The sequence below is a fragment of the Nelusetta ayraudi genome, unplaced genomic scaffold (genome assembly GCF_046127955.1).
Source record: "Nelusetta ayraudi isolate G7.1 ecotype Tasmania unplaced genomic scaffold, CSIRO-AGI_Nayr_v1 ptg000041l, whole genome shotgun sequence".
NCBI classification, from domain to species: Eukaryota; Metazoa; Chordata; class Actinopteri; order Tetraodontiformes; family Monacanthidae; genus Nelusetta; species Nelusetta ayraudi.
This window is the reverse complement of record NW_027466091.1, coordinates 1,452,176-1,523,030: the sequence shown is the minus strand read 5'-3', so window position 1 is coordinate 1,523,030 and position 70,855 is coordinate 1,452,176. Positions and strand designations below refer to the sequence as shown.

General features: G+C 46.0%; 4 protein-coding genes across 6 annotated transcripts in view; 3 read left to right on the top strand and 1 right to left on the bottom strand.

Annotated features, from left to right (window-relative positions):
* Positions 1-12,775: 12,775 nt before the first annotated feature.
* On the top strand, positions 12,776-16,226 carry LOC142893089 (uncharacterized). 2 transcript variants are annotated; one of them, XM_076033350.1, is made up of 10 exons: positions 12,776-12,883; positions 13,010-13,165; positions 13,329-13,352; positions 13,439-13,588; positions 13,932-14,052; positions 14,207-14,419; positions 14,620-14,703; positions 14,845-14,986; positions 15,164-15,326; positions 15,428-16,226. In XM_076033350.1, coding segments are annotated over exons 2-10 (1,134 nt in total). In that variant the 5' UTR covers positions 12,776-12,883; positions 13,010-13,163; the 3' UTR covers positions 15,663-16,226. The 2 variants fall into 2 exon arrangements, with proteins under 2 accessions (XP_075889465.1, XP_075889466.1); XM_076033351.1 differs by lacking the exon at positions 13,010-13,165 and having other exon boundaries at positions 12,787-12,883.
* A 1,099-nt stretch (positions 16,227-17,325) lies between these two features.
* On the top strand, positions 17,326-42,160 carry cspg4ba (chondroitin sulfate proteoglycan 4ba). The gene is made up of 10 exons (XM_076033348.1): positions 17,326-17,620; positions 21,739-21,902; positions 23,868-27,437; positions 28,025-28,492; positions 29,435-29,611; positions 32,598-32,796; positions 33,510-33,641; positions 36,256-36,428; positions 36,714-36,897; positions 37,232-42,160. The coding sequence occupies exons 1-10, from the start codon at positions 17,533-17,535 to the stop codon at positions 39,274-39,276; spliced, it is 7,200 nt and encodes a 2,399-aa protein (XP_075889463.1). The 5' UTR covers positions 17,326-17,532; the 3' UTR covers positions 39,277-42,160.
* Positions 42,161-53,814: 11,654 nt separating this feature from the next.
* Positions 53,815-64,986, bottom strand: snx18a (sorting nexin 18a). 2 transcript variants are annotated; one of them, XM_076033341.1, is made up of 2 exons: positions 63,275-64,986; positions 53,815-54,827 (listed from the first exon to the last, which is right to left on the bottom strand). In XM_076033341.1, exons 1-2 carry the CDS (start codon positions 64,791-64,793, stop codon positions 54,574-54,576), a joined length of 1,773 nt encoding a protein of 590 aa, XP_075889456.1. In that variant the 5' UTR covers positions 64,794-64,986; the 3' UTR covers positions 53,815-54,573. The 2 variants fall into 2 exon arrangements, with proteins under 2 accessions (XP_075889456.1, XP_075889457.1); XM_076033342.1 differs by lacking the exon at positions 53,815-54,827 and adding an exon at positions 55,065-56,462.
* A 2,166-nt stretch (positions 64,987-67,152) lies between these two features.
* Positions 67,153-70,855, top strand: part of arl15a (ADP-ribosylation factor-like 15a) — a 75,398-nt gene continuing 71,695 nt past the window's right edge. The window contains exon 1 of the mRNA XM_076033345.1: positions 67,153-67,571. Coding sequence (XP_075889460.1) covers positions 67,560-67,571 — 12 coding nt within the window. The 5' untranslated portion in view covers positions 67,153-67,559. The remainder of the gene's footprint in view (positions 67,572-70,855) is intronic.

Sequence of the window (70,855 nt, the reverse complement as noted above, 5' to 3'; positions counted from 1 at the left end):
AGAATACAAGAATCACACAAGAATACTTGTTTTCCATTACAGAGATCAACCTCCATTATATTATCTACACCAGGAATCTCCAACCGCTTTCAACCTGAGAACTACTTTATTAATATTAATGATACTGATCTTCATGAAGAAACTGACCATGTTAATTAGTTCTCAACAATGACTTAATAAGGTTGGATAAAATTGAATTTCAGACGTAGCTTAACGACTTGTGCTTTGTCTTGAAAGGTCTTGTGGGCTTCTGATGTGGTGCCTGCAGGCCCCATGTTGGAGACCCCTGATCTGGAAACACTGCCAGGCAAGTGGGAGCATGGCATTGATCCAACCTGCCATTAGTCTTACGTCCCATTAGTTCAAGAAGTTGCCTATTGGTCCGACCTCCCCTCCCACTAACCCTAACCCAATGGGCAATTTGTTGGACTAATGGGAGGTTGGACTAATGGGCAGTTCCCCAGGCAAGTTCCCCAGACTACCTCAGCGTGGCTTTAGCGCCTGCAGCCACCGGGTGCTGGACGGTCGCTCACGACTCTCTCCGTTGTTTGAAGTTCCATGGGAAAACCCAGAACTCTGCAAATCAGCTTTCAGCTCCTTTGGGGCAAACAAACAGGACAAATTACAAGAGCTGCTAAAATTAGCAACGCTGCTGTTTAATCCTCAACCCCACCCCTCGCCACACACACTTTTTTTTTTTTGTTTAAACGTATTTACCTGTGGCTCAGTTTATTTACAATTGCATTTACTGTTGCATGTGATAATCCCTGTCCAGTCTGATTCCTATTGAAGCGGTAAATCTGTTTGCTCTCACTTGGGAACTCGCTTCCGTTTGGGTTTTACATATTTCTTGTTGGCGTTGGACCATGAAACAGCAGGCAGAGGTGGGACCAGATGAAGTGCGCACTAAATGCGTTGTACTTAGGTAGAATTTTCTGACGGCTTTTTACTTTTCACTCCCAACATATGTACACACACACCTGTGCTTTCTACTCCTTACTTTGGAAAATCATGCGTGTTGAAAAGTTACAAATTCTGTTCAAAATAATTCATTTATTCCATCATATTATTATAGCCGTTGTTGCTGGAAGCGGAGCTATTTGAACGCCGCTGTTGGGTAATTCAACATCATATTTTAGAGGGCAGATTATTTAAGATTACCTCGGCTTTGGGATTAACGCAAATGTAACAACAAATGTGTTGTTTCATGAATTGCAGAGAAAAAAACCCCCCAGCACATTTCAGAACCTGTACTTGCATACTTTTACTTGAGTAAAAGCCTTGAATGAGTCCTTGTTCTTTTACCAGAGTATTATTTTACGCAAGTAACCGCACTATTACTTCAGTACAGGAGGCGAATACCAATAATGAGTTTCGGTGCTCAGTCAAATTTCCCCTGAATAGACAATGATTTAAATTTGACAGGGAGGCTGCGTCCCAGCGTTACGTCCTCGGTGGAGCAACGTTCAGGAGGAGGAGGAGGACGATGCTGCTCGCCATTTTACAGCATAAAGTGGGCGCAATATCTCTGGCATAACGCAATGCTCTCATCAGATCACTTCAGAGTTGATGGGGGTGACGGGGGGGGAGGAGGGTGGGGGGTAGGGACTGAGAACGCTGCCGTGCTTCACACCTTTGTTCTCTCCGGCAAAATTTTTGGCTGGAGACGAGGGTTCCCAGCCTCGCACAAAGAGTGTGTGTGTGTGTGTGTGTGTGTGTGTGTGTGCAGTGTAGTGTATGCGCGAGTGTGTGCAGTCATCTGAAAGATACACTTGACATCAAACCAATCCGTCCGTCTGTCTGTCATGTCATTTCGCCCCTCAGACAACACGCAACCCAAAGGACACACACACACACACACACACACACACACACACACACACCCCCGAGTGAACCCGCCCTCATATCGCCTCACACCACTCTGTCGTCATTGGAGTCTCAGTCGCAGGTGTTGCAGGTGAGGGCGTGTCTTTACGCGTCAGGGCGTGAAACACTGTTTACATCCTCCTCTCGCGTTTGTTTTGCCACCATAATCTGTGTGTTTTGTGCGGCGCTTTAAATGTGGCCATAAACTCCAGCCTGTTTTTTTTTGGGGGGGGTTTGTCGCCTGTTTATTCGGCACATTAATCCCCCCCCTTGATGTGGCTTTATTATTCCGACAACAGAGACTTAAAATTCCTCCTTGATAGAATAATAGCGCGCTGAGCTTTGGCCCCGACGCCGCACCGCTCTAAATGTCACTTGGCTGGAAAGCACAAGTTTCACTGGCACCTGATTGAAAGTGAGTGTGAAAGAGAGTGGAAACACAAACCACACCTGCACCGCGCATTTTGCAGCACCTTTGAAATGAAACACATGCTCTTGTCATGTCACATAAATGTCGTGCATCAGGTCCATGCTCGTTATTTCATACACGCTTCCTTTCCTATGAGTCATAGGAAAGGCCGGTTAGCGGCGCGCACGCCGGCGTGGATGTTATGTCATTTCCAACAGCTATGTAGAACTTTGACATTTCCGACTTTATGTGTCTCGCAGGATCTCGCAGGTACAAAACAATGCCAAACGCCTGCTGGTTAGCGTTTCTGAAATTCTCAATGAAAGACTTTTGTGTGTTGTGAAAATTTCCAAGTCAATCACTTTTGTTCCATTCTCCGCCGTTACGCCAGAAACAAGAAGCTACACACGGACCCCCATCCTTTTTTCTTTTTTTTTTTAAATGTTGAGATCACAGTGACGGTGTCCACCTGCTACTTCTGAACAGAGGAGTGGTGTGATCACTCGTGTGAGCAGCCTTGTTTACATTAGACTCAAATGAGTCACAAGTTCAACCATGACCACCTCCACTTTCCTGTCTCATGGAAACCTGCAGGTGTGCTTTACCAAAAATGATCGATAAATAGGACCTTCTAGTGACATTTCAAGAATGGATTCAGACGCTCGCATGTCATTTTCCGCACTAACCGAGCACGTTTGCACGCACAGTAAAATGTTCCTGACTGGTTTCCGAACTGAGAATATCAATAATAGCCGCCGTACTCAGAATTAGGTGCCGTTAAACGACGGTTCATCCACATCTGAGCATGTGAGTCCAGTAGCATGCTGGTCTCATTCAGACAGTGTTGAGACACACTTGCCACAGTTTGCAGGGTGGCACTCTCGAGTTTACAACCAGTGTGCAAAATACAGGGTGGCTTGGGGGGGGCCTAATCCCCCCAAAAAACCCATGAGACCCCCTGAAAACCTCAAAGCAAAATTTAAGGGGGGATATATATATATATCAATCTATATATATATGTATGTATATATATATGGATTGATATTGATATTGAGTAACAATCAGTAGGATGGAGACCCCCCCCCACTCCCCCACCCGAATACATACATCATGCTCCAACATGCAACCAGAGATGTCCCCTCTCTTTCATTCCAAACCTATGATTTTTGTTTCCACGATGCACAACAAAAAGATCGAGTGGCCAGAAAAACAGGCGAGCACGTTGTTTTCGCCCAGCTTTTGATACGCGGTGGGTCAAAAGCCTTCGGCAACTACTGCCTGGTAACGTCGGTGGTTGCGACCTTGCAAAACCCAAACGCCTGCCGTTTCTCAACGGCCCAAAATCTTCCTTCGTTGAGCAATCGAAGCAGAGCGAGCGTCGTTATCAAACTGTGACGCAAGACAAAGTCAAAACTTCATGCAAGACAGCGTAAAAAAAGAGAGAAAACCACGGTGCCCCCCCACGTGGCCACCGTGGTCTCTGGCTTCTGATTCAGAATGACGGGATGATCGCTCAAGCTGAGCGCTCTCATCACTGCAGGCACACAGACATTTATTTATTTATTTATTTATTTACTTACTTATATTGTGTTAAGCACAATATGGTCCTTAATGGGAAGTGTGTTGTGTATAAATGCACCGTGTGTCCTAAACGCTGATGAACTTGTTTCTTGAGATCTGCCCTGACACACAAGAGGCTTTTTGTGTCTTGTGACATTTGACACTCGACAGCGTCTGTGCCCTAAAATATATATCGACTGCTTTCATGCACGCACAGGTTCATTTCCCTTTTTCATTCTGTCGACGGTTTATTCTCAGAACAGCGGACCTGTCGTTTCCCTCCACTCATTTGCTAAAGTTCTGGTTAGAGGAAAAAAAAGAAGCCGTTTGCACAAAGTTAAAAAAAAACGTTTGCATGAATAACTGAAAAATAATTTAGAAACAGATCAAGTTGACTGCTGCGTAAACCTAACTTAATCGCATACATTCACACCCATCTTCTGGTGTAGCAGGCAGGTGTGTTTCATCGAGGCCGCTGCCGACTCAATTTTGCATGAACACAATACACCCTGGTGGCAAGACACGCCAGTGACTCGACTGCCTGTGCTGTTTTAGCCACACAACAAAGATCCTGCTTACCGGTTAAGCCGTAAAATCCACATTCATTAACATTCTCATAAAGCCCCGAGCGGAGTGAGTCAGCGGCGCATTTCTTCACAAACCCACTGAGGAACTGCCGTGCAAAAGACCCCAAAATAAAACTTGCCACTGAACACCGGGTTCGAATGGAGTTCCTGGCGTAGTGAAAATGCATAATCAGAGACTTCTTTTTTTTCCTTGCATGAAAAAATTCCATAGCGGACGGAAACCTTCCAGAAAAAGTGCGACACTGAGTTTGCTCAGCGGATTAAACTGTTACCTGTGTTTTTAAATGGTTTCGCAACAGTCTTATGGAGGAATGCTGCTAATCCCGTCTCTTAAAAGAAATCCGGCATTTTCTTTAAAAAGAAAACAAAAAAAACCCAACAAACGTGCTTATCATTTACAAAACAAATTCTCGCCGCACGTAAAGGTCGCTGCTATAATCTGCCGCAACAATGTGATTTCTTTCTCCTCGGATGATGCAAGAGGCTGATTTTGGATTTGCTGCACAACAATTATTGTGGCTTCAAAGATGTTTTTGAAAGAAAACAGTTCAAAGCTTAATGCATCCTTTAGTGAGCCTTTCTCTAGATCTCTGTATTGCAAACAAATGATTATTTTCTCATTTTAAATTTATATATGTTCTTAGGTTCTTAATGTTTCAGGTGGGTGCGTCATCATAATGTGGTGATGCTGATAGTGCTGAACATGCTCGGCCTTGATCAAGTCTCTGCCCGACAACAAACTCAGGTGTTCCTCTGTTAAGAAACTCGCCGTGAGAAGGCTTGTTGTCAAAAGAAAAGTAAAAACATTTGAAGCAAAATATTCAACGAATTGCAATACTTAGAAAACAATGAATTTTGTGAACAACATGGATTGCCATCTTTGGCCGACAAGGTTGTCCCGTTTGGTTTCAAATGATATAAGATTATTTCAAATGATATAAGATTACAGCCTGATGTGACCGTATTTACCAACCCGGTCTCAGCAAGTTGCCTATGTTTAATGTGTCAGTGCGTAAAAAATCATTTTGCTTGTTGTCATCTTAAAAAGAAATTGAATTTTCTAAGATGAGGAGCTGCACTGACACCGGTTGTTGAGTCTGTGACTCTGCTGTGACATCTGCTCTGAGGTTGATAAGGTTGTAACTGACACGAGGGCCATGCTCCTTCCACCAAATGCAACTGACCTCATGCATGTGGAAACGCTGATAAGTCTCAAAACCTCAAACCAAACAAATATTACAGCTCTTTCATGAGAACATTTTTTTTTCTTTATCCGGATGTTAAATCCTCTTTGGTTCCATATCATCTGCATATCTGAAGACTCTGTCTTGAGCCAGCGAGGGACACCCGAGAGGCAACTTTAATCTTGCCGCGATTAAAGCTTGCAAGCAATGGAAAAAAAGTCTGTTTTTAGAGCCACTGTCCCGCAGTTGTTTGAGAGTCTATGGTTTGTCGTTCGGGGTCACTTGAAAGTAAAATATTGCCTCGAAAGTGACAAAAACCTGGAGGAAATGCCGTGCTTGAAGGAAAAACAGAAAAAAGTGCTTTGTTGGGGTGTTTTGCAGTAACACTGGGGCGCCTGCAGCTCAGGAGGTAGAGCTGGTTGCCCAGTGACCGTAAGGTTGGCGGTTCAAATCCTGCTCCATCCCAGTCTGTCATTGTGTCCTTGGGCAAGACACTTCACACACATTGACTCGTATGAATGTGAGTGGATGTTGGGTGGTTGGTGGTCGGTGGTCGGTGGTCGGAGGTCGGAGGGGCGTTTGGCGCAGACTGGCTGCCATGCAGCCAATATGCTCATGGACTTTGACCTTCACCAGTGCGAATGCGGTGTGAATGTGGTGGTTCAATGAAAGTATTAAACTTAGAGTCGAGACAAGGACAAAAAAACAAAAGGTGACTAAGTCCGTTTTCCCCCAGAAGAAGTGTGACGATGAGGAGCCATGCTCTGTGAAGGGCTACACACACGTTGAGATGAAAGTAATGACTGAACAACCGTAAGGATTGAAAGGGGGTGGGATGCGCAGATTCAGTCCGGAACGCCGTTCAGGACCGACGACGAGCGGAGCTGCGTAAAGGAGCGGCAGCGGCTCAGCGCAAACTCTCAAGGTCGCAGTCTCAGTCTCAGCACTCTCAGTCTTCGCACGCAGGAATGACGCAAGTGCACGTGGCCCCGGCAAGCTGTTGTTAGTGTGCGACCATTATGCAAGTTGTGGTATGTGAGCGTGGCCGAGGCGCTGCGCTACCTGGAAACTGTACAGCAGAATATGGACTCAGACAATGTGGCTCATCCTCACTTTGTCCCCGCCGGTCCCTTCAGACCCACCGGCTCTTGTTTTATGCACCGAGACATAAAATTTGGTGCCAGCGAAACTTTCCAGTCAGGGACTATAGATCACTCAGAGGAGCCCTCACAGAGTGAGGCGTGTCTGGTGCGCTTAGTATAAAACCCCATCCTGAGGCTAAACTTTGCTTTTATGGTGTTGATACGTCTAAACATGTTCTTCCTCCGCCCCCCAACTCCCTGTGTTGTGATTTGCTCACATTTCTTTCACCGCAGCGGCCCTGTTCACTCTTGGATTGTGTGTCTGATTCGCAGTTTTATCGGATGCACGGTTCCTCTATGTTGCCCAGAAGTCCAAAGGCCATGCAGTTCGTTATAAGTCGTTTAAAACTGCATTTGGAGGCAGCCGACCAATTGAGTGGGAATGCTATTTTCAGCACAATATTTTCTGCCTCCCGCCTCTGAAGCTCAAGCTGCAAGCGGTGATAAGTACCACTGCACTGAAAGCCGTTTGTCGAGCCGCGCGATTATAATTTTGTAGGAGTGAGGGGAAAAAAAACGCAAACAAATTAAACACTCCAAGTCGAGAACTTTCTGCTCCGAGCTTGGGGGGGGGGGGGGGGATTTCTTTTTTTTGTTTTTTTGTTTTTTTGTTCGCCTAAATGTCAGCATGCCTGAGCCAGAGCTTAGTATCGGACATGCTGATTGTTGTCGCTAATTGTTAGCCTTTACAGCTAACCTTTCAAACTGCGCTGAAGTTATGAGCCAGGCTCCCTCCCACCGCACACCTCTCTGAGGTTTTGTGTTCCCATGGGGCTTTGTCAGGAATCCGGCGGCTGGACAAGCGAAGAGTCCAGCGTGAAAAACTTTGTGTGCGAAGCAGTTTCGCCGCCAAGGCGGAATATTTCGGCCGAGAGTGACACCGGTATTTTTATTGGAACGATACACTGCCGTTTCTTGTTTGAACAAAAAAAAAATAAAAAAAATAAAAAAATCTATAACTCGCTGTGAAAACAAATCTTGATGTATTCCAGCTTCGCAGTATTTAATACTTGTGTAAGCTGTGGAAAGAGCCGGAGCTGTGAACACTGCACGCAACAGGGGTGTAAAGCAAACCAAAAAGGTGCTGAATTAAAGCATACCAGGCGATCGCGACTGTTCAGCCGGTGGGTGGCTGGACAGTGGAGCATTTCATTGGACCATAGGGGCTGAATCCAATCCGACTGGAGACGAAGGAGACGCAAACAGTCTTATGTAATGCGGATATATTATTACGCAGAAAACATGTGGTTTCTCTGCCACTTGAAGTACATTGGAAAGATATTGAGAATGATTTTCATTTAGCAAGGCAACGACATCACTTGTTCTACAGAACGTATTTCCTCACGTCACATCAATGAACGGATCGTTTTATTTAATTCAGTCAAAAGAAGTTCTCAAGTTCTTCCTGGTTTTTACTGATATGAAACAAGAAGTTTGTATTGGTTGTAAGCCATCGAATGGCATCTTATCTTTCAAATAAGATGAATGGATGTCATTATACAAAATTTGGCTGAAACTTTATTGAGTGTATTCTTCAAGTCAGTATGCGAGTTTATTATTTTTTTTTGCATCATATGACTATCAAATCTTTTGTCGTGCGAAGTTTCCATCTTCAGGCACAGAAGGTGTCGACTGCTTTGACCAAATTATTATTTTGAAATAATTAAAGGCCCTGTGATGCACAGTCACCCCTGTGCATTGCCGCAAACTAAGCTCCTTTGCTGACGTATTTACGTATTTACACAACTTAGCAAAAGTAAACTGCATCACTGTGACGCTGCTGTTACTGTGCAGACACAGGGAACAGTGTGCGACACTTTTCTTGCACGGAAAACGAAGTAGAAAGTAAAATAATATTTTTTGCATTGAGGAATTTTACAATGAGATGTCGTTAAATCATTTTTGAAAAATTCCATGCAAATCATCTCCTGCAACTGCAGAAAACGCAGTCCATCCGCTTACATAAGACTCTTTGCAGCCTTTAGACGTCTTCTTGGATACAGCACGCACGTAGGCACGCGCACACACACGCACACACACACACACACACACACACACACACACACACACACACACACACGCACACACACGCACACACACGCACACACAGCTCAACTGTCAGCTTGTCTAGTCTATTTTTACGCGGGTACAGTGAGATAACCTTTGCTTTAACGTGTTAAACGTGAAAGGGCTCCCAGCAAGAGAAACTTGACAAGTGGACGACCACCAATTGGGTTTTTATGCCCTCAAAAGGATCAGTTGACTCTTCCCTGTCATCTTCACTCGCTCAGTACGTGCAGTCACAGAACATTTGATCGCATTAGCGCTGCACCTGGCTCTCCTGCACCGTAGATATACCTGCCATGTATTCCTGCTTGCTGATGCACTTTGATTCTACGTGTATTTTTTGACACTTCTCTGTAAGGTGATCCGCACGCGTAAAAATATGAGGCACCGGCGAAGGGAGAAGCTCCTACCCTCTGTGTGTCCAGTGAGACTTGTAAAGGGACATGACGCACTGAAACTGGACTCCCTGCAAAGACTCGGACTATATAAAGACTGAGCTGTTACAGCACTGGACCTCTGAACCCATGTAACCCGCTCTCGCGCTCACACGTGTACGCCTACCTATGATGTGTTTGTTTAGTCACCTCGCACATCACAACTTCCTCCTCTTGACAAACCCAGCCGCTCCTCCTGAAGAATGTGCCCTCGAGCATCCTCGCCTCGCCTCGTTAGCATTCAGCGAATGCGTCTGACGAGAATAGGCTCTCTGTTTTTCCGCCAATCAATCAGCGGGCCCCCCACTGAAACGGTGCATCGCCCTCCAAATGCCAACGCCTCTGTCTTCGCTGCTCCTCTGGCGTCTGCACGACTCCGGGCGTGATTCTGGGCTCAGGGATACCGAGAAAACGGGCCTTGTGGTTGCTGCCAGTTTCCATGGTTCCCCCCTGTCAAAGGGAGGTCCCTCTCCGGGCCTGGTGCGTTTGTGATGCCCCCATGAAAAGATGGCTCTGTGTCCTAAGGTCCCGAGCCCACCGGGGGCAGAATTCCTGTGTGACTCTGGCTGAGCTGGGGCTGAGCAGCACAGCGGAAGCGAGAGAAAGCGATGGGAGAAAAGCGTGTTAGGGTGCTGCCTGGGTGCCAGCCATCAGTTGGGTGCTCAGGGGGGACTGGGTCAGAGTGGAGGAAGAACTAGCCCTGTGTGTACACACTTACATCGGTAAACACACATTTGGCTGCGGGGATGCACAAACACACACTCCCAAGTAGAAATGTGTTTGAGAAAACATATGTGCTAATTCCCTCGCAGCTTCGCGCGTGTGCTCCGCGGAGGACTCGACTTCCTAAAGCGGCACAAAGAACTTCATTTTGTGCACTTCTGACAGCCGTCTCTGGTCACTCGTACGTTGATCTACGTTTAAATTCCTTTTCCCTTCGCCTCATACTAGAGGACTTTGTCACAGATGTATTGTTTGCAGTGCAGTTGACTCATCTCTCACAAAAGCCCTGGCACTCCTTCTGTGTTTTTTTTCTTTTCTTTGCAGAGGTTGTGTGTGTTTGACAGGTAACGTTTGCAATGACTCGACAAAAGTCAGGTTAAAAGAGCCACCATTGAGGCTGTCATGAGCATGAATGAATCATGAATCGTGAATGATCTTAATGTTTGAAAAACTGGCACTGCGTACCTGCGGGATCCCTTTCAATATGACATATATCTCTCAGAACTACACCATCGTTTAAAAGACTGGCAAAAAGCCAACATATGAGCGAAATGTGACAAGGTAATGAACTTTATTTCCAGGTTGTGAATAGTACGAGACTATAACAGAACTATTGAACATGCAAACAAAAGCAAAAGAGATAAACAATATCATTTAAATCTGGACAATGTCAAATTGTTAAATCTTGAAATAGAACCCATCCATCACATAGATTTTGGGGGGAAAAATATTTGCAGCCATTTATATTTGTTTTCTTGTGAAATTACATCTCAAGCTCGAGCAGTCATTGCTCTGATGTGACTTCTGTAAAAAAAAAAAAAAAAAAGAAAAAAAAAATCCTCTGAAGTTTGATGCGTGCATCTGCTCAATGCGTCTTGACGCAGAGCCGTGAGAGGACAGAAATGAAGAACAGAATGTACATATCATCTACAGAGCAGAGGACGATGGAGAGTCGAGCTGCTTGTGTTGCGTGAGGACATGATAATGGAACACTGGGTTGGAGTTCTGACCTGGTGCACATGATTTAGGACATACTGTGCGAGTTCACTGTGCCGTTGCAATCAAGTAAATATTGATCTCTGGCTTTATTGCTGATCTTTGGTCTAAGCACACACACACACACACACACACACACACACACACACACACACACACACACACACACACACTAAAACAAACAAATCATGGAGATGCCTAGTCAGCAAAGTTGACGAGGCGATGGCCTCTAACAGGATTCAAGGACATGGAACCAATGTCTTGTACAGATGAAGTTATTATATTTTCTTAATATCACTTTTCTTGTAATTGCTCCCGCATACATAAAATAGAGCATGTAATAATTGCATAAGATAGAATAATAGTATTATTCTTAAAACAGCCTGCAACGATGGGCTGACTGAGTGCAGGCTGCCTGCTAAAGGGTCTGACTTAGCCCTGTTTCCACTGTGGCTTCTGGGGGGAAAAAAAAAAAAACACACCTGGGCTTCGCCACATCATGGCAGATGGAGAAACAACCACACACCCACTCGGGCCTGCAGGCTCCGCTCTGTGGGGCCAACCATAATAACAACCCTCAAGATGGTCAGCAGCTCGTGCGCTCTTCTGCTTTAGATGAATCTGCAGTGTTGGGTCCAAGGTTTTCCATGGTCTTAACCAAGGGAACCTCTGCCCAGTACTGTGCATTCACAGAGAGGCCTTAAACGTTGGGTGGCCATTAATAAAGCACCAAAGGTATAATAATTTGATATCTGCGTGGGGTGCGTAGAAAAAACAATATATTGAATTGCTTCGCTCCATAGAGGAACATTGTGTGGTTTATGATTTTCCATCCATCAAAATGACAACCATTACTACAGGCAAGTTTTAGTGCTTATCATAAAAATAAATGTGTTTCCATTTACATCTATGAACTATGTATATATACTATACAATATACTGGTAAAATAATAGCAAATCGTTTAAGGTTAATCTGATCGTAAATGTGTAGTTTGTTGTGCGTGTCAGTGTTCACTGAGGCAAACGTGTATTCCTGCACATCCACACGTTTGTACTGTGTTAAGTCTTCTTTGGTAGAGTTTTCACTAGTTAGCTGAGTAATTGCAGACTGGACAATTAGGATCCAATTAGAGTAGGAGCAGGGATTTTTTTTTTCTCGTAATAAGTAAATGAGAGCAAGAAGCTGACTTCTTCCGCCCTCTGCTGGGTAAATGGTGGCAGCGTTTGTCATCGTCCGAGCTATTCATTTGCCATGACACCATAAAGATTTCCATTGCATGTAATGGAAAATAATTCTTGATCCTTATTTTTATTGTGCAGTCTAATTTTACTATTAGTTGAACCACACAAATATAGTTGGGGGAAAAAATAAATTAAATGCAATTTTCACGATTCAACAATAAAAAAATAAATAAAAAGAAATAGGCGAATCAAGCTAACAGAATAATACACGCACTCACAAACACTAAGAAAATATATTTTAGGGACAAGAGTGTTGATTTTTCCGGCTAAATTATTCATACTTGAGCTTTTTCCGGGTTATCTAAACGACCAAGTGTCGATGACAAGATAAAAATCCGCCTTTTCTTTACACAACGGGAGCATTGCCTTCTCAAACTCTCCGTTTACTGTGACTTGGTTTGCTGCTTAGTAAACATACAGAGTGGTGTTCATTTGTGGGATTTAAAATAATTGTTACTAACAGCACGGACACTTTCTGGTCGGAATCACAAATCCTCCGACAACGTATGAGCCTGCCTGCACCAAACCGGAAGTGACTGAAAGTTTCGCTCTTTAAGCGTGCCGTTTATGTTGCATGTGTGACGTGTGCAGTCGGTATTTTGAAGGACAGTCACGTTACCTCTCGGAGGTTCCTGTTCCATAAAAGAATGTAACGTCAAAGTATATCAACAAGGTATGCTATCAACACGGTAGTGTCTCAAAAATCTAAGCTTTAAGCTGCAGCATAGTTAAGCTACAGCGTTTTATTGACGTTTCCTTCCTCACTGTCTTGACCTTTCTGTGTGTTCACAGTTCACAGTAAATATAAAAGTCTATTGAACGTCTCAAATCATCTTGCTGATGAGCTTCAGCGTGTGGGGAACTGCTAGCGCAAGTGTCTCATTGAAAGCCGGGAGCTAACTTCATGTTGGGGTTGAACAACACTGGATCCCACGATATACAACATTTACAACATGTATGTACGCGATATGCATGAAGGAGTTAATGCATCATATGCATGACTCGTTAAACCGTCAGACAGGTTTTATTCGCTTAGAGACATTTGTCTTTTTATGTAGTAAAAGCGTCTCATTGCTTATTGTTCTAGGTCTAATCTTGTTTTTTCGTTCTTTTGTTAGGTTAACTAGAATGACCTACAACATGTAAGAGCCCCTCAACTGGAATATTTCAAACGCTTTTAACCACCAGATGTAACAGTGCAAATATATGTTTCTTTTATCCATGGAAGGTCCAGTTTGAAGAACCACATGTCACTTCCTGTGGCAGTAGGGGTCATATTGGTAGGGCTCCCATATTCCATCGCTCTAGCTGTTCAATGGCTTTATGGCTGGCCAGACGAGCCCGGATATAAGAAGTACATAGAAGCACTAAAACCAAGGTAATGCTGTAGATTTCCATCAGTGATATCACCATCACCCATCTTCATCCTGACAAGTGAACCAAGTGCAATATCCCTCTCTCCGTGCTGAATTATACACACTGACATACAGTAAACTGACACTGATATGATACCTATTTGTCCCTGATGACATCACCTGTGTGTTAATTGATTTTTTTCATCCGCTGCTGCTCTATTTAAACTATTAATTTTGCTGCGAGTGCTATTATTATCAATTATTGCAGTCTTTTTATTCTGTATGTAGTACTACCGTGTGTTGTTTTCCACTAACTTTACTTAAGTGTAATTGCATTGTGTAATTCATGCTTTGCCTCTCAAACAGGCGAATATACTGTTTAGCCAAAGCTGCGCTGGAATCTGTGAAATATCTACAGTATGGCAAACTTTACTCTCAGTCGGCCGGGTGGTACAAGAATAAAGAGAACCGCAGGCACTGTGAAAAGGTGGGTTCTGGATGACAACTGCAGAAGAAAAATGTATTCAGTCAATCAGCGTCTAAGAACTAAATAAGAATTTGTCTCATCTATCTGCATTTATAATGTTCCTTCCCGTGAAGACAGCATTCTTCACATTGTTTTCCGTCTGGACACTTTGAAGGGCATTGTGTTCGGTCGTCGAGGCAACAGACTGGACCTGTACCACGCTCCCAACGTGGACGGGTCCGTAGATGCAGCTGTACCACTAGTTGTTTTTGTCTATGGAGGTGCGTGGGGCTCTGGAGAAAGATCCACTTACTGTCTGCTGGCCCGGCACATGACTGAAGAGCTGAACGCAGTGGTCATCTGTCCAGATTACAGCACCTATCCCAAGGTGAGAGCCGCCAGCACTCTCAATAAAAATGTATTGCACATATGTCGAGCTGAGATGACAGGAATATCAAGTGAATCTTGTAACCAATATGTGAGCTTAGGTTGAAGTTATACCGCAGTAGCACGAGTGCGAGATAAGACATTTAATTTGAAATGTTGCTTTGGGATCTGAACTGACTACTGGTCTCATCTGATTGCCAGGGGAACGTTTTAGGGATGGTCCAAGATATTGCTGACTGCTTGGTTTGGGCTCAGGAAAGTGCATCCAAGTTTAACTTTGACAAAGTAAGAAAAATCTTCCAGCACCCTCTGGAAACCAACTGAACTTACTATTCATCAAAAAACTTAAGATGAAGTTTTGAAGTCTAGTTTATAAAAAATAAATAAATAAATAAATGTCTGAAGTTTTCTTTTCTCTTTTCACAGGACAATGTAGTGTTAATTGGCCACTCAGCTGGTGCCCATTTGTGTGCACTGACTACACTCTTTCTTGTTGATGAAAGAGAAGAGCTATTCATTGAGGCCTGCAAGCAGAGGAACGTCACAAAGGCCATAAGAGGAGTTATTGGTAAGGATCACTGTGTCGAGCATCCCCAAGCTGCAACAAGGTTGAAAGATCCAGTGAACTGAGGCTTCCTTTGAAACACTGATCATCTTCTTACACTTCAGTTCATCGATATCCTTTCTCCAGTATTTTTCCTCCCTCTCGGATTGAATTTATTAATTTGTCGTGTTTTCTCGACAGGTCTGAGTGGCGTGTACAACATTATGGACCATTATGAGCATGAGCAGAAGCGAGCGGTCGAGTATGTCTCCACCATGCACAAAGCCATGAATGGAGCCAAAAACTTCCCGTACTATTCGCCGACACACTCGCTGAAACAGCTGAGCCAGGACAAACTGAGCCGGTGCGTGAAGGAACTTGTTGTGTTTTGATGCGCCGGCAGTAGATGTTCACCCTCTAACAAATGTGGCTGTTATCCTTGCGTTCCTGTTGTTTCCCCGACAGAGTGCCTCCGTTCACTTTGCTCCACGGTACCGGCGACGCGGTTGTTCCCGTCGAGTCGTCTGTGAGGCTCTCTGAGCTCTTCACCTCCCTCTCGATAACGGTGTCGCTGTACCTGCTGCCGGGAGTCAACCACATTGAGATCGTCACCGACCTGATGGCTCCCGACAGGCGCTACTACCAGCTCGTCTACAGCTGCATCAAACTGGAGCACAGAAAACTATTGGGACCCCACTGACCCATCGAATGAATGTTTGATTTACAAACTCTGCCCTGCAACAACTTTGTTTACAAAATAGGCTTTAAGACCTCAAATGTGCGACTTTTAGCCTTGACTTTGTCTGATTCCTTTTTCCTGTATTTGCAAATTGAGCATTTTCAACTTATTATTATGTGACATGATACAATAAGTTGGCCGTTGATTCCCTCTTTGGAATGGACAAGATGTGATAAGGTGATATGTGATGAGGACTAGAGTTAGGTAAAAAAGGAAGAGAAAAATGGATCAATTATGAGCATTCAAAGTTTTTAGAACTATTTGCTACCCTCAAACATATTGAAGTAACTTGCTTCTTTCTCTCTCTTTTTAACCGATCCAGTTCTCTCACAAGCGTGGCACCCTTTCTCTCCAGAATCTGCTGTGAAGCTTGTGATAAAGTTAACATACCGGTACTCAAAAAAGGAGGCTATTTTACATTTGTAAATTTTGAGTATTACAATCTGATAGTCATGTATTTATATGAGATTTATTTGTTTAAAAATTCAATCTCTCCATAAATTAAATAAAAAGCATTACATGAGAGGACAACAGTCTTGACTGAATATGTAAAATGCAAAAAAAAAAAAAAAAAAGCACAATGAAACACACCTCCTTGAAGTAAGATATTTTATTTAAAATCTCGATATCCTTTATGACTTATGTGATAGGCTTACTATTGTTGACTTAAAAAATGTAGTTGCTGTGTCTGTGGTGCCAATCGCAAATGTTCAGCGTCTACATCTCACTTTTATTTTGAAAGACGTGTGCACCCCCAACAAGAGCACAAGGGGCGGAGTTACGCGAGCGATTTCACGGTGTTGTGACGAAATTTGTCTCCTGCCAAACTCTTATTTCGGTTGGCGGAACGAGAACTCCCTGTTTTCTCGACATACTCGTGCTTCTTGTGGTGACCTCCAGGCTCCTCATTCTGTTGCTGCACCACGTTTGAAGCTTGTCCTTGTAAAAGACAAATCTGGACTTTCCAAATAATAGATTTTCAATTCAAACTTCTGTTTAACTGAACATCCACAATAAATAAGCGCAATACAATTACATAATAACAACAGATTTTAAAAGAAAACAAACAAAAACACAATGTTGTAGTGACGGCAGTAGCATGATGTCATTCAGTGTTAACCTACAAACTAGCCCAGGGGTGGGCCAACTTTTGGACTGGTGAGCCACAATGGGTTCTAACATTTGGTAGAGGAGCAGGGGCAGATGGAGTGTTTTGGTGACACCTCATAGGAGGAAGGAATACACCATGGGATGTGTAGAACACCCATTGAAAAATGAACAAAAGCAAAGTTACAACAAAATGTCTGTCTTTGGTATTTAGCTCTTTACTCTTAAAACACCGGAAAAAGTAAATGAAATACGGCTATCTATGACTTATTTATTAAAGCAAGAAAAAGAAATACTCAAGTAATGTACAGATACCTGTACTAGATAGAGTAATAAAGTATTTGTAATTCGTCGCTTCCCGCCTCTAGCGGTGGGCTCTGAGTTCGTCCAAACGCGCGCCACTTGCACCAAGAGCGAGTGCGCGTCCACGCACTGAGGAACGTCATTCCGCGCGTGGAGTGAGATTCCCTCCACAACACCGGGCTCCAGTTCCCGGCTCCAGTTCCAGCCCCCAGTTCGCCTGAGTGTGTCGGGGTGTCCTGCGCTGCTCTCAGCACTGGCCGCCGCGACCACCGTCGTTTCGGGGTTATTCAACTCCTTGACCGGGCACCGGAGCGTAACCGAGAGAAAACAGGCGTGTAAATATGTAACCTGCGGGCTCGCTGTGACGGTGAAAGCGCTGCGGCGGCGGCGCTGTTGGCGGTCCTGCGGAGGGGGAAGAGACATGGACTCTGCCGGGAGACACAGCCGCACCAAGTTGTTGCTCCGCGGGCTACTTTGGTGGTCGCTCCTGCTCCGGCTGGCGTCTGGAGGTAAAGAAACGACTCGACATTTCCCGCTGTTGTTAACAAATGGGAACAGGTGTGGTGTGTGGTGTGGTGGTGTGAGTGTTGCTGTTGGTGTTTTTGTGCAAAGTTGCGTTTCTTCTTCTTCTTCTTCTTCTTCTTCTTCTTCTTCTTCTTTTCTTTCTTTTTTCTCCCTCCCCCGCCAACTACACGTATCTTGTGTTTGTAACGTAGTTTCCCCTGAGTTCCTTTTAAGTGTCGGAGCTGAATGTGGAAAATGTGTTAATTCGCCCTGAAGCTAACTCACCTGGCTGCCAGGTTGAGGCGACACTTTCCGTGTGTGTAAACAGTAGGATTGACCTCCTCTCCTCCTCCACCGTCTCCAATTGCGTTTAAACGGATTCTGCACCATGTTTTGACCATGCACTGATTTATCTTGATGGTCTGTTTGGCCTTTGAGCGGTTGAAGCTCTTCACGATGAAAAAAAAATAGAAAGTAAAGAAGAAAGAAACTCTTGACCATTATTATTATTATTATTATTATTATTATTATTATTATTTTGTTTAATTTTTTATTGTCATTATTGTTATTATTTTTTTTATTGTCATTATTATTATTATCATTATTATGCTTCGTGTGCGTGTCCCACACTCAGCATGACTGCTCACGTCATGGTTTGCCGGGGATTTAAACGACTGCCACTCGACTTTTGGCTAATCAGTGCATGCTCGGTGCACAAACAGGATCTGCCCTCTATTAGAGGCAACGGCAGAAATAGGACTGCGCTGCCCACTGCACTGGAAGAACTATCTGACTGTGTGACAGCAGCACACTCGCCTGAATCTCATAATGATGGACAGTCCTCGCCGCGTCCGGAGATCTAAAGTGGAAAGTATTTATTATTTTTTTTCCTCTCCCCCCACCCCCCAGTGCCGCACAGCTTCACATGCACATTCCATACATCCACAATAGACATGCTGAGATTCTGGCCCTCACTGGATGATCCGATCCTGGGCATGTGTCATCTCTTTTCAGTGTTCACCCAGGCTTTGCCCTGGGGTTAATCAGAAACCACTTCAGCATGACTCACGCTCACCATATCCCACAATGAAAAAATAATTACAGTATATATATGCATTTGGTGTACTTGAGTGCGCCATGGATTGCGGACGTGTTTGTCGTGGCATGGGGCCGCCGTCCTCTGATGCTCCTCCGTGCCGGACCGCGACGGCTCGGCGAGTCGCGCTCCAATCGAGTCGGATCTCAGATTATGATTTTTTTGTTTTTGTTTGTGCGTCCGGGAGGCTGAGCACGCAAGCAGCCTGTGAAGCTCAGCTTTTAGCCCCTCAAATTAAGTGTAAGTGGGTGTTTGCTGAAAGGTCACAGGCTTTGCCGCTGTTGCTCTCAGAGAACTGCCCCTGCAGAAATGTAGATTACAGAACAACCTTCAAACATCTCCCGTTTTTTCCCCCCCTCCTGCTACTTCAACACAGACAGACGTGTGTTTATGTTTGGGTATAGTTTGCTGGCAGTCTGCTTTGGTCTTTCATTTGCTCCCCACCAAGTGAAATTATGGGGGGGGGAAGAGAATTGTTATACCCCATTGTTGAATTGGTTAAGGATCCGCGTTCCTCCAGGGAATCGTGGGACGGAGCCGTCTTTCCTCCTCTGGTTTTAAACAGATTTGACATTCAACAACATGACGTCACTGGGACGATGCTGAAATACAGTGCAGCGGCGATGTCCATCCTTGTGAATTCAAGGGAGGAATGTCACTTCCTTCCTCTCAGCCAGTTGTCGCAAATGCTTCCTCCCCGTTATGTATGTACACGCAGCCAGTCAGATGAGTGAACATGATGCATAAATGAGAATTAGAGTCGAGTCAGCCCGACAGGGTCAGACCGAAGACAGGTAATGCTGGTTGCCACGTGCCTGTGGGCCTGTTCACAGGTTCAGTCCCAAATGTGCTTCAAAGCTTTCAATAGCACATCAGAGTTGTCTCCTCTGACATCGTGTGAACAAAGATCATGGCATCTTCCTATAGATAATATGTGGGATGTGGAATATTAACAATAAAAGGTCCCCTAGTGTGCAGACATTTCCCTCTGGCTTTTTTTTTTTTTTTTTTTTTTTTAAATCAAGATGTTTCTTTAGCCCGTCAGTGAACTCCTCAGAAAAGAGAGATGTCAGTTCTTCTTTGCTTCCTTGTTTGCTCCACTTTTCACAAAGTTGCGCGTTAAAACATTCAGTTGTGTGAAAAAAGAGGATGTGCTTCACTGACACCTGTCCCAGGTTAGTAACAAAACAGCCAGACGCCGTTTGACGTTCCTCGTCTCCTTCCAAACACCGAGAAGGAACACGAGCGTCTCGTTTTAACAGGAAGTTAAAACCAAACCCGAAAAATACAATTTATATTATAATATTGGATGTTTAATCTTTACACCCTAATGAGGACAAATGTTGTCTTGTGTTAATGTTAGAAACGAGAAAATTGAAGGTTTGATTGTGCGAAAAATACATATAATATATATATACATATAAAATCAATCAAAAGTTACTGTTTAAAGAAAGCTCCTACTCTCTCTCTCTCTTTTATACATATAGATATGCTATGTTTCATCTGGCTCAAGGTTTTTTTGAGACAAAACATGGCCTATGAAGATGTCCAGTTAAAGGAAAATAAAATAAGAAATAAAAAAAAAACCTATTCATCCGCCAAGTTATTGCCATTGACACGACACGTGAAAATTACGTTCAACTTGGAGCCCCGTGTTCCCCGGTGAGTCACATCCATCCATTTAGCTGCAGTCGGCGTGGAAATAACAAACCCAAATGTGAATGGACGGGTCTCCTGATGGAGGCAAAGGGGTGTTTATTAACCTTTCGCAATGCGTGGGATGGCGGAGCCTCATTAGAGGCGGAGCTGGTGGCGGCCGGGGCGCAAGAGGGGTCAGATGATAAAAGCTTCGGAGCACGTTAGTCCAGATTACAGGATGATGCGGGATGGCTGGAAGGTGAGGCAGGAGAAACAGCTGGGTCCGCCGCGGCCCGCCGCCGTGCTCTCGCTGGAACATGGGACCGCCGATAATGTGGGGACGTCAGAGCCTTTCATGTTCAGGTTGAAGGTTCCTGTCAGGGCAGGCCAGGCACCGACATGTCTGACTCCTTCCCTCCCCCACACCCCCCGCCCCCTTTAACCACATCGGCATCCACATCCTCACTTTGTTACACTGCTGTTGGGGCATTAGAAGCCAAATACCTGTTAAGTTCTCTCCGGTCGTTTCCCTACAGTGTGGACGTCACGCCTGAACCAAGTTCTCTGCCTAAATCTTTGCATTAGCTGAGACTTAAAACCTGTAAACTGTGACTCGGCGCTTTTGTTTTTCATCTCGAGGGTGGTTGTTACAGTACAGGTGAGGCTTTAAAGTGTCATAATTATACTCTAGTCCCTCTTGAATGCATGTAAATCATGGCAGCTCAGTATGCGAAGCGCAGATGTTCTTCCGGCCGTCGCCAAGGCTGTGAGCTCAAGGAACAAGGCTTTATCACCTGGTGAGGGTTACTGTGTGTGTGTGTGTGTGTGTGTGTGTGTGTGTGTGTGTGAGTGTGAGACACACACACACACACACACACACACACACACACACACACACACACACACACACACACACAAATTCCTCTTGTAAAGAACAACCAGGATGATAATTAGCCCGGCTTTCATATCTAAATGTCACACGTGAGCTATATTAAGACCAACCAATGCTTGACTTGCTTTGTCCGCTGCTATTGCTACAGCTTCTGTTCCACTTTCCTTTTCACGTACACCCCCGGCCTTCTCCTTCTTCTTCTTCTTCTTCTTCTTCTTCTTCTTCTTTTTTTTAATTGTCTCAATCACTGCAGCACAAAAAAACTCAACTCAACTTTATTTATAGAGCACTTTAAACACAACCACAGCTGACACAAAGTGCTGTACATAATAACAAAAGCATAAAACAAGCAATAACACAATAAAAGCATTAAAACAAATGCGGTCTCATGCTGTGTCGACTGCCACTGAAACGGATTTTTCATTGCGATATCATCGCTGTTTCTCTGCGCTTTGTCCTCTGTGAAACACGCCTCCCTCGTTTGTCCCTTTCACCAGCTTCCTTCTACGGCGATGGCTTCGTACAGCTGAAGGCAACGGAGTCGTCCGACCATAACACGCTCCGCGTTCGCTTCCGAACGTCCAGCACCAACGGCCTGCTGTTTCTCGCTGCCGGCCAGACTGACTGCTTGCTGCTGGAGCTCCACGCCGGCCGCCTGCAGGTGGGTACATCTGTGGCTTCAGCGCATGATCATGTGTTCCAGCGTACACCAGCACACGCGTGCATGTATGTACAGTTCTACAATACACACACACACACACACACACTTTGTGGCAGACCAGATGTACACGTGTGGGAACACATGTCACACAATGTAAACCTTGAGCTATTTCTCCAACTCCAAATGACGTTGTCAGTCTTTTCATGCGGTAACACAATCAGACAAGCGTGCGTGGTGAGAGAGGGGTGTTGACTCCTGACCCAGTCACGGTGTCACATTGAAAGGGACGACAGTACGGAAAAGCAGCAGATCAGCGGCGGATCTCTGAAAAAAAAAACACACACACACAAAAAAAAAACGCACTGCGCATTCATCACAGGGTTTTTAGAACGTCTTTGTCATTGGAGGATTTGCCGTCTGTGGTCAGTCACATTTGATGACAGTGAAAAGGGAACGGTTAACAAGGAACTGGTGCAGTTAAAATAAGAGCAGGGTTGACATAAAGCAAAAGATCTGAAAATAACAAATGCAGTTAGTGGCAGACAGGACAAAAAAACAAAACAGAGATTAATTCTTGCACTTATATAACAGTTAAAATGTGGTGGTTTGAGGAGGACGTTATTGTTTCATGCATCCCAAAGTGAAGAAGAACAAAGCAGCAAAAACAGACTAATAATATTGGAAACATCCAATGAGCCACAGTCACTTCAGCTATAGATGTGTCCCTGATGTATCATTTTAAGAAAAGGAAAACGCACAACTCTGTCATTGAGAAGATCAGGTTTACTTTAATCATGCATTCAAATAGCATATGCATAACAGGCTTATAAAACCATCATTTGAAGCTGAATTCTTTAAGTATAAGATGTAGTGAAAAAAAACCTGAACATTTGTTTCTGTCTTTTTTTTATGGCTACTAAACATCTATAGTTTTTTGGCACATTTAACAGACATTGGATGAGGTTTGTCTCCCATGCCAAGCAAACTGCATGTATTTTTAGCCCAACTCAAACCTCGCTGGGAGGTTTTAGGGGTGAAATACATTTGTCCTTTTTAAGAATGCCTGTAAAGCATTCGGTGAAAAGCGCTGCCAGATCACATCAGCACACAGAATAAAACAGTTCAACAGAAAAGCCCCTTTAATAAGAAAAGACATCAGTAGCACAAAATGCAAAATGACTCTCTGAGGTTTTCTCCATCAGTCCCTTGAAATTTGTGTGATTGAGTTTTTTTTTTTTTTGGTCGACTTGTTGTGACTTAGTTGGTGACTGGAAGTGAGTCACACTGACAACTGTGTTGCGCTGACCCCCCCCCCCCCCGCGCCCTCGAGTGCGAGCCGCTCATCGCTGTTCCTTCAAGTGGCGCAGGTCGCTGAAACACTTTTCGGTTCTTTTGCCCAAGTTGTCCTCCAGGCGGGGGTCCTGCTCCGTGTGAGTCAGTCGCAAGTGTTTCCTCCTTGGACACCCGTGCGCAGAGAGCAAGGACTCGGCAGCAAGTGTGTCATGTAGATGCAGCAGTCCCGAGAAAGTGACGTGGTGCTCTGAGGACACAGCTAGAGGGAGAGAGACGTTGTCAGCTTTTGCCCTGATAATTCATAGAGAAAGCTCACACAATAAAACTGTCTGGCATTTCAGTATCCACCTAGTTGAGATCATTTTTGTCCATTCCTTGTTTTTATAGTGTCTACACATGATTTGTCAATTCTTCATAATTCCACAGGTCACAAAAATATTTTATTATATGGTGAAAAAAAAAGCAGTCTGATCACTGTTCAACCGCCTCTGGTAGCCTGGTGGAAGCAGTCGGGACATTATTGAAAACTCTTCACTTTGAAATTTTTTGGCCTGACATTGGCATTGTATGTTAATCAGCAAAGTACATGAGATGGTCATGTTAAGATATTACCACTGGTTATTGTGATTTATTGTATTTCATGATCCATTTTTTTCTTCTTTCTTCACATAGCTGAAAGTGGACCTGGGCTCTGGGGAGCGGGTATTGCATTCAGACAGAGGCACCCAGCTCAACGACCTGGCCTGGCACTTGGTGGAGGTGCACCATATGTTGCACAATGTCACTCTGACTGTGGACAAGAACTCTCATACCAGTGTCAACATGCCGGGCTCCCAGCAGGATCTCCACATCATGGATGGTCTCTTTGTCGGAGGCTCGGGAGGCCTGGACAGGCGATACATCCCCAGGGACCCGGTCGGCTTCCGAGGCTGCATGGATGAAGTAATCTTCAACAAACACGACCTGCTGTCATCACTACGGCCGTATGCTGGATTCAAGAATGTTTATGAGGTATCTTTAGGATGCAGCCCCCAATTCTTTGCCAGTGAAGATGACCCCATCAGCTTCTTTAGCTCCAGAGCCTATATGTCTTTTCCAACATGGACTAGCCAGCAGGAAACTGTATTTGAGTGCGTGGTGCACACTTCAGCTAAAGATGGGATTATCTTGTACAGTTCAGCAAGGGAAGGAGACTTTGTGGCTGTGGAGATTCATGAGGGGATCCCAGTGGCCATAGTAGGGAAAGGGGGAACCAAAACGGAGCTTCGCTCCCCCACGCCGATAAATAACAAAAAATGGCATTCCATCAAGTTAAACTTGAGTTCCAAAAATGTTGGACTCGCTGTCGATGGGGACTTGGTGAAAAGCAGCATCAGTTCTCGTCCAAAGGCGCTTCAGTTTAAAGGGTTTCTTTTTGTTGGAGGCATTGATGACAGCACCAGGGCAGAAGTCAAAAAAGTCGGGCTTCTTTCTGTGTCAGGAAAGCGTGTTAGAGGAGGTTCTTTCAAAGGATGCTTGAGGAACATTGAAGTCAACGGAGTGAAGCTCGGTCTCTCCAATACAATAGTGACCAAGGATATCTCAGTTGGCTGTGAGCCAGAAAAAGAGCCAGAACCATCAACAACAGCAAGTCCAACCAGTAGTCCAGGATCCCTCTTTCACATGATAACAACAGCGTCACCGCTCATGTCGACTCTCGCACCAGGTTTGGACAGAAGGTATGGCTCCAATTTTATGCAGCTTAGAAACCTTGTCGTCCCCGAAGGTGGTCGAGCGTCTCTCGAGGCCAAACACATCAAAGTGCTTCTGGACTTCAAGAAACTCGGTATCAGACAATCTCAGATCATGTTCCGTATCCAGGAGCAGCCAGTTCACGGTCAGATAAGGCTCGATGTCGACCCGGACCAGGAGAAGAACACCTTCAGCATGTTGGACCTCTGGCATGGAAGGGCGATGTACATCCATGGAGGCTCAGAGGAACCCGATGACTTTTTCTTGTTTTCAGTGTATTCTAGCAGTAGAAAGCAAGTCCCCGACTATCTGAAGAGCAATAAACTGTATCGCTACAACCTCACCGTAACGCCTACCAATGATCCACCGGAATTGAGCCTCCCTGAGGGAAATCTCTTTGTCATGTTGGAAAACTCAAAGAAGCGACTCACCACAGATATTCTAAGGGCAGTGGACATTGACAGCAACAGCAGTGACCTCGTCTTCTCGGTTCTCGGGAACCTGAATGCAGACGCGGGATACTTGGAAATTGAAAACCATCCTGGCGTGGTTGTGAACTCGTTCTCTTATTTAGATTTAGAGGAACTGAGAGTTTATTATGTTCATACGGGGGTCAGAAACTCCAGGATAGTCCTCAGGGTTAGTGATGGGGAAAAGGTCAGCAACACTGTGGTTCTCCGAATCATGGCCGTACCGCTGGAGTACAAGATCGCCAACAGCACAGGCCTTGAGGTCAACCAAGGAGAGTGGGCCTTCATTGGTTCACAGCAGCTGGCGGTGCAAACCAACGCTGTTAAACAAGTGGTAGACGTCCGCTATGACGTTGTCGAGCCGCCGCAGTACGGAGCACTTCAGAGGCTTCACTCCAGCGGGGAGTGGAGGCACACTGACTCGTTCTCTCAGAGGCTCATAGAAAAAGGCCGTCTGAGGTACGTCAACACTTTCCAAGAAATCCAGACATTCAGCGCCAGTGAATACTTCAGAACCAAAGTGACCGTGGCTGGGAGAGCCACCACTGAGATAGTCTTCCCCATCAATGTGAAATGGGTGAAGTACCACTTGATGAGGAACATTGTGATGGAAATGGATAAGGCTAGAAAAGCCACTCTAGACTCTCATTATCTTTATGCCACGGCTGAAGGTCTCACCCTCTCTGAAGGTGACCTCTACTTCCGGGTTCTCACCATTCCCAAAAAAGGAAAGCTCCTGCTTGACTCTGCGGTCCTGAGCAAGAACTCGACCTTCAGCCAGAAAGACCTAACGGATAAAAAAGTGCATTACGTGCTTGTGGACAGACCCCACGAAGACACGCATGACAGGTTTAAGTTTCAGCTGGTCTCGAAGCACGCGCAGTCGCAAAATTACGATTTCCAATTTTCCATCAAAGCTGACGTCAATAGCGTGTTCATGAAAAACGATGGGCTCGCAATTCTTGAAGGGGAAAGTAAAGTCATTACGCAAGATTTGCTGTTTGCCGAGACATTAAGCACCAGGGACATGTACTACACAGTCACTAGCAGCCCCAAGCATGGAAAACTGGTGCGAATCAGCCTCTCAAATTCTAACGCTAGCTACAGCAACATCTTAACCTTTACCAACCAGGAAATACTGGACGAACGGATCATGTACATCCACGATGATGGCGAGTCGACTCACGACGGGTTCAGCTTCATAGCCTCCACCAGTCCTGGCTTCAAATCTTCTGTCGAAGAAGACAACGTCGGTGCCAAAGAAGGAACGTTCAACGTATCTATTCAGCTCCTCAATGACCAGAAACCCATGCGTGTCATCGATAAAGTTTTCCACGTCGTAAGGGATGGACAGAGGCTGGTCACTATTGAGGATTTGCGTTACCACGATCCAGACACAGATTTCGATGACGGCCAGCTGGTTTACACTCGACGGGGAATCCCAATGGGCGACCTGGTGCTGGCTAACGACACGACTCAGCGACTCTTCCAGTTTCAACAGAGGGATTTGATTGAGAAGCGGGTGCTGTTCGTCCACAAAGGCGTGAGCACTGGCCGCTTTGTCCTCTTCGTCTCCGATGGGAAACATTTTATATCGAGCCTTTTAGACATCAGCGCGCACGACCCTTTCCTAAAGGTGGCCAACAACACCGGTCTGCTGGTCCAAAAGGGCAAGTCGGTGAGAGTTCTCACCAGCAACTTCAGCGTCGCTTCGAATCTTGACATCAGAGATGACCATGAGGTCACGTTTGAGTTGGACGAGGCCCCCCGATACGGAGACCTGTTTTGCAATGAGACAAAGGTGGAGTCTTTCTCGCAGTCTGACTTAAAGAATGGCCTGGTCTCCTATCGGCACAATGACGGCAATCATCTGGCAGATTATTTCAACCTGACTGTGAAAGCCAAAGGTCTCCGACTCGCGGTGAGGGTCAGCGTGAAGGTCTATCTGGAAAGTCACCAAAGGCCACCCATCGTGCAGCAGATCAACACCATACTGGTGGAAGAGGGAAAACCTGCCAAGATTGACGAAACTAAACTAGAGGTGAGAATCTTCAATCAATTGAAGACATCGCTTATGACTTCAATTGATTCGTTTTGCATTTAAATGTCCAGTGTGTAATATTTGGCTCGATTTATTATTTTTATATTGGTAAAAGCTAAATATACTGCATTGCATAAAAGGTGGATGAGGTATCCAGGTTTGGTTGCCCAGATCACTGTAGTTCACTGGCAAACTCAGGAGGGGGAGGGAGTGTGAAAGATGCTGCAATCTGAAATGTAACCACTTGGTGTCGCTGTTTCTTCTTCAAAATCTCCAAATATGACACACTCAACCTTTAACTTGACGTTTTTAAGACATTCAAAATAATGGAAGATTTATAATTTAACATTTGAAGGAAAAATAGGTAGAAAGGCTCAAAATTTAAACGATTTAAGCAACCGGTGTTAAGAAAGCTCATATTGCAATTATTCTAACTCCATACAAAGAGAAATATGAATTGTTAAAAAAACCCAGCTGTTCCTGCCTTGGCTTTCAATCTTCCTTCAAAGGTACAATTTCAGTGTCAAACAATGTTTCTTCAACATTCCAACATTTTACCCACAGACTATGTCTCCTAAATACCGCAGGTAACTCATGAGGACAATCTGCCATCCGAGATTGTGTTCAAAGTCAGGATGGCCCCGTCTCATGGTTTTCTCCGGCGTTTCGACAAAGAGCGCTACGTCGGAACCAAACAGTCGCCCGTCAAGACGTTCACCCAGGAGGACGTGAACGCCGGCAACGTCCAGTACGTGCAGGACGAGCCCCACAAAGTGAACGACACGCTCGTCCTCGACGCCTCCAACGGGGTCACGGACGTCAGCGGCATCAGGGTGACTGTCGATATCATCCCACGCCTCATCCCGCTGCAAGTCTCCAACATCACGCTGGACGAAGGCGGCGTCAGGGCGCTCACGCACGACGTGCTCACTGTCACCAGTCGCCACTTTGCCGCAGTCAACTTCCTGTACACGCTGACTGAGGCCCCGCGGCACGGCCACATCGAGCACTCCCGGCTCGCCGGCGTGCCCATCACCTCTTTCAGCAGGAGGCAGGTGAGGTGTTTGCTCGCTGCCGAATAAGATCAAAACATTATTGTGATATTAACGTTCTCTCTGACCTGAAATAACTGTAGCTGCGTTTCCAAAATTTCGACAAAGTACATTTGCGATTTGCAGGTGTTTCCATTGAATGGTGTGAGACGCATCAGCCGTAATTCTCGTAAAATATCAAGAATGGCTGTTAGATTTTTCTCTTTGATTACTTGGGGAAAAAAAAAAAATCTGTCTCCTCCTCCATCCAAACATAACGCGCCATTCTCACTTTAAGTGAACTGGTCACCTGACCCCGTACGTCATGTCTAGTGACGAGTGTCATGTCTGGTGTTCCCATGACATTTTTGTGATATAGCTCTATATCGATATGTCTGAAAAAGCACCTCATGAGAGCGTCAAAACATTTTAGTGATATTTAAGAGGTTTTTTCGAGTTTAAGTGTTTCCATTAGCATTTTTTTTATTGCGATATTTAGGTTAAATTCTAGGGGTAATGGAAACGTAGCTACTGTAGAATCTCAGGTCATAGATGCAGACCTGAATGGCCTTTTTTTTTGTTACACAATTGCCTCCCTAATTAACTCTCCTTCGTGTAATAATGGTATGTTTGGAGCAGTTAATGGAAGAGGACAGATCATCTAATATTCCCAAGCATCAGCTGCAAGCACTGCAGTCGGAGCTCCTCAATTATCCCTGTTTTTTTTCGGCCGTATTGCAAAATGAGGTTTGCCTGAAGTCAACCCCGATACACAACTACTTACGTTTACGCCTGTAACCTCAATGGGGTCATTACTTAAGCTACTGATATTATTAAAATGCTCGATTCTGTTTTGTCTGTGTTCTCCCGCCCCGGCTTGACCTCGCTGTTGTTTGCGCTCCTCCCCTGCCTCGGCGATAAACACGCCGACGGCGACCCTAACGCTGTCCCCTGTCCCTCAACCAGGTGGAGCACGACTTGATTAACTACGTCCACGATGGCAGCGAGTCTCTGGCCGACAGCTTCACTGTGGTGGCCAACGACACGGGCCTGAGGAAGCAGAGCGCAGCCCAGACGGTGCACATCCAGGTTACAGCTGTCAACGATGAGGCTCCTGTTATTACAGCCAACAGCGTCCTTCGGGTCAGTCCACGCTTCTGCCCTATATTTAAACTGCGGAGGGTTTTTTTGGGTTTTTTTTTTTTTTTCCGACTGGCAGGTCTGGCACCAGCGCTTGCCGTCACAATTTGCATGTGGGCGGTGTTGCCACGGCTGGCTGGCTGGCTGGCTGGCTGGCTGGCTGGCTGGATGGAAGAACACTGCTATGTCTGCTATGTAGGGGAGGATCCAGATGGGTTGGCCTGCAGTGTGGAACAGACACTGACACAGTTTTTGAAAGTGTTTGGCTCACGCCGTCTGTTTTTTTGTTTTTTTTCTTTTAATGTTAAACACATTCGATCGGCATGCAAAGCAATAATAATAAAAAAAAAAAAACATTGTGTTTTTGGCAGCGGTCGACTTGCACTGTGGAAGCTCCAGGCAATTCATAGTCCTTCTTTGAAAGAGTTTAAATGCCGCTGAGTGACCTGATGGCGCGGCCTTGAAATAGCAGCTGCTCTCAGCACATGGCTTCGGTTCAGTCCGGTTTTATCTCCGTCGCGTGCCTGCCTGTCCAGGGAGGCCACATGCTTGTCACAAACGCAGCTCCAGTCACGTCAAAGCATTGGACTTCCACAGTGAAATGGTCAGAGGCCTTAGTGTGCGTGTGTGTGTGTCTGTGTGTGTGCTGACTCGTGCAGTGCTGACTTGTGCTCTGTCATCTTCAATGGCCGGAAGAGAGAGAGAGAGAGAGAGAGAGAGAGAGAGAGAGAGAGAGAGAGAGAGAGAGAGAGAGAGAGAGAGAGAGAGAGAGAGAGAGAGAGAAAGAGAGAGAGAGAGAGAGAAAGAGAGAGAGAGAGAGAGACTGAAGTGAAAGTCTTTATTGTCTTTGCAGCTTTGCACTGAGATGCCATAAATTCCTCAGGGATCCTGCAGGGCACAGACACCCCCCCCCCCCCCCCCCCCCCCCACACACACACACACCCCAGGAAGACAGTGACGTTTGACAAATTAGAAGTTAAATCTAAAAGATCATCTCATGAGGGGGTTTCTGGTGACAAACAATGATATTAGCGACCGTTCGCTTTAACTCGGTTCCAGAAGTACTTTCATGTGTTAGCAGTTATGAGTCAAGATGTCCACTAGGTGGCTCTCTCCCACTGCAATTCCTTCTACAAAGTGGAAAACATTCTGTTCTAAGTTCAGTTCAGTCGTCTCAAGATAATATGAGATAGAAGGGATGTATTTCATTAGGTTTTAAGTGATGTAATTATGTTTTGAAAAATTACGAAATCAGAACTGTTTTTGCTGCAAGTCATTTAAATGTTTTTTTCAATAATAGAATCACAAAGAGGAAACACAATGCAAAATCCTCAGAGAATAACACATTTTAATGGGGAAAAGAGTGTTCTAATAGATTGACTCCAGCAGTCAAGGTTATGAAGCTTGAAAAAAAAAAAACCCAACAAACCCTGTGGAATTCGGTGAGAAGACGCGTGCGACGAAGCTCAAATTGAATGTTGTTGCCATTAAAGCTGCAGCCTGAGAGGCGGCGGCGGCGGCGGCAGAGTCGCTTTCATGTCGGAGGCATTGATCTCGACACCGGGGAGGCAGTCTGTGCAAATTGATCTCATGTGTCTTTCCCTTTGATTGTGGTGAGTCACCCCGAAGCTGCTCGTCGGCGCTGGTGAGTCCGATCCTGCTGCGACTCCCGCTGCACAGGAGGGAAGTGCAGGTGTAGTCATTTCCCACCCGACCACCACACGCACACACACACTGTGTGTGTGTGTGTGTGTGGTATCCCACTCACTGCTGTCGCAGGGGGTGGAAGTGGTTTGACGGAGCGTGACAAGAAGGAATAGAAATGGAAAAAAACAAAAACCTCCCCTGCTACTGTTTGACTAAAGGTGTTGAACCGGGTTTAATCGTCACCCAGAGTGTTGATGAGTCAAATATTAATTCCTGGAAAAGTTCTTTCCGTCAGCATTAAAATACGGGGAGGAGCTCTTTCGACCACGACGTCTCTCTCTCTCTCTCTCTCTCTCTCTTTATTCAAGGCCCTCGTTGATTATAAACAGTGAACCCTCGTCCCTCCAATAGTTAGCAGAGAAGCTCCAACACAAGTCTCAGGTTCCATCGTCGTCACTCCAGACGAGACTGTCGAAACTCCCCCTGAGGCGTAGAAGTGTTTGCACACTTTGGGTTCCGTGTTCCGTGTGTCAGTAAGTTTCTTTGCGTTGGCTTTAGGGCTTTGAGGTCACTTTGAGGAAGGACCTGAAAGTGTTTGACACGAACACAAACGTCACTCTTATTAGCGACTAAGACTGCGGCAGCAATCGCAGGCACGATTTGTTGTGAATAAGCAATGTTCTGTATTACTCAGTGAATGGGAAAGGTTTTTTTACGGCACCATTTGAACACAGTGAGCACGTTGAACTTCAAATATAGTTGACCTTAAAAATGATTCTCAGATAAAAAATGATTTTAAAATGCAAGCATAGGTACACGTGTATGTATATATTCCAGTGATCTTTATACAGGGCGTCCCAAAAAAATTGACATCATTTCATTATGTTGAAATAAGCTCAACCTTTCACAGGATGTATAGAAAGAGATCCAGATTTTATCTTTATTAAGGTTTTATTTTTGTGGTGCTTCCAGGTTGAAATGTGCTCGCACACAGTCACCCAGGCGGTGCACATATTGAACACTTATGAATTCGGTCCTAATGATGAACTTATGATGTTCAACACCTAAATTGTTCAATTTCGTTGAGCTAGACTTGGTAGTTTTCAAGATAATTGCTGTTAAAATGTCTTATTTTTTTCGTGACACCCTGTATATCGAGTCATCTTTTTTAAATAAATATGGATGTCTTTTTGTTTTGGCCGCCTGCCTGGCATCCTGCTGTCAGAGCCTTTCACATCCTCCCGCTCTGAGCCATGTCAAATAAAACTCTCCTGTTCCCGTGCGCCCCGAGGAATGAAGCGTGACTTACCCGCGCCGGGCTCCTCGTCTCTCTGCCGTGCAGGTGTGGGTGTCCTCGGTGACGGAGATCACCGCCGCTGACCTGAGGGTGGAGGACGCCGACTCTCCCCCAGAGAAGCTGCGCTACATGGTGACCCCGCCGAGCAACGGGCACCTGGCCCTCAAGAGCGCCCCCACGCAGGCCGTGTACAACTTCACGCAAACGCACATAGACCAGGGGCAGCTGCTGTTTGTTCACAAAGGTACCCCCCCCCCCTTTTTTTTAATAGGCTCCTTGAAAGCAGCACGTTAGTCAAGATTTTCCTATAAAAATGGAATAATTCTGTTTTTTGGACACAATCTCTGTTTCTTCCTGTGTGAATGCACGACTCAGTTAACCAGGTGAACTACGAACATATGACAAAATATATCATTCCAGCTATATAAGCAACAGTGCATTCTTGATTGAATTTTGGTTCAATTGATCTTTAACGGCACTTTGCTCACAAGTCACTTGAGAAAATGAAATGCACGAGAAAACCTCAAGACGGAATAGAGAATTTGAAGGTGCCTGGAAGCTGATGTTGAGTAATGGAAAAGCTCTGTCATGGCGTGCAGCTGTCAGTGACTCTCACATCAATAAAAGCTTCTGCCTACTCCCTCGATTCTTATCTGCTTCTCTCTTTCCTGCCCGTTTCTCTCTGTTTGTTCCCTGCAGAAAGGTTGGAATCACGTGCAATAGTCTCCCACTCTAGAAATAAAAGAAAAATTCCCTTCTTCACACATTGCAATTCACTAACCAATAGTCAATTATAACAACCGAGTGTATATATTTCTTGTACTAAAAAAAGAATATTATAAGTGGCAGTTTTTTTCTCCTCCTTCTTCAGGATTCTTTCTGAGTTCAAAGTTGTTGGACAAAACAATATGAAATGTTTTTTTTTTTTTTGGTGCCGGTGTGTCATTGCATTCACAGGTGCCATGTCTGGAGGATTCAACTTCCAAGCCAATGACGGCCTGAACTTCACCCCCAGGCAGATCTTCAGCATCACAGCCAAGGCTTTAGTTCTCAGCTTGGAGAACAACCGGCCACTCAAGGTGTTTCCAGGTAAACCAAAATAAAAGAACTCGGATCCATGCAAGTTTTGAGCACAAGTTACACACACACACACACACACACACACACACGCACACAAATAGCTTTTTCTACCGGTGGCGTGTTTCAGATGACGCAGCGTGTAATCCATTAGCTGCTAGTTAGATTCTCACCGCTACTTCCTTTAAATCATGGAACTTTTTTTCTATCATCGTATTTATTTTTTTGTGTCTGTGGTTTTCCTGTCTATGCAACATCACATTACGAGAGTGCTGCCGCAATACTAGACTGCTGCTTCTTTAAAAATGACTCGAAAAACCTTCTTCTAGACATTGTGTCAGTCATCCACTTCTGTAAACAATCCTGAGGTCGACTATTAATACGCACCAGCAAGACCACGTCCTTCTCTTTTTTGAGTCTTCTCATGAGCTCGGCTGCCAGTTCTGCGGATTCATGGCGTTGCGTTTTATTTCGCTTCATTTCGTAAGATTCCACTTCCTCTTGTCGTCACTTCGACAGTGGTACACCTCTGCACTCAATCTCTTTTGGTCAAACATTTCAGCACCTTTCCAGCAGCCTGCTCTGTCCTTAACCAAAAAATACCAGACGTGTGAGTCTGCTTCTAAAATCTGTCTGACTTGCTGCTTTTCTTTTCTTTTTACGTACCTCTAAATGCTCGGCGGTGTAAAATATTCGGTGTCGCCTGTTTCTACAAACACTTTTGTGTGTATGTGGCGGTTTTGTGGGGTTTTTTTTCTTTTTTTTTATGAGTGAGATGAGAAGGATGGCATGTGAGCAGCAAAGTGCCAGCTGGAACGCTCCGCTGAGCTTCCAGGGCCCCAGTGTGAATTGGTGCTTGAAAAGCTGTGCCGCTGTCTGTCTGTGGCAGTCCTGTTTGTGCTCGGTGCCAGGCGGGGCACAAAGAAACGAGACGGGGTGGGCGGGATGGGAGCTTTAACTCATAATGAAGGGTTTTGATGGGGTTAGAGGCTGACGTGAAACACTTTCACAGTGTGGAGGTGGGCTTGTTTTTTTTCTCTTTCTTTCTTTCTCTCTCGCCTTTTTCCACTCACAGATTCCTCAAATGTCGTAGTTCTTGATGTGAAACTGCCATAGTCTCTCTCTCTCTCTCTCTCTCTCTCTCTCCCTCTCTCTCCCCCTCTCTCTGTCTCTGTCTCTCTCTCTGTCTCTGGGTTAATGTGCAGAAACACGTGTTTTCATGAAAAAGTAAAGACTGAGATTGGAGCGTTGCCACTGCAACTGTGTGTATACAGTTCTACTCTTTTTAACCGCTGAAGAAAGAAAACACACTTAAAATTGGCTTTTCTCTTTTTTGATATTCTGGTATCTGGTGTCATAGTACAACATGTGTAATCTCTATCCCTAGTCTGTAATGTGTATTTTTAAATTAAATTTGAATTGCGTTTTATTTTTTCAAAAGGTTTTCTTTAAGACGGCGTAAAACCCAGTGCAGACGCAGGTTTTTGGACTCCTGCAGTCGTGGGCCCATAGAGCGTGCGCAGTAGTGTCACTTCCCATCATGCCTCTGAAACTCACGTGCTCTATTTGACCAATCCAAACGAGCTGAGCCACAGCAGCACGTACGACGTTGTGACGTCACGCTGGGAATAAACTCTTTTCTGGTGGTTTTCTGGCCTCTATCATTTTATTTTTAACGACTAAAAGAGCATGACTGAAAAATCTACAATAGAAAGTTTTGCTACGAATTGCATTTCAGGTCACAGTCATCCTGTTTAGTTTATTTTTGGATTGCCTTCTATGGGGAAAATGCTTTTTGGGCCTACGGGATTTGTTTTTGCTGCAGTACCTTTAGTGACCACTGGGAAAAAAATCGGCGCGCTGCCATATCGTGAGTCCGGTATCCAGTTCTTATCATTCACCCATGGTGAAAACCTTCACCATAGAGGTTTTGTGAGTTGCACGGTAGAATGTGATGAACTCAAACATGAAAGCGCCTGAAAAAAAATCCATCGGACATGATGGGAAAACCCATCTTGCGCTGATTTAGATTGAAATGTCTTTTCCTCGGAAGAGATTAAAAAAAAAAAAAAGTCTCCTCTTTTCCAAGATGTAAATTTCCCATGGGACACAGACAGGGCGGGTGGGAGCGCTCATGGGAAGTGATGAATGAATTTCACTGTGCTTTGACCCCCTCTTCCCTCCATCGCGGTTTCCGTCATTTATCAGCAGTCTTCTTATTTTAACTTGCTCACACTCTGGGAAGTCCTTCAATCAGAAACACAGCTCTGTAGTCAGTTTCTTCGTGCGCGGGAGACGTTTTTCCACACGAGGGAGCTTCTTGCTGATCCACTTGTTAGCCTTGTTTATGTCATGCTGCAGTTTGACTGCTGTAAGCAGCCATATGTGCGGCGCAGCTTCATTGTAAAACATCAAAGGTCGCGTTTTCCATTCAAACAAAACAATGGTTTTGTTTGAAGTGAAGCTAAATGGAACACAAGACCAACGCTTAAGTGATCACCACACACACACACACACACACACACACACACACACACACACACACACACACACACACACGCACCAGACTGTGATCAAATCTTTACTCCTCGTAATCACTATTTCAATTTCACATTCGTTTCTGCAGGCTCCTCCGCAACAATCACAAATGAGAATTTAGAGGCGTTGACCAACGACGTTGGCAACGCCTCGAACCGCGTCGTCACGTTCAGTGTGGTGCGGCATCCCAAGCTGGGGCGACTGGTGAGGAGACAGCAGGATAATTCAACGGTGGATGTCTCCACTTTCACACAAGACATGGTGGGTGAACTGGGATCTGATTTACAGCTTCCTCTTAATGGAATAAAAATGAAAATCCTTTCTCATTGGAGTAGGACGGGTCATTTATTACCGGTAGATTTATTAGTAAGAGATGGTTTCTCATCTGTGTGTTACAAAGAGTCATGTATTAAATTAAGGATTAAAGATGCAATCATTTCATTGCTTCTGTAATGACTGTCAAGGAAATGAAGAGTCGCTGACACTTCTTAACCTTTTTGTTAAGGTTGATTATGAACCGAGGGTCTGAATGCTTTTGTGTTTCAGGTGGACAGGAAAGAGATTGCCTATGTTCAGACTCCCATTGAGGCGGTGGGCTGGGAAGCGATGGACTCTGTGACCTTCCATGTGACATCGCCGCCGTCCTCTTTGGAAAGTCAGACCTTCAAAATAGACATTTCGTATGAGAACACCGGACCAGAGCACAACACGGTCCTGCTCGCAAACACAGGTATGAGTGAAGGTGTTCACAGCTTTAAGTGTCTCGTAACGTTATTGTCACCAAGATTTAGTTCTGATGTGTAAAATGATAGTTGCTGCAAGGGGAGAGGACGAAGTAAGAAGTAAGCGAGATGCTGCATTGAGGTTTAAATCTGACACGTGGATGTGTGTTTGTTTCTTCATGCCATGAAATTGGCTGTTCCATGAGCACCAGCCCCATTCACTTTAAAGGCTTTATTTTTTTTATATCGTAATAGTCAATGTATCATAGAAATCTTTCATCATTCCGTGATATTTTCATAGCTGCGTCCCTGATGATTACAATGTTGTTTGCTTGACGACAGGTGCTGTGGTGACTGAAGGGGAGAGCGTTGTCATCGATGAATCTAAGCTGGACGCCTCCAACCTGATGTCCAAGTTGCCGACGCCTCAGCGAAGCTCTCGCGAGGTCTGGTTCAAAGTGTCGTCGCTGCCGCGCCATGGCGTCATCATTGTGGGCGAGAGAAACCTCACACAGGAGAAACCCAACTTCTCCCAGTTCATTGTGAAAAAGTACGGCATCACCTACGTGCACGACAACTCGGAGACCACTCGGGATTCCTTTGCATTTAGTGCATGGTTAAATCTAAAAGGCCGAACCGCACAGCTCCCTGAGGACGACGGTGATGCTGTTGAGGAGCATTTTAACATCACGATCGTACCCATAAATGACCAACCACCAGTGCTGAAGACCAAGTCTCCAGGTCTGAGGGTGGTCCAGGGAGATACGGTGGCAATTTGCCCTGAGAATCTCAAAGTGGAAGACTTGGACAACCCTCCTGATGACATTAAATTCACTGTGATAAGTATGCCCAATAATGGTTTCCTCGCGCTTGAAGGAAGCCTGAATGAGTCGATTGGAATCTTCACACAGGCCCAAATTAATAGCAGAAGGGTCTACTTCATCCACGATGGCAGCGCCACCTCTGGTGTGTTCTACTTCAGTGTCACAGATGGACATCACAAACCGATATATAAACTCTTCAATCTAGAGGTGATTGAGATCACCATCTCTTTGGTGAACTACACTGGATTGACACTGGAACAAGGTAAGACCTCGGTGTCTCTGACCCAGGACAACCTGGCTGCTGAGTCCAACGGGAAAAACGTCACCGTCCACTTCCTGATTTCGAGGCCTCCAAGTTTTGGCAAGATTCTAAAGGGCAATCAGGAGGTCAAGCAGTTTGACCAAGAGGACATCAGGTCTGGTATGTTGTCCTATCACATGACCTCCATAACATCTGGAGAAGACAGCTTTGAGTTTACCGCATTCACTTCAGAGGCCAATCTGACCGGACAAGTGCTCAACGTAACCGTGCGACCTTTGATTCAGCTCGGCAAAGACTTGCGGATCCCAAATGGGATCGCAGTCAAATTGAACAATAGTTTCTTTAATGTCTCTGAGCTGGCCAAGATCTGTGACAGTGACCCTGTGTTTGAGATTATCCGCCAACCCAAGTATGGAAAAGTGGTGAGGACGAAACGGAAAGCTGAGCCAGCTCAATCCTTCACCTTTCAGGAGGTGTTGCAAGAGAAGGTCACCCTGGAACTGAATGCCAACATGACTGGAGTTCAGGAATTAAATGATTCATTGGTGTTTGTATTGAAAACGGGTAACATCCAGCCTGCTAAAGGAGAACTTCACTTCACAGTTGTGCCATACGATCCCACCCTGTCGCCAACCACAAAGAGTCCTGTCTCCTCGACAACGACTGCTCCCCAGACTTCTCTGCAAACCTCCAGAAACGGGACAGCCTCACCAGTCCAGTCCACTCACTTCATTTCCACCCAGCAACCCAGCAAATCCCAGCAAAAGTTCAAGGGACGTAACCGCTGGGGAAACTCCAACAGAACAAGCATTTTTAGCACGACTCTTGGCAAACCCACCAGAGGAACCGAGGATTTGCACCACAGGAACACACCGGTTCGGGTAGAGTCATACCCTCAAAAGTCCTCCAATCCCCTCCTGGTGATCCTACCCCTCCTGGCCCTGCTGCTGCTCGTGATCATCTTTGTGGTCCTGGTCATCTTTCTTCGACACCACAGGCAGAGAAAACAGAGCACAGCTGCGCCAAACGAGCCAGCTGTGGTTGCCCCTCACAGCACTCACTCATACCACGGCGAACCTCAGAGGAGCGCAGCCGTTCCCACGGTGACTGTCACTCCGCTCAATCCGACCCGTCCAGGTAGCCCCGGTTTGGATAGGTTAACACTCAGCTCAGGCTCTGGTTACGACACACTCGATTCGAGCATGGTCGTCAGTTCCTGGAGGAGTGGTTTTCCTTCATCCTCCTCTCAAATGATCCAGACTGCCACTCCAACGCTGCAGAGGAATCAGTACTGGGTGTAAGCGGCCAACTTTGTGAGCCACGAGCCGTGGAGAAGAAAAAAATGTTCCAAGCCTCGTTTTGTTTTGTTTACCTGAGGAATGACGCCGCAGCTTTTGTTTTATTGGAACTAATGAATTCTCTTGTGCGCATAATCGCCTGGTACCACAGCAGTTAGTTGGTTGTACTTGATATAAACATTCAGTTCATTTTCCCCCAAGCTCCAGGCCCAAGAAGTCAAGGGAATATTCGACCCAAATTGAAAAATTTACCATTTCACTTCTCACCTCAATGTGGATGCACACTCTTGTTACTTTTCAGTGCACGTGAACAGTCTTGACTTTTACAAAGGGAAAGACTTTAATTCAGAGGACCCACAGGGGTAAAGCATAAAACAGGTCTTCATACCACTTGATCATCATCAGTTGTATTGTAAAGTCAAAATTCACACACAGAGCACAATTCAGAGTATTCTCGCTGACTGTAGCTCTTCCTGGTGTTCTAATGGGTGGGCATGCAACTAAAGTGTTGCATGCGTACAGATCCTCAGAGAAGGTGACAGCTGAAAACAAGGGGGCATTTTTATGGTTAGATTTGAACTGTTTAACAAATCATTTCTGAGACATTTTTTAACTTATTTATACATACTTTTACTATGTCATTATTATTTTTTAATTTTTCGCAGTGCACTGAATGCTGAGTGAGGAGTGTGTAAGACTTAACTTTGTTGGGTTTTTACACATTGATGAGGTGTTGCCTTCTGACCCAGAGCTGCAATCCTATTGGCTCTTGTGAGTATTGGAAGTTGTGGTAGCAGGTGAGTTGCTATGAGAGCCACATTGGATTCTGGCTGTGTGGCTGCAGCGCATGTTGTAGCTAAAAACGGGTGGTGCAGTCTGTTTGGAAGAATCTGGTTGTGTGCAACTTTCTGACATTTGTAATGAGCACAGCGGCATGTATGGAGTGTTTTTTTTTGTTGTTGTCTGCTGTTTGTTTCACATTGGACTGCTTTGGAAGCCACTTGAGGCCCCATTGGACTTCAGCCTGGATGGAAGTGAAACTCTCACTTTATCACTAGAGCCTTTGCCAGTTTAAGTTCAATTCAGACCGCCATCAGATCCAGTCTGATGTTGCACAATGACTGTGAATGTTTGTTCACAAAGAGATTATTTTCTGAAAGTTGGAAAAAAAAGAAAAGAAATGCATTTGGTGAAGACTGATGGTGTGGTAGGTGCTTGTGAGTTCTGGGCGCCTTAGTGGAAGAAATTGATTGATTCCACTTTAGAAACCGTTTCTGATGCAACACACCTCGGCCAAAGTGCTCTCAAGATCCACCTAACCAAACCCAAGGCTGCAAAGCTGTTTCAGTTACTGTGTGAGATTTAATGCAGTCAAATCAGCCCATTAGTCATAAACACACCAAGCACTAATAACTGCTGTGTATATTAAGATGGACACGTTTTGCTTCTCTTGAGCTTTTACAAAACAGTCACTGCTGTGGTTCATTTACGTTTGACAACCTCATGAGCGGCTATTGGCTTTCCAACATTTTCTGGTCCTCTTGCACATTTGGAGTTCTCTCCTGGAAGCGGTGACGGTCATGACGGGAAACCCGCTTCCGAGTAACAGCTTTCAACTGTGACCTGGTACGTGTGACGCATCCGCAAAGTATCTGCTGTAAGCGTTTCAATTGGTAGCACATTTTATATTGAGTATATGTCTTGTATAATGCAGTATAGCAACTTTTTTTTTTGTAATCTCAGGTACTTTGTTAGGTCATGTACTTTTCTGATAACACTGATGACGAAGCTTGCATGAATTGTCAGTAATTATGGTCCTTGTTAAACATCGTGAGGTGAAATATTGAACCATAGTTTTGCTGAAACATCCTCCCAGCATGGCTGTACAATATCTCTAAAAAAAATAGCAGATTTTCTTTTCAAGCATTTTGTTAATACTGTGATTGAGAGAGTACTGACTTTCCAGTATAAACAGTATTTTTTTTTTTAAACAAAAGTTCATGGCTTCAGCCTTGAAAGACTCTCCAGTGTCACTGTATTTCATCCTCCATCTCCTCAGTAATTAAAACTGAGGCATCAATTACATCCTGTCATTGACAGGTCAATGACAATTGTCCTATCTAGGCAAACTCGAGATTTCCTCAACACTGATAACTGCTGATATGTAATCATTATTATTTGACGCTTTAACGTGTGTCCTCCGGTGCTTTCTTTTTCTGTTCCTCTCTTTTTGGATTATTTGTGGCTAAACACTGGATTAATGTCTTCACTGTGTGTTAATGGTCACCTGTCCTGCCAAATTGTGTCACATGATTAGATGCGGTCACAGGAACCTGATATAGAAATGTTATATAATGTTATTCTATCATCTTTTTTTCTTTTCTTTTTTTTTTTTACCAAGAAAAAAAGTCTATCCGCTGTATTTCAGTATCATTGAACGTGTCATATTTATGTGTATGTTTTTAATAAACCAAATCAAATGTGAAAAGAGCCTTTTTCTGCTTTCGCACGGTTCTAATAATCGCACAACGCTGATACATTTGTGCATTTATCATCATTCATGGTCTTCCGGACAGGTCGTTGACCTTTAAAGGGCCTGTCTTCCTGCTCTCAGTTGGTGAGCTCAGTGTGAGTGACGTTCATAATTAATGGAATCGGCGGGAATTTGTCGAACTGAAGACTGCGAGTTACGGACGGTCGTGTTATTTGCACAAAGATCCCTTTCTGCATGTGGAAGCTCACAGCTGTGAGTCAGTCCGCGTGGGCAATGGCTATCATGTGAAGAAAACCAATGACCGGTTCTCCTGGGCCCCCGAAAACCCAATCAGGGACGCCTGTCACATGTGCGCATTCTGCAAATTAGAGATGACAGTCGGTGCCATGAATGAGGCCACGGCCGTGTAATCCCAGGAGCTCGCAGGTCAGAGGGCGCTCGTCGGTCTTGCAGACGTCAGCCTGACGGCCTGATTTCAAAATGAATGCGGATTCTCGGCTGAAACTGGTTTGCAGACGGCGGCCTGAAGGAACAGCACCAAAAAAACACCCGCATTGACATTGCACCTCCCACGGTGTCGACATGTTTTCAAGTGACTGTGCAGCTCGACACCAGCGTGTTGATTGTCGCTGAACCTGGCTTGCAGCCGCAGCCGTTGCCCTGTGCAGTTGCGTTTTAGCACCTCTGAGTGCACTTCTAAATGCTGTTGCTCTCATGTCACCTTCCAGTTAGTTGAACTCTGCAGCATGACGGCCTTTGTCCATTAGCAGCAGCGCTGCGGCAGTGTTTGTGGCTCTTTCAGTTTTACAGATTCTGATGTGAAACCTGATTGAAGTCGTCTGCATGAACCTTTTATGTACCATTAATATCTTTTTTTTTTCTAAAAGATGAAATCAAGAATATTAAAAATGTTCGCCCCCAAGTTTTATTTTGAAATGTCTATATTGGAATCGCAATTGGCTTTAATCACCAGTTTTGTACAGCGAACAACAAATTGGACTCAGGATAGGTTGATTTACAACACAGATGCCAGGAACCTAGAATAGGGAATAAGGAAAAATAGAACCTAGTCAGTAAACGATAATAATAAAATTATATCTAGAGTAAAAAAAAAAAAAAAAGTCTGGACTGAGGGACCATGTCACCATATTCATCGCAGGACCAGGAACACAATGTGGATAATTTTCTACAACAGTAATGATCACGCATTATTTTGGAAAATATTAAATGCATCATATCAAGGCTCAGAAATGAGTTTTTGCATTTGGAACGAGTTAACACTTGTTACAATCTGACCTTCTTGTGCTAACAGTTCTAAAACCATTCGCAAGTAAAAAAAAAAAAAAAATGAAACATAAGGTTGAGACTTTTCTGCTTACAGAGACGTTTATTCCAAATGCTGCAGCATCTTAAACCTTATTCATTTGCATGACCAGTTCATCTACACACATGACCGTGACGTATCTGCCACTGAGCTCATGAATTACGTTTTACTCATGCAGCTTGTACATTGATGGCCAAAGGTCAAATCGTATTCTCCAAATGAGGAAATCTGTGTTTTAGAAGTGCTGACGTGACAGCGTTTAAAGAGACAACATGTGAATGTCTGGCAGGAAGTGGCCGCGCGTACCGACGGTTTTCACGTTTGTCCTCAAATGAGCAGTTTTTTAACGGAGTGCGATTTCCCTCTCTGGGGGGCGCTAACCAGAGACGGAGACGGGGTGAGATAAACGGGTTGATTAGCCAGGATGAGTTCTACAGCCCTCAGATATTAGGCGTTGCAGAGACGATGCTAATTCAAGGGTCGGTAATAGCGACACAGAGGGTGGAGGAACAATAGAGGCCATCGGGATGGGACGACGCAAGAACAAAGACCTCTCGGTGCGTTTGATTAAACACGGCTTCCTCAGTCAAAACCCAGATGGCTAATTGAGCCCATTCGACATCAACTCCTTTCTTCTCCGCCTCTCGGAAGCTGGAGGAACGGCACCGACGTCTCTCTCGGGCCGCGCAGCTTACTTTGTGAAAGCTAATCAGCGCACGTAAAATGCTGCAGAGGCTCTCAGAATGTAGCACGGCCGTGTCGGAGGGCGTGGCGGCAGCGGCTGCACCCAGGGAGAACTGTTGCGAGAGCAGCATCGCTATTACAAGATATTTCATCTGCTGCCAAACTGTCGATGTCTGCGTTTGTTTCCCCCGCTCACCTCCAGAGAGGATGAACTGTTAAAAAAAATGTTTTTTTTTAAATCAGCTGCAAGTGAAGTAAGCGAAAGCCATTTTCTTTGCTTTGTATTCACAAGGATACATGACTTGAGGCCTTTTCTCTCAACGTGTAACTTTTTTTTTTTTTTATTAGTGTGCTAATCCAGCAGTTGAGGACGCTTTCATCCAATGAACCCTCAGGACTTTTGCAATGATAGTTTTGCTTCGAGCACTTTCAGAAAGTCCTCGTTGTCGTCGCAGCTCGCGTCTGCAGAGCCCTGTCACCTTTCTCAGGAAAAAGAAACCGCACGCGGAAAATCACATCAGGCCCACGTGACTTCCTGCGTCGCGTCTGTCGTCGATGCCGCCCGTTCACACGGGCCAGCGAGCCGAACGCAGCGCCGCACGTGGCAGGCTGCCACACGGCTCGTCACCCATTGATTTATTCACTTATTTATCCCTGCAGTTGTCACCGAGAGAGCGAGATCATTAAAAAAAACAAAAAAACTGACGTTCTTTGCGGTTGCTTCAGCGCACTGCTGGCATGTGATGACACGCTGGAGGAAGGAGGAGGAGGAGGAAGAGGAGGAGGAAGGTGTCTCGATGGAACTATTGATGTGCGACGAGGATGGAGGGCTCAGGTCCCATCAGACGCTGATGTGATGGGACGTGAGCACACGGATCCAAAATGATCCTGTTGCACGTGTGGTGGGCAGGAGGACCAGCGGGTTGGTCGGGCTGCTGGAGTCAGACGCAGCAGGATAGATGGTTGCATGTTTGCATGTTTGCTTAAATATCCTAATAACATGCAAACTACAAAGTCCCAGTAAATTAATAATGTCTAATGATTTCTACTTTACAGACGACTAAGTATACTGAAAAACAAAAAAATCTCTTATTTTAGCCTCGCGTGCCGAATGTGCATTATATTTTATTCCCCCACTTGTGCAAAGTGTTTACATAATTCCCGTGTTTTTCTAACCGCTGATTGGCCGAGATCGCAGCGTCGTCTGAAAACTGCCTTCAGGTCCGCCTCCAGAGCGACGGCGGCGGCTCGGCAGCTCGTTATCCGCGTCTCACCGAGAGTTCTTTGACAAGCGAGACGCCAACGAGATGAAGGTGGAGCTGCTGCTGCTGCTGCTGCTGCTGCTGCTGCTGCTGCTGCTGCTGCTACAAGCTGAGGTGAATCCATGAGAAGAAGAAAAAAAACCCGAACTGTCCCACAGTCGCCTCAGAAGGCACCTGGAGGCAGCTGACGGAACTGTACCCATCAGGTGGAAACTCAACCAACTTTCCTCCATTTCTTCTCCAGTGCCACAAACCATCGGCCTCTCCTTCAGCCTTGGAACGACATGAACTGGCTGCACTCGCTTGCTACACAGGGAGCACCGGCGACCCCTCCTTGGCCCGGCTGCTGTCACTTAGCGTGTCGGCTGTTTCTGCCACTTCTGCTTTGCAGCGGCTCCCCGATGGTTGTGTGAGTGGGGGAAGTGGCCCCTTCCCTGCTTGTTTCTGCTTGTTTATTGTGATTAGAGCTATAAACAAAACTCTGATGGGGAGGGAGGGGGAGGGGAGGGTGCAGAGTTGCGCAGAGACAAGAAAACACGGTTTTCATGTATGTGTGTGTGTGTGTGTGTGTGTGTGTGTGTGTGTGTGTGCCTTGGAAAGCAGCCAGCGATTTGGGGGAGGGTGTCCGCTCTTCTCTCCCTCTCTCTCCCTCCCTCTCTCTCTCTGTCTCTCTCCCTCCCTCTCTCTCGCTCTCCCTCCCTCTCTCCCTCTCTCCCTCTCTCTGTCTCTCTCTCTCCCTCCTTCTCTCTCTCTCTGTCTCTCTGTCTCGCTCTCCCTCCCTCTCTCCCTCTCTCTGTCTCTCTCCCTCCCTCTCTCTCTCTCTGTCTCTCTCTCTCCCTCCTTCTCTCTCTCTCTGTCTCTCTGTCTCGCTCTCCCTCCCTCTCTCCCTCTCTCTGTCTCTCTCCCTCCCTCTCTCTCTCTCTCTGTCTCTCTCCCTCCCTCCCTCTCTCTCTCTCTGTCTCTCTGTCTCGCTCTCCCTCCCTCTCTCCCTCTCTCTGTCTCTCTCCCTCCCTCTCTCTCTCTCTCTCTCTGTCTCTCTCCCTCCCTCCTTCTCTCTCTCTCTGTCTCTCTGTCTCGCTCTCCCTCCCTCTCTCCCTCTCTCTGTCTCTCTCCCTCCCTCTCTCTCTCTCTCTCTCTCTCTCTCTCTCTCCCTCCCTCCCCAGTCCACAGCAGTGAGGCCCCACCAGAGAGCACTTCCTGTGTGAGGGCTATAAAAACAAGGCCGGTGCTGGAGGATGCCGAGCGCTGGCCGCCGCATTCCTGAACGCTCGGCAGGTACACGGACACAAAGCCGTTTGCGCTTTCTTTTGCCTGAGTAAACAGAAAAACACATCTGTTCCCGTGAAGCACTTCCCCCCGGAAACCTGAAATATGCGCAGTAACTGTTGACTGGAGGGAGAAGGCAGGTCTGTTTTAATCCTTCTAAGGCGCTTTTAAGGAAGATCAACGCTACATCACAACCTTTACTCTGACTTAGGTGACGGTGATCTTTCCGTTTTAAGATTTAAGATCAGTATGCTGTGCTATGTGGAGTAGTCAGAGTGGTGAGCCAGCGTGTTGAAGTGTCCCAGTAGGTGGTCCTTTGATGGAGAAAGGCCTCCCTGGTGGACACCATGTGATGCAGCGCTCTTAAAGCTGCACGTCCCCTCCCTCAGTGAGACTGCGGCAAAATCTCCCTGCATGCTCGACAGAGCAGGTAGCGAGGTAGGAAATAGGAGGGCCTCACCTGTCTGTCTGACCGTTTGAAAGACACACACACACACACACACACACACACACACACACGCTACATATGTTGCCAGCGTTTGGCAAGTTAAGAAAACGGCAAGGTCACCAAAACTGAGCCCTACGTTGTTTTACGTTGGGGCGACTGTTGCTCAGGAGGTAGAGTGGGTTGTCCAATGACTGAAAGGTTGGCGGTCCAAATCCCACCCCCGCCCATCCCAGTCTGTCGTTGTGTCCTTGGGCAAGAAACTTAATACATTGCCGGTGGTTCCGTCAGTCTGGCCCAGGGCAGCTATGGCTACACATGTAGCTTAGCACCACCAGTGTGAATGAATAATAGGTTAGTAATGTATAAAGGCAGCCATGACTTTGTTCGCCATGTGGAGAAGCAGTTTCCCTGGTTTTGGCCACACTTGAACTCACTGTAAGACAGTTTTATCAGCTGTCTTCTAGTGAAAACAGAGAAAAATGTTTTTTTTTGCTCGGCAAGCCTAAAAATATTCATTCCACCATGCAAGGCCGCTCATGTACAGACTAGAAACTTGATTTCATTTCCCAATCTTGGAATCTCATGCTCTTTTAACTTGTTTTCATTAAGGACATTAGCAAACTGCTAACCGTCAGATTCTGTGCTCTCAATTTAAAACTAGGCAAAAGACAGATGCAAAAATTGAAATCACCTGGAAAAAAAACTGTAATGACATTTGGTGCCTCATATCAAATTTCTAAAATATGTCGATCTAAAAAACTTGCTTAAAAACAGGAAGAGAAGTCCACATCTGTCCTTTAATTCAGCCACTCCAGCCACAGTAACAGTGTGTGTGTGTGTGTGTGTGTGTGTGTGTGTGTGTGTGTGTGTGGATCTAGCAGGATGTTAACTTTATGATGCAATTTCCATTTAAGATCAAGCAACAAGTGTTGCTTTATAAGGCAAAGGTCCGGCACAAACTGCCCTACGCAGTTTCTATTCGCAGCTAAATTTATCCCAAAACAGAATTTCGGGACACAGGAAATGAAGGTGCAGTCTAAAAATAGCACGTCCTAAGCAGGGTGTAGCTAGTCTGGGTCTTTTTCACCACCGGGGGACCTGGTCTCTGTGTGACTGGGCAGGTCGCTGCTGGACTGAGGTCAGGCTCTGATCTCATGGGAGCGGCTGGCAAAGGCCCACGTGTTTGCCTGAGTCCGCTTCCTGAGAAACCAACAAGTGCTTGTTATGCCACCGCAGCGTGATCCAATGAGGTCATGATTTTCATTCCAGTTGTTTGCAGTCGGTTTTCCTGCTCCCCTCCGCAACAAAACACTGCTGGGAAAGAAATACCGAGGGGGACGAAATACAATCGGAATGGCTGAAACATTTTAGACGCGAGCCCAAGTGGGGAGCGAACGGGACCGATTGGCTCACAGCGCGCGATCGTTTGGGCTCATTTTGATTCGGGATTGAGCGTCTGGCACATTGTGTACCACTCGAACGTCCTCTGACGTCACCGGCAGATCTTTCTTTCTCCCACGGTTGCGTACGCAGTTTGAACATCTCAGGAATGTTGAGAAAAACACGCAGAAACGTTGCGCCAGCGATGACATAATCGTCACTTTCGTCAGTAGGAGGAGGACCCGTCGGACCGCTGCCTTTAGATTATAATCGTAGCATCGGCCGGCACAGGAGGAGACAAAGACCTCCATTGACGTAAATCGAGGTTTCATATGGCGGGCAGGAACGAACAGGCACTTCTTTACCTGCAGTATGTGGAGAGTCGGGGAGCACGAGTTGTGTTGCAGCGATGGGAAACTCCATTCCTTTTCGCTGACTCAGGTGTCTCTGAGTCGCTCACCCGAGAGAATCAGATATCTTGAGTCGTTTGAGTCAGCCGCCCCGAGCGTGCGACAGTCCACGCCAGGCTCCACCCACTCCCTGTCCCCACTGATTCACACTGATCTGAATCCGATTTGGAGGTTGCGGCTCTGCACTGTCCATGTGTTCAGAGAGACTCGGTTGCTGCTCCACCGTCTCCCAGCTGGGTCAGGATGAGCTCCACCCAGTGTGTCAGTCGGTCCACATCCTGATCAAAAGCCAGTGCTGACCGGCCCCTAATTAAAAACAGACCAGAATTCCCCTCCAGCTGGAATATGCTGAGCTGTGAATGCCTGGCATTCCAAAAGGAGGAAAGAAGGAAAATCACCCCAAAAATGAAAACACTCGAGTCTGCGTGTGTGCCAAACGTGTGAAGACTGAAGGCCGAGCGGTTTGGCTTGTGCTGAGAGGTTGATACCCCGCCTGGCTGTCTCATCAGTAGCTTCGGCTGCATGCTATGTTATGCGGCGTCAGCATTTTGAAATTTAGGAATGACTCCGCTGAAGGTAGTTTCACAACATTAAAAATGTTGTGATGCCGTTGCTCGTTAACCAATCACATGGCAGCAACTCAGCGCATTCAGGCATGTATGATGTGGTGAGGACGACGCGCTGGTGTTCAAAGCGAGCTTCAGAATGGGGAAGGGAAAGAGAGTGAAGTGGCTCTGAGTGTGGTGAACGCGGTAGATGCTTTGGTTTCACGACAGCACGAGCATCTCAATGGTTCGCAGAGGATGTTCCCAAAATAGCCAAATATCCAGTGAGCCGCAGCTGTGTGGAGGAAAATGCATTGTTGACGTCAGAGGTCTTTGTGGGTTGACTGGTTGGAGGCCATAGGACAGCAACAGAATGTGGCAAGGCGCAGAGGGCCCGGGCAGGCTTGGAAACCCCAGACTCCCAGGTAATAGCCATGCACGCTGAACCATTTGGCCAAAGGGATATCCCCTTGGCAGAGTGGCCAGGGCGCACGCTTAATTGGAGGCATAGTGACAGCACTGCCACTGTCACAAGAAGGTCAAAAGATCACTGGTTCCAAGCAGAGTTCTACACTTTTTAATGTGAAAGGAGGAATTACCCGGAATTAGAACCTTGTGACGCACACCGTGATGTGTGATAATCTTGCAACACAGATGATTCCCAGATATTTCACACACACGTCCATCTTCAAGTTTGGTCTCCTCTGAAATAGGAAGTGCCCTGAAGCTGCGCTCCAACAGAAGAGGAAGGGGTGGCTGCAAGTTAAACGGCAAACTCGTGAGACTAGCCAAGCTGCTGCTGTGGCAGATTAGTCAGAAACTCTGTGACTCTGTCATGGAAAAACACAACCTGCTGATCAGCATTGAATTCCTTTCTTGGGGACAAAGATTCACTTTATTCCCAATTGTTTTTGACAAGTGTTTACCCGTTGCCGAGGTGGAAGTGACCTGCAGCTCATGTTGCCTCCATAGATTTTCTCCAATCACCATCCAAACGCTTTCTGTCAGCTCTTTCTCAGATGGATCCATGCAGTAGATTCACTGGATTATACGGGAGACCAAACGAGTGACGTGCTGGTTTTCATGTGAAAGTCTTGATTCACGTTCAGAAGCAGCAGTTTAGGCCTCGTCCTGGAACATAATGCCATCATTTCACATGCGACTGTGAGTCTGACCCTGACTTCCACTCGGCCTCTCTGTTGATTGAGATCTCTGTTATTAAACCAGGAAATGAACCAAATCAGACCTCACAGACCGTACACGCCCTGTCCCCCCCCACCAACCCCCCTGTTGGGATTCCTACAGCGTGTTGAAAGGGGAAGTGTTAGAAACGAGCTCGGAATTGCACTTCAGTGGTTTGAGAGGGCGGCCACCTTATTTTGAGCAAAATCAGTGTTGCATTTGTTATCAGTTTGCACCGAAGGCAGCCAGCTGATTGGCTCAGAAGAAAAGAGTATGCCGTGCGAACTGGCCTGTGATCAAATCACACTGACGACTGAACCTGACAGAACCTTACCGATTACAAACCGGTTTTACAGGATGTTCTATTGTGTGGGCTGTTTCTTAATGGCCGGTTGCATTGGGAATCAGTTTGGCGATTGACAAATTCCAGAATCAAAGAAAGGGGGCGGCGTCAATTTCGATATGCAGTATTTGGTAAGAATTTTGACGACGTCCGACTTGTTGCAAGGGCTCCTGCTCTGTGTTTTTGCTGCACCTCAGCCCTAGCATCAAGAGGGTCGGTGGGTGTTGAGATAAAGAGTGTGTGGCTGTCTGAGGCCACTGGAGGAGACTCCTGTTCTGCCTTCAAGGGCCTGCGGTCAACACTTGAAGTTTGGTCTATTTTGGGAAAGAATCACTGCGTTGATAAAGTCTCGTTAGCATGCAAAATCTTCCTCGACTCCTAACAATAACCCTCCAATAACTTTTCAATAATAGGTGTTGCCAGCCAGTCAATAAACTCCCCATGAGTTTGTCCTGTACTTTGATATTTTTTCTACTCTTCCTTAAGTAAAGAAAGTGTGTGCTTAAAACACACAGTTATGGAAACTGGAAAGTGAGAGCACTTTGTCATGTCACATTGTGTACCAAGTACATAACACCACAGACAGGTGTTGGTTCCATACTGTGAGAGCTTATAGCTCCCCTGTTTCTGTTCCCTTCTGAATGTGTTGCAGATCAAACACAGCAATAAAATTCATATTTATTGTATTTATTTATCTATTTTAAGGAGGGCTAAGCATGCTGTTTTCTACAGAGCTATTGTTTTTTTTGCATAATGATGTGCTTGATGCCTCCACTGGACTTTGTTCATGAAAATAAGATCTGAAAATTGCTATGATGTGGAACCTTTGCTTCTGAAAAGGAAGCGGTTCAGCTCGCCTGACTAAGAACGCACACACAAAACCACAGGTTCTGGCCAGTCTCCCTCTCTGACACACTTCCCATAGGAACGGTTGCTAACTGAAGCTATTGAACGCTTGGATGGGAAAAACAAAAAGACTGAGGAGACAGTAGATAAATCCCCGGGTTGTCTCTGGCGTCCTGCGTGTTTTGGCGGCGCGTGTGCGTCTTGCTTATCACGCTCTCCTGCAGCATCTGGAAGGTTTTTGTGTCGCTCACGTGGTAGTTTCCTTCGCTTGACGTTTGCGTCTGTGGAATGCGGTCAAGCTGCTGACACTGTTCTGTGTCAAGAAGTCAATCGTTTGCCGTTTATCCCCCCACCCCCCACCCCCCCTCCGCCCCTGCGGTGAGAACCTTCCTCTCTTACGAGAGGGTCCCCTGACAAACACACAAAAAATAAAAAATAAAATGGTGTGTCAATCGCCCAGTGACGTTTTACGGGCGGCTGCGTTGGACAAATATTTACCGCTCTTTTCTTCCTGACGTGGAAAAACAACAGCTTTGAGCTGGGAAGAGCAAAGAAGAGAGAGAGAGAAAAACAGGAGCACCCATTTCTGCAGGCATTGGCAGTTTTGACGGCCGGCCGGAGGGCAGATTACCGAAGGCTGCATGCATCTCCCTCAGCTCATGCAGAAAATAAACAGAAAATGGATTTTGAGGGGGAGAAAAGAAAGAAAAGACTTTTTTTTTTTGCACTTTGCTGGAGATCTTATTGTCGCACAATGACGGGGCGTTATGTTGAACTGCTTTTCTTTTGTTGTTGAACTGAAACATCTCTATTGTTGCCTGTGTTCTTCATTCCGACTGGTTGAAACTGTGTCATGACTTTGGAGACCAACTGTTTGTTATTGCAGTGTTTTTCAACCTTTTTTTGAGCCATGGCACATTTTTTTCCAACGAAAAAGAAATATTATAAAATTGCACTTTTTAACTTAGCAACACCAATACAGTCTCATAATTCATTTATACTCACGCAGTAGGTAATCTGGGCCTGTCTAGATGAATACAAAGCTGATCTCATTCTTCCGAAATGAGAACGTCAAAACCTTTCAGTGATATTTCAGAGGTTTTTCAAAGTTTCTGCATTTCCATTATCAGTTTTTATTGCGGTATTTCGGTTTTGTGTAATTATGGGGGTAATGTAAACGCAGCCAGTGACTACACAGAGCCGTGCAGGAGAGGGCAGGAATATATTTACTGAACCCTGTGATGGAAATGGAAGACCCGGCGGTGAGGGAAGAGCTTTCTATTCATATCGTGTTTGTCAACAGGGAGAGGAGCCAGCTTTGCGGCACACAGGAGATGTTTATCTTCCATCTCCTCTGTGAGTGAGAGGATTCCTGGGCCGCCGCTGCTGCTGCTGCTGCTGCTGCTGCTATCTCGCTTAAAGGTGCAATTTGGCAGAGACGAGCAGCGACCTCGGCTGACCTCCTCCCGTCCCGCTTCCTGCCTCACCGGCAGCTCCCAGATGACTGGCCGGGCTTTTCTGCGGCGTCAGCAGCAGGTTCAGCCGAGCGGGGGAGCTCAGCGTGAGGCGGCGACACGGAGCAGCAGCGCTGCAGGGACGCAGCAGCCATGGAAACCTGCAGCGCTGCTATTACACACTGGCTGTTTACCTTCTGGTGACTCTGGCCGGAGACAGCTATGAAAAGGGGTTGTGCTGTTGTTGTCTTTTTTTTATTAGCTTCTTTGAAATTCATGCTGTGGACAGGAACCTAAAGGATGTAGCCACCCCCCCCCCCCCCCCCCCCCCCCCCCCCCCCACACACACACACACACACACCTGAAATTAAACCAAACAGAAATAAAATCACACAACCACCCAGAACCCAGAAATAAGAAGCAAAGCATGTAACAAACGACACAGACGCGACCTTCCTGTGAAAGAACATTTTTTTATTGCGTCTCTCCGCCTCTATGTTAATCTGTCTTTGGTGCAAACAACACCATAAAAGGTTACGGGGCAGCCGCGCAGCCCAAAATGTCTAAAAAAAAAAAACAACCCAAAAAGTCTGCCGTTAAAATGTTGGGACTTGTTAAAACAGAGAGCGCCTTTGAGCATCAACCCAAACTGAGGGCCTAAAAAACAGGAAAAAAATAAATAAAAAAAATTCAACAGTCAACATCAAATCAGATATCTGAAGGTGTTGCGGGCCCATTTTACTCGTCCTCTTTAACCCGACAGGCTCCACTGCAGGTTGAGGGAGAACAACGGCACCATCAAACTTATATTATCTCTCATAAAAGACACACAGCAGAGTGATCTGCTTCTTGAAGAAAAAAAAAAAAAAACTAGCATTGCGACATAGTTCGGTATACACTGTGTAAAGCTTTTTAGCTTTTTTTTTTCCTTTTCTCAGTAACTGTTGGTAAAAAGAAAAATTGACCAGAAGAATTGAAACCGGAGATGATCGAAAGGCACAGCTGGACAGCGGTGACGACGGCCGCCCAGAGGGGAGGTTGTAAACATGGAGTTTGTCCCAGCAGAGGAGAAATAGAAACGACAACAACCAGGAAGGTGTCTGAGAAGGCAGAGTGTCTGAGGGGCTCGGCAGCCCCTTTGAAAACAGAGTGGTAAGGCTGAAAAAACCCCTGCAGGTTCTTTTTTCTTTCTTTAAATCTCGGCTCTCAGCGGATCAATTCGCTCACTACTTCAGAACAACTCCTGATGTTGACCCTAAAGGCAGGAAGACTCGTTTGAATTATTAGTTGGGCCCTAATTCCTTAAAATGACCCCCCCCCCCAACCCTCTCTTGAACAGGGACTCCCAGTCCTCATGGTAACACACACACACACACACAAGGATACCTGAAATTTGTCATCTTTTACAGGAGTGTCGTGTCTTTGAATGTCCCTCCGGCAGTGTGTGGCTGTTGGTGGTGGGTCCACTGGCTGGCTGACGGAGGTGAAAGGTCACCAGAACACCACCACATAGTCTGGACCACGATTCAGGACTGAGCCTCAGCGATGGACCAGCTCTGGAACCGAGCAGGTCGTCGCGAGGGCAAAGACCCGATTGAAATTGTAATGTTTATTAGTTTTTCTTTCTTCTTCTTTTTCCTCCTCTAATTGTCATTTCGCTTTTTAAGCGTCGTCGTATTTCTGCAGGGCCTCCTCCAGCTTGCCCGTGACTTTCTGGAAGAAGGCGATCTGCTGCTGCAGGTAGTGCTGCATCTGCGCCTTGAAGTCGCGCACGCGGATGTGGTGGAAGTGCTGGATCTCGGCCAGCGTGGCGCAGGAGATGATGTTGCAGCGCTCGTTGATGCCCTCCACCTGCGTCGGGTCCATCTTGCCCTCCTCCACGTGCTTCTGGCTCTCCTTCACCTTCGTCAGGGCTCCTGTGTGGGCGGCAGAGAAAGGGGGGAGAAGGTCACGGTACGTTCTGTTCAGTCGTCTGCGCACGTCGTTTTGCGGAAAGATATTAACTAGACGGAGATGGCGAGCACTCGTGCTGCTAATAGCTCACTTTCATTACTGCACTGAAACTGCAGAGATCAAATTGCAACACCGTGTCTTTTTTATAAAACAATATATGTCATATATATGTACCGGTATATATACATATATATAGTTCATCAAGTTACAAGTTACAAGGGAATTTACCAAAACACAGTCAATGCTATTTCAATGACATCTTTCTTGGCAACCATTTAAGGTCATTTTTACTGCGAGTCTGATACCATCTATACCAAGGAGGCGAAGCAATTTTTTAGGGGCCATTCCTGCAAGCTGATGTCAGAATAAAGAGCAGTGAGGTTGCAGTGGGAGAGCAGGGGAAGGATGTGCGAGGCATGAGCAGAAAATGTCTCCATTCAGTCACAGGCTGCCAATGACACGGTGCGTGTTGCCGAGTGGCTGACCGCAGGAGCTAGGGCTGACCACCACTGGATTCCATGGGCTAACTATCGCTGGATTTCATAGGCTAACTATCGCTGGATTCCATGGCCTAACCATCGCTGGATTCCATGGCCTAACTATCACTGGATTCCATAGGCTAACTATCACTGGATTTCATAGGCTAACTATCGCTGGATTCCATGGCCTAACCATCGCTGGATTCCATGGCCTAACTATCACTGGATTCCATAGGCTAACTATCACTGGATTCAATGGGATAACCACCACTGGATTCCATAGGCTAACTATCGCTGGATTCCATAGGCTAACTATCACTGGATTCTATAGGCTAACTATCGCTAGATTCCATAGGCTAACTATCACTGGATTCTATAGGCTAACTATCGCTGGATTCCATAGGCTAACTATCACTGGATTCAATGGGATAACCACCACTGGATTCCATAGGCTAACTATCACTGGATTCCATAGGCTAACTATCACTGGATTCTATAGGCTAACTATCGCTGGATTCCATAGGCTAACTATCGCTGGATTCCATAGGCTAACTATCACTGGATTCCATGGGATAAGCACCACTGGATTCCATGGGCTAACTATCGCTGGATTCCATGGGATAACCACCACTGGATTCCATAGGCTAACTATCACTGGATTCCATGGGATAAGCACCACTGGATTCCATGGGCTAACTATCGCTGGATTCCATGGGATAAGCACCACTGGATTCCATGGGATAACCACCACTGGATTTCAATTGTTAAAAGAGAATGTTGCATAACGCAAAACGTGTCATTGCGTTTATTCAGAGTCTGTAATATGACACACTTGCTGAGTTCACAAGCCGTCAGTTCACACCACGACCAACGTCTGTCTGAGACAACTCTTGCTGTCGTTACTGTGGTCGACCCCCCCCGACGCTACGCCCCCTCCAGTTTTGACACATTCAACGACCTGTTTCCTGAGAACGCGCCTCTGCATTCGCTGCTGCAGAAGATGTTTTTTTTTGCTCAATGTGCAGAAACAACATTTTTCCCCTTCAACTTTTCGCTGCAGCCCCCAGAACAGGAGTCAAAGTTGGGTGGGTGCGTAAGAGGATACGTCGTGGCAATGAGCTGATGGGAAAACACACTGACAGGACGTGACCTTCTGTCCCATCCACTTATTTGAGAACCTGACATCAAAGGCAACATTCTCATGTTGTGACACAACATTAGTGTGTTTGCCAACTTGTCAAACAAGCAAATGTCTCTAAAACATCCGTTTGATCAAACTGGGTCTCCAAAACACTCCATCCCTCTGCTCCTGCTCCCATCCTGGATCCATTGTGGTCCACCAGTGCAACGGTTTTCCCCAACCCTGGTCTAGTTCATTAGCAGGTGTTTTGCATTCACAGCCTCTGAGGCCTCGTGACGAAAATAATGAGTCGATAAAGCGGAAGGCAGTCCGACTAATAATAAAAAGCCTCTGAGCGCTCGGGATTTGCTCTACCTCCTTGTTAACGTGACTGACACGGTGCTCAGCGTCGCTGCGGCCCGCAGGCGTGACCATCACACCTCCGGGGCAGCCGACCATGACGTCGTCTTTTCAGCGCCGCCTGGAGATTTGAGGCTTTCGGGCGCGCCGCAGGACTTCCTGTTACTTGGCCAGCCGGTGTGATCTTGAGCTGGTTTGTTTGCACAACGTCTGACTCAACCCGGGCCTTCTCTCTGAAACCAAGACCTGCACTTTCACAAACAGCTCCCGGGCTGTTTTAGCGCAGTGCATGGGACGGAGAAAACAAGACCATGAATAAAAAAAGCTCTCTGCAAAAAAGAAGCATCTTTGCCCTTCCTCCTCAAAAAAGAATCAACGACACCAACAACACACGGGCCAGTTGGCCCCCAGGCTGTAGCTCCCTCTGCTGCAGTTTAACCCAGATCTCTGAAATTCCTCCAGTGCTCGACAGATTCAGGGTGATGGTGGAGACGGACAGGCAGACATTAAAGGGAACTGAGACGGAGGCATCAACCATTGTTAGGAGGATTACTTAGCAAATGTCATTGGTTACAATTACAAGTAACTCTCTTGGAAATGTAGTCGTAGTAGCTATTATAGTACTTATTATAGGATATATATTAAGGATGCAATGGTACTGTTTTCAAACGGTTCGGTATGCATCGCGGTTTATTTTAGGTCACAGTAACGGGACGATTTCAATAGCTTAATATAAAACTACTCTTGACTAGCAAGGGCAATATTGTATTGTAAAAATACAATATTGAAAAAGTGACAGTTCAGCTTTCCACTGTAATTAAATGACCTAGTAACTGTAATTTAATGACACTTTTTTTTCCCAGTATTGTAACTGATTATAATTATCTTTACTTTGTAGCTGAATTACGTGACGGCGTTACTTGCAACCTGTTACTCCCCAAAACTGAGGTTCAACAGTTACCGTGGGGAAGTCATGAGGAAGCCAAGACATCAGTCAGCAAGTTCAGAAGCCGAGGCGCATCAGTTGTCTGTCCGAAATGCAGCTGCCAAATCACAGAGGAAGTGGGATGACTATTTTCAAATGCGATTCTCGGCCGCACAGTGAACGTGTCAAATTGATGTGGCACCATTGAGAAAAAATAAAGTTCTTATTTGTCATTGTTATTTCCCACGGGACTGGATTAAGACGGAAACTCTATATATCAACGTCCTGGCCGTTAACTTGACTCCAAATTGAAGTGATGATGTGCAGCTGCAAGCAGAGACGCTGGACAACTAGCAGAGAACATTCTGCACCGCTGTTAGTGTAAACCCGCTGAGATCTGAGACTCTGTGTGTGTGTGTGTGTGTGTGTGTGTGTGTGCGCGCGCGCATGCTTCAAGCCTTTCATCCATCGCCACTCCCACTGTTTTCCGCTCTTCTATCGCTCGGAGTGAACGACACAGAGGAGGAGACCTTAGACGACGATGCCTGGATTCCCCCCCCGCCAGTGTTTGGAGGTGGCGCGCAGCCCACCGGGACTCACTCTCTCACTCACTCACTCACTCACTCACTCACTCTCTCACTCACTCACTGCAGGCTGCAGCGGCGGCGGCGTTTAGCTCTTACATAATCGGATGTTACGCAACACCAGGGCGACTGCGAGCCTGTGACCTGAGCGACCGGCAGTGATCCGCATCTCGTTACTCCTGACGCAGGGGAGGGAGAGGAGGAAGAGGAGGAAGAGGAGGAAGAGCTGCAGGCTGCAGACTCAGGAGGACCTGAAACCTGCGGTCTTTGTCCTCGGATTTATTACCTCATTTGTGGGAAAAACAAAAATGACCCCCCCTCACACACACACACTAGGTCGAGCTCACGGTGGTGTGCCAAGTGGAATAAATAAGCTCCAAGGGAGTGGAGAGTTCACCAACGGGAGCCGGCTGAGCTGCAGCATCTCTTCCCCCATCATTACTTATTCACTCAGCCGCTATTTGCAGCGGATACAGTGGCAGACTTTGCCCTCCTCATCATTTCTCCTGATCAAACTGATAAAGCTGGAGGACCTGGGCAACGCTGGGCGCTAGCGGATGCATCCTCAGTCAGCAGCGTGTGCTTTTTTCTGCTGACTTGTCCAGGGTGTCACCCTGCCTTCGCCCTATGACAGCTGGGAGAGGCTCCAGTAGACCCCCACATCCCTGAGTTCAGGAAGAAGCGGGTATTTAGAATGGATGGATGGAACAACAGACGGATGAAGGACCGTGCGACTGCACATTTCACCCTCCAGAGGTGAAACTTCTGCAGCCTCACGGCTCTCTGAGTGATAATTGCTGTCGCACTCCTAATGAGAGCTGCAGCGAGGAGGTGTGTGTTCTCGGTGTTTCACTCCATAATCCTAACCCTAACCCTAACCCGTGTCGATGAGAGTTTGGGTTTTGCCGTTAACATCACTGAAAAGCATCTCGGGGGCCTCAGCTGCTGTGCCAGCGTGAAGCTGGCGATTGCCATTTGTGCAGCTGCGAAACTGCTGAATTAAATGTGTTGTCGGGTGGGCGCGCGCACTCGTTTTGCACGTTCCCATCGGGATACGCCATCAGGCAGAGTGTCCTGGTCACATGACTAGAGCAGATGGAACGTGGAAGCTACAGGTGGACGTTGTTAAGACTCTGAAAACCGTCGCATTACAGCACGACAAGCAAACGTGACGGGTTGTTTGTGACATTTTGATTTGATCTTCATGAAAGAAAAACGCCAACTGTAACTGGAAACTGTGACAGCAATCACGCGTCTGCCCGTACCTCCCCCTCAGTCGTGTTGAAAAACAACAAAAACCCGAAGGTGCCGATGGCACGCTATCAGATTAGGACAAAAACAATAAGGCAGCGACGGGTCGATACTGTTTTAATAGGAACGCCAGCTGTGTCAATAAGAGTGTCTGGTGCGGCCAGCCAGGTGCTAATGGAGCCTCAGACGGGACGAGGATCGATGCCTGGTGTCCCTCTGTGGGAAGGATCCAGTTTCACTTGTCCTGTCCGCAGGGTCAGACACAGACCTGAGTGTCTGGGCTCCCGACGAGACGCAAACACAGAGCTAAAAATAGAAGAATGGACAGCAGTGCTGTGAAAGGTGCCATATTATACCAATGCTTAGATCAGGGGTGGGTAAACCTTTTGACTGGTGGGCCTCAGTGGGTTCTAAAATTTGACAGAGGGGCCTATAAATATGTGTGAGGGATATGTAAAAAACACATCATGTCGCTTCAATGTCAATTGAGAATGAACAAAAGCAAAGTTCTAACAAAATCCTTGTCTTTCAGGCCCCCACGTTAATTAGCTCTTTGTTGAAATGGCTGTTAAAGAGAGAAAATGGATGAAATACAGCTACTTTTTGACTTACTTACTATTACATATCTCTAAGTTCAGCGGGCAGCATTAAAACGCTAAGCGGGCCGCATATGGTCCCCGGGCCATAGTTTGCCCTGCCTGGCTTAGATCATTCGTCACCAGTGCACCGGTGTTGCCATGATCAATGATCCAAACAAAATTACATAGATCATTAAAAACAAACAAAAAAACTGCACATTTAGCCCTCTGTTTACAGCCTCGTGAGTAAAAAGCACCTGGTTGGGGATGTTGCCACGGGAACTGTTTTCATGCACACTGTTCTGAAAAGTGGAGCAACCGATTGTCTTTTCAGGGGAGTTTATTCACAAGAATGCTGCTGTTTACATAGGTTACGTGAAATTTGCGTCACGTAATTAAGGATAGTTTGAATACAGCTACTCATAAATCATTAATCTGGGCTTTCAAAAATCAGTTACTTAACATTTTAACGGCCAGATTGACCCAAGCCTGAACTACACCTACACAAACAAACACACGGCTGCTATTGTGAATTTTCCGTCGGATCCCTCCTGCTGGTCTACGACAAACAAAAGGACGCAGGCCAGACTCGAACCCAGCCGATGAGGACGGTGCTGCAATGAACCTCGCGCTGTGATTCTCGTGGACGTTTCCTGTGTGCGTTTATCAGGAAGGCCAGATGAAAGACCCCGGCAACAGAGGAGACGGGCGTGCGCGGAGGTGGGGAAGGAAGTGGCTGGTTAATTCATGAGCGATTAAAAAGGATAGTTTGCAGCCCAGCAATGGGCCAATTCACCAATCTGTCCCTTTAAGAGCGATTAATTATCACCTTTCTTGAGGCTTTAATAAAAAAAAACAAAAAAAAAACTTCTCTATTCTTTCCAGCCTCCATAATTACAGTGGTATCACTGCGGTAATAACACCTGCCGGGTGCCTCGGGCTGCACAGAGCAACGGGCAGCAGCGTCGAGCTCCTTTACCTCTGGTATTTGCATCGAACACTCCCTGGAAACGCGAGGAAGCACTCGGTTGTCACCAACGGCACATCACTTTCACCTGTGCATCGAGCGTGCAGCTTAATAAACCTTTTTAAAGCCTCTCCTGCTGCCGCGGCCTTTATATAGACAAGCAGCAGGAGCAGGAAAACCAACCCTTGCTTTCTTGCCCGAGTTGTTCTCGTTGTATTTGGCTTGACTTTATGAGTGCAGACTCCTTCTGTTCACTTGATTAAAGTAAACCCGGGACCGCGGGCGCTTAAAACTGGCTCTACTGAATGTAAAATAAAGGGCAAAGCTAAATACCCCCAAGCCCACGACGAGATAAAAGTAATTTTGGATTCATGCAATGCTTCTAGATAGCATATCTATCTATCTATCTATCTATCTCGCCGCCTTTCACTTTGCTCAAACTTCTGTCACGGCGGAGTCGTGCAGGTGTAGCATCACATCGAGAGTCTCTGCGTGGCGCTAAAAGCTGAGGCTTAGTGCGCTGTGCCTCACACACGGAGGCATCACCCTATTTGGGCTGCGTGCTGCCTACGCAGCAAACTTGATTCAAGCTGACGGGGAAGTTTGTGTCCCAGTGCAGCCTAAACACTGTCTGTCCTGCCCCCCCACCCCACCGCCCACCCACCCATTGTCCACTGCGGAGGTCGGTGGTAACCCTAGTCTGTGTAATAGCATCCTAATTAAAAACCAAACGTGCACACGGGCACGAGGAGGTAGTTCCCAAGCACACGTTCGACAGCCGCCAAGTCAAACTTTGGATATTTCTACAGCTGGCAGGGATGCGTGTTGCACCCGGTGTGGTCAATCTGAGCTGATGATGGTTCCCCTGATTCCCCGACATTGTTTTTTTTAGTAGGTCAGGGACCGAATAGATTGCATGCAATCAGGATTACATCACATCTAGCACATCCAGGCCCTTGTCCTACATGGTGTCATTAAGTGAAAGGTTTTTTAGGTGGGGACTCGCCGCCAGTGGACAGAGGTTGCTGAGGTTTATTTAACAACAGGGCCCTTTGTCAAACAATGATATATGTGTCTCAAGCCTGTCGGTGAATTCATCATAATGCTGAATATATTTTAGAAGTGAAGAAATACACTTGTTTTTGTTTTTCAAAAAAATAATATGCCAAAATAAGAATTGTGAGGCTGATCCACTGAAGTCTAAGAAAAGAGATCTGACAATAATAGTATGTGCAACTCTAAAGGGACATTTTCTGTTTCTCATTAAATGAGCCAATTCCCCATACTCACATGTGGTCAGCGCTAGCGACAGCTTCCTGTCAAACACCAGCGATACAATGACGCGGCCTTGCCGACTCTCTTGCCTCTCTCTCTCTCTCTCTCTCTCTCTCTCTCTGGTGGTATTTTGACTCACAATGAGCAACAACAATTCAGCGAGAGGTCACGTAGGAGGGCGGCCTGGGTTACTTAACACTGACTTCTTGTCTGTGCAAGTGCCTGAAACCCACGGCAGGATTCGGCCAGCGAGTCTTGTTCCACACTAGCTTTGTGATTGACAGGACGGGGAGGGTCGTTTTCCACCTGCGGCCGTCACAAGTTTATCTGTGATGGAAAATCAAGTGTGGCTGGCAGGCAGGCAGGCAGGCGGGCTGGGGGAGAATTAGTCCAGCAGGTGGACAAAGGAGAGAGGAACACGAAAACAAATATCCAAAAGCGAAACACGCCTTATTTGTTTTGCAAAGTGACAAAAGCTAAAGTAGGAAACAATATTTTTTACTGGCTGCAAACACGCCTGTGTCCCTACCTCAGAAAGGATGATGTGTTGTTCGGAGACTTGCAAAGCAAGTGTCCCACATATTGTTTTAAAGGTTTAAAGGTATTTTTGATTTGTTTGATTTTTCATCTTAAACGATAGTAAAGCAGGCTCACATATGACACACCTCCAGGAATCAGCATGATTAGTCCTCCGCTTACAAACTTCAAGGAAACCCAGCCGACCCCCAAAATTCTCCTTTTGATTTACCATCCCGTTAAAAGTGGCACTGTTGTACCTTCGTACATGTTAGCAATGAGATACTTATTTGAACGCGATGCAGTTTGCCGGTGCGCACGACATGACAGCTGCACAACAGTGATGTTACTTTACCTTTCTGGACATGGATGATGTCTGGGTAGTTTGCCAGGTGTCCTTGATAGAGGCCTAACAAGTCCATGATAGGGTCCAGGTCCTTGCCGGGCTGCTCGGCAAAATACTCCCCGATGGCCTCGTAGGCCTCCCCGGTGAAGGAAATGGCCTGGTTGAGGCCAACCGAGTACTGCTGCTGGTCCATCTCGAAGGCCTGGCTGAGGACCTTGAAGGAAAAGCCGACTTTCTGGTACTCCTTCTTGAAGCCGCTCATCTGCTTGCGGGCGAACTCGCTGGCGACGGCATTGAGCTGCAGCGAGCTCTCGTCCATCCTCTTGGTGAAGGCCTTGAAGCCGTCTATTTTGCTCTCCACCTCCTGGAAGTCGAGCGGCGCCGCCGGCGTGCTGATGGTGAGGAAGAAGTTGGCGCCGACCATCTCGTCCTTCTCTGCCTTCCGCTTGCCCTGCTTCCAGGCCTTCTCGTCGGTGCTGCTGCAGGTGAGGAAGTGCTGGAAGACGTCGCACTTGGACAGCACCGGGTGGCTGCTCATGTGGTTCATCCACCAGATCAGGCCCTTCCGCCGCTTGGAGATGAAGTCTTCCTCAAAGCGGCCAGTGGCCTGCTTCTCGGGGATGTGCGGCACTGATATCACCGGGAACTTCTCCACCAGCCGAGCGTACAGCCAATCGAAGTGCTTGTACCGCCGGCTGACCGGGTTCTGCGTGTGGGTCGGCGTCAGCTTGTAGGAGATGTAGCTCTTCATGCCCTTGAACTTGGTCTGCTTGGTGGGGTCGTCGATGGTGCAGGAGAACGGGTAGGGGTTCTCCTGCCACTCTGGGCCGTACTGGCCCATCACCACGCATATCTTGTCCCCGTCCTTCACGAAGCCCGACGCCTCCCCGAGCACGAACGCCTCCCCTCCCGACTTCACAAACGTGGAGAACCTGTTCAGGTTCCTGCTGACCGTGGCAGAACTTTTGGCGTGCTGGCCGCTGCCTCTTGACATGGAGGTGGTGGACATCCGGTAGGTGGACGGCCCGTTGCCTTCAAAGTCCTGGTACCTTCCTCCTAGGGTCCCCGGCTCATCCGCCACAGTGGAGTTGTCGTCCCAGTCGTCGTCCCAGTCTTCATCGCTGCCCTGACTCACCTGCTGGTAGGAGTGCTGCTGCGTCTGATGCTGCTGCTGTTGTGAGGACGTGGAGAAAGAGGACGAGGCCGATTTCGGAAAGTTCTCCACTTTGCTCGGCGGCTTACCGGAGCCGTCGAACCCCCCTGTCGGGACGTTTGCATATCGCGAGTCCGGGTAAGTGTCCCCAGATGTGTTGCAGCTGTTGTTGTTCAGCGTCGAGGTGGCGTTGTTCCTCAGGACCTCCACGTAGGACGCGGGGAACAGACCCCGCTCCCCTTTGCTGTTGGTCCCTTCGAGCCAGCCGTCGATGTCCTCCTCGCTGTACAAAGTCAGGATCTCGTTCTCTCGCACGGACACTTCTCCCGGGTTTTCAGAGTTGAAGTCGTACAGCGCCCTGGCTTTGAGCGCCATGATTCGCCGCAGCTGGACGGGGCAGCGGGACCGCAGAGGGGTTGCTGGCGGTGGTGGAGAGGGGCTAACTTTTAGCCGGCTGACCGGGGCAGGAGGGAAGCTCAGCGGGCAGCCGGGCTAGCGCGGTCAGCCCAGCCGACTCTTACTCACCACACAAACTCCGCCGATAAACTTCACGCCGCTGCAGAGGGGGTGTGGGGGGGTAAGGGAGGATACCAACTAAACAAATTCCCGTTTCTGTCCTCCGGCCAGCAGCAAGCCTCTCGTGTTCGGCCGTTCCGTTGATCTGACGGCGGCGGGTTGCGGCCAGATGTGTCGCTGCGGCGGAGTGAAGGTATTTTGGCCGCTACGGCAGCGGTGTTGATCGCCAGACCTTCTCCGATCTGATCCGATCCGACTCGAACGCTTCTGCCTTCACGCGCCACACACAGCAACTGCACGTAATTCCAGGCTGAATAATCGAGGGCGGAGCCTCAAGATGCCACGATCCATCCAGGCAGCACGAATCAAAGGCAGGAGAGCTCTCGTAGACGACAGCTCCACATACGGTCCAAAAAAAAAAAAAAAAAAAAAAAAAAAAAAAAAAAAAGCATTCATAACGGGTTATATTTCAATGTTTTGCTCTTGCCGACCTCTGGATGAATGTCTTGTGAAAAATTGTGATAATCTACTCTTTGATGCTACTGTTTGTTCAGATAATGTAATATAATTAGGCCAATATAGTTTGTGTATTGAAATGAACAATAAATAGCTTGATACTCTGAAGGACTTGCTATCCAATTCCCTAAAATGATACAAAGTTGTTAAAAAAAAGTTGTTAAAAAAATGTATATTAAGATGCTTTGCATTCCCTATAAGACAAATTGGAACCTTAAATTGGATTATTAAATGTCTTATTTATTTACTTATTTACTTATTTATATTTAATTAAAAATGTCATAACAAAGACAAAATGTCAATGACGTTCCAATTTGTATATCTTTAAACACTAAAGATGACTTACCTGCTACTGCTTACGTCACAAGGCTTAACGACTATATGTACTTCTTACTCTGGTAAACACTGACACCGTGTGGATATGCTTGGGACTGTTTACAGGGATGAAGTCTCCAAGTCGTCATAGGTAAAAGAAGCATCACTGATATATGGAAATAAGAATTGAAAGGTAGTTTTAAAGTACATTTAAAATGGAAAGTGTATTTTTCCCCCTAATTTTATTTACATTCACCGGTATCTATTACTGTTGTGTAGACCTGGAAAAAAATATTTTAAAAGCCAAAGAAGATGATGTTAAACGTGTTTATTTATTTGTTTGTATATATGAAAAATGTAAATCATTCTGGGTGATGGGAAGTGGGGGTTTAATACAGAGCTATTCGAGGGCAGTGCCATGCTGCTGATGTCCACCAGAGGGCCGTCTTTTAACATACAGTCTGGTGTGTAATTTCCTGACAAGGTGACATAAAACTCATAGAAGATTTCGAAAGCTCTACATGCTGCAAGTTAAACTAAACTAAACGCACTCATTCCGACACAATTCTCCTCGCAGTATCCTGCGCAGCAGACGGGACTTCTTTTTCCGCTATATGGGGATTTCCTATGTAGCACAGCACATTAAAAATTGAGACCAAGTGAGATCTCAAGACAATAGGAATTATTTAAGTATGCAGCTTGCACCACGTTCGCCGTTGCATGATTAATACTGTTCTACCAATCAAAAGAACAGTACAAACATTCTCTTGTACTTGTGCGGGAGAAATGACCAGTGTGATAAAGGGGAACCATTGGAGTTAATATTAACAAAACATTATTTAAGATTCATTACGTAAGAATATGCTAGAGATGATTTTTTTTTTATCCCGTGAAAGTTGATCTGTTGCTGGATTTATTCTCTCTCGATATTGTGGATACATTCAACTGTATCAGAGTGTAAGAGTCTTTAATTTGGATTACATTTTGGTGAGTAAATTATATAATCATAAAAAAAACCTTCGTCTGGTGCTGATTGCACTGTTAATAACCAAGTCTTGGCAGATTTTTTTTTTTTTCTCGTTTTGGGGGAGGTTCGTGTGTTTCTTATTCCGCTTTTGAGTCCATTTGTGCTCATTTGTATACCTGTTTATACATGAAAACGTACAAGTAAAATATATGTATATGTGTATAATTTCCTCCTAATAAGAATAACACAGAGAGCTAATAAAAACAAAATATCATCCTGAAAACAACATAACATTACACCCCAAAACACGCCTCTGCTTCGACAGTTTTGCTTGCTGCACACACAGGAGAGTTTTCCCGAACGCGCATTGACGAGCTGCATGTGTTTGGTCACGTGACCTCTCTTACGTACGCCGAGCAGCGCGACGTGCCTGACGTAGTGTTGTAGGCATCGCTAGTTTCCTCAACCAAACACTGCACTGGTAATTTCTCTCTGCTAAAAAGGCTGGAAGTCAGCCGGCGGAAGAGGTGCCGTGTACTCGCAGGCAGCACACGGAGCGGGGCGAGCGTCGTCGGGCCGTAAACAAACGGAGCTGGTTGCCGCCGGGGGCTCCAAAGTGCTAGCGGCGAGCGAGAAAGCTGCGTTTTTCAAAAGCCACCAAAAGGTTGGGGCTTTTTTATTCCGCCGTGGCAGTCGAAAGGCGGGGAATACGAAGCGTCGTGCGGGTCAGAAGCGTTACGTTTCGGACTCGCCGAAGCCAAAAACATTTAAAACGGGATTTGTGCTACTACACAGTTCGTGCTGCTGTGGCTGCTCGGTGCTAGTACATGGATTATCTGGTGAGTAAAACAACCCAATTGGTGTGGCTGCTGTCTGTTACACTCCTCGACTCGCTCCAGTTTCTTCTTCTTCTTCTTCTTCTTCTTCTTCTTCTTCTTCTTCTTCTTCTTCTTCTTCTTTTGCCTGTTGGGCTCATGAGGAGCTGTTGTCCCTCTCAGGTGTGCGCCTCTCAACAATTCTGTGCAGCTGTGGTCCTTGTTGTTGTTTCATGCTAAATGTGTCAACTGTCTGCCTGTAGCTCAGCTGCTGGAGTGAATAACTGGTTGACCCAGACTACGACGTGTTTGCATATGAAACACGGTAACTAGCCAACCAGATACACCCCCCCATTCGGCGGTGTTATGTTCCATATTCAGTGAAAGCTCACGCTTTTGCTGCTCGCAGTTAAAGCACCCCATTGTGATCAGTAGGAAGGTTGTTGAGTAGATGGAAGTAAAACACTGACTGCACAGTCTCGGCGTGCCAGGTATCCTGTGTGTATGCAAAGTCTTTCCTCCAAAGTGTGAAAGAATAAGTTTTTCTGGGTCTCTGCCCACATTGCAGGAATGGGACGGGCGCAACAATAGAGAGGAAGTTGTAATCAACAGCTTTCTGTGGGAAAGTTAGAGATGAAATGGGACACAGGTACTTGTGCTGTCCCCACATGGTGACGGTGTCAAAAGCGAAACACACACTGGCCTGCCCCAGTGTTATCGCAGTGGGCCTCTCAAGACGCCTCATAGCGGGTCTACCTTTAAATCTAAAGGCCTTGATTGAGTCAAACTGTCGTGAGAGTAATGTCAAGATGCGGGTCCCGAAAGGAACTTTGAACTTCTGCTCCACTGGAACATTACGCATGATTACAAAGTCCAGAAATGTGCCGCAGGAATGCTGTCTTCAAGTTTACAGATTAGCACACAGCCCATTAACGGCCCCTTACTTGGGACAGAGAAGTTCTTTTGCGAGAGACATAAATCCTTTTAAAGAAACAAAGGTAAATAGAAAACAACAGCATTCTTGTTCTTGAACAAAATTTGGTTTCACCCTGAGATCATTTGTTTACCTCCTGACAAGCTGCTTCTAACTTTACGCATTTCAGTTTGGTCAAGTGTAATCATGGTGTGCATACTTGAGGTGAAACACTTGTTTTTGTGAAGATCTTCAAAAAAAAAAAAAAAAAAAAATTCCATGACAAACAGTGTTCTTGCAGAAGGCACAGCTGTAACTCTGTGCACTGCTGGACCAAAGTGCTGGGCTGTCCTCGAAGGTCAGGGACTCAACAGACGCAGGGCCTCCTCTCCTGCTGTGAAACGCTGGGGACCTGGCACAAAACCCAGGCCAGAACTCTGTCCCTTCCTCCCCTGGAAACTAGCGAGGGCTCGTAACTGAAACATTTTCAAACTGCAGCGCTCCTTTTCATACAATACATGTGCTTCAAATTAGCTATTACCTGTGGGTGTATTATGAATAAATAAGGATGGGACCCCACAATGATTGCATACTGCCTTGTAATAACTGTGGTTTGGCTTACGGCTGTAGACGGCTGAGGATTAATAAAAGACTGTGCTCCTGCAAAGTTGGTGTAGAAAAGCGAGTTAAAACTCAAGCATTGACAGAGTGATATATTTCTTACTGTTACAGTGTGACCAGTTCATTGACAATAACACATGTTCGTTGAGCAGGACATAATACGATAATAACAAGCTGCAACTAAGATCCACCTTTTGTCCAGTTTTGGTTTATTTGCTCAAACTTAATGTTTACTCTTTGGAAACACAATCATTTGTCAAAGGTTGGATTGCAAAGCCCCAAATATGAAGAATTATTTATGCTGCGCTCACCATATAAAAACTCCCACCATTGATTATTTTGCGCACTATTTCCTGCCCAAACCCCTTTTAAGTTCTCCCTACTCTACTTGCAGTTCTCATTACTGAATGCGTCTCCATCCTGTGTTTTTAATTCAATATTATTATTTACTACTACTACTACTACTCTTAGCACTACTAGTAATAATTAATAATACCAGATTAAAAACCGGATGATGAATAGTGTGCTCCAGTGGCTTCTGGAATGATTAGAGGTACCCTATAGCACATATAGCACTGATGCTTTTACTTGAAAAGACATATTTATAACACACCACTGCACTCTTTGTCTTCTTTTTTCGTTGTAGTATTGCCAAGGCCTTTTTGCACTGCATGGATGTAATTGCGATTGAAGGCACAAGCCTGTGATATCCATCCACTGCCATTATTTTTGCAGCCCCAGGTTAAAAAAACATCAGCGTGACAAATAAATCGCGTTGCACAAAAGCGCATATTTCATCTGGTGTGTGACATTCAATGGCGGCCCTGTGGTCCACTCCAGACCCTATAGGGATAAGTCAGGTGACAAGCAGTATGCTGCGTCCAAGTGGAATTTTCGCTCATGAGAAAGACTCAGTGACAGCCACCCTTGAGAAATGGCCTCAGGCCATATGGTAATGATGGCTGTCACCGTTAACTGAAAGAGCTTCCTCTGAGAATAGACCTCAGCGCATCTCCGGTCGTCCCGCTCAACCTCTCTCCCGCTCAATTTCTTTTTATTTAAGAACATCTTGAGCAGAAGCTGCTTTTCTTGTATCAGATTATTTTTTTTCCCGACTCTTCATTTCTGTTGTATACTATATTTAATATATATATATATGTATATATATATATATATTTTTTTATGTTTTTGTCTACAATCAATTCATTAATATACCCAACCTATTTCTTTTGTTGAAAACACTTTTCCAATCTATAATCATTAAAAGGATTTCATTTAACTTTTGGTCTCTTGAGTTTAGTTTGTAAGCCCAGACACCAGTTTTTCAGCTGTTACTACTATTAATAGTTAAGTCAGGAGAGTGGCCCAGCACCTGTTTATAGAGTCAAGGAATTACCCACACTACCTGCAATTTTCTTTTCCTTTTGGGCTCTTTGACAGCATTAAAAAAAAAAAAAAGAAATTTATTTGGGCCCTTTTCATAATGTCATGGTCGGATTCTTACCGCTATTGTGAACTTTGTTACTGGAAAAATATGTCCACCAGCAGACAGAACAAATATTTACAAAGTTTTTAGTTGAGACTGGGAGACTAAAAGTGTCTTGAATTACATGTTAGTTGTTTCTTATTGCAGAACACTGCATGCTGTAACACAGTATAATGTGTAGTTAGACAGCCTGCGCAACCAACAATCTCAGAAGTGTTGCGTTTCCAACACTGGCCAAAAAGGCCTTTGTTATATACAACAAACTAAGCTCCCTGAACAGAAGGTGAA

Bases quoted from the DNA above. Each gene is read 5' to 3' on its own strand.
- LOC142893089 (XM_076033350.1), top strand. The intron at 13,589-13,931 runs GTAATGCTGTAG...CCTCTCAAACAG, and splicing joins ATAGAAGCACTAAAACCAAG to GCGAATATACTGTTTAGCCA. The intron at 15,327-15,427 runs GTGCGTGAAGGA...TTTCCCCGACAG, and splicing joins AGCCAGGACAAACTGAGCCG to AGTGCCTCCGTTCACTTTGC.
- cspg4ba (XM_076033348.1), top strand. From the start codon at position 17,533: ATGGACTCTGCCGGGAGACACAGCCGCACCAAGTTGTTGCTCCGCGGG. The intron at 29,612-32,597 runs GTCAGTCCACGC...TCTGCCGTGCAG, and splicing joins CAGCCAACAGCGTCCTTCGG to GTGTGGGTGTCCTCGGTGAC. The intron at 36,429-36,713 runs GTGGGTGAACTG...TTTGTGTTTCAG, and splicing joins CCACTTTCACACAAGACATG to GTGGACAGGAAAGAGATTGC.
- snx18a (XM_076033341.1), bottom strand. From the start codon at position 64,793: ATGGCGCTCAAAGCCAGGGCGCTGTACGACTTCAACTCTGAAAACCCG. The intron at 54,828-63,274 runs GTAAAGTAACAT...CCGCCCACACAG, and splicing joins CATCATCCATGTCCAGAAAG to GAGCCCTGACGAAGGTGAAG.